Source organism: Melanerpes formicivorus, unplaced genomic scaffold (assembly GCF_026170545.1).
Source record: "Melanerpes formicivorus ecotype bairdi unplaced genomic scaffold, bMelFor1.0.p_v2 SCAF_17, whole genome shotgun sequence".
Classification (NCBI taxonomy): Eukaryota; Metazoa; Chordata; class Aves; order Piciformes; family Picidae; genus Melanerpes; species Melanerpes formicivorus.
In genome coordinates this window covers 8,442,440-8,514,528 of record NW_027142369.1, presented here as the reverse complement: position 1 = coordinate 8,514,528, position 72,089 = coordinate 8,442,440, and the positions used below count along the sequence as shown (strand labels likewise).

The window sequence follows — 72,089 nt, the reverse complement described above, 5'->3', positions numbered from 1 at the left end:
TCTCATCTGTCTTGAGTTTACCAAAGGAAAAACTTTTCTGAGGAATTCAGACAAAGTGTTTTACTCTCACTACAAAAGCAGTTATTTTTCTGTTTCCTAAATAAGGTCTTCATTATACTAAAAGGTTTTTTTTGTTAAATAACCCAATGCTTTAATGCATAAATGACATTCTTTCAACTACGAGTAGTATTTTCAGTTAATAATTTTAAGGGATGAAGGTCCACTAAAATAGTCTGAGCTACTGCCTTCTTAACATGGGGCAAAAGATTGAACCCAGTAATTTCTAAAGGAGAATACATTTCTCTTACTAGGAAAATGTAGTAAAGTAGTCATATGGTTATAATAAATATACCAGTGCATGATGACTGGTTTGAAAATGCTCTGCAGAGACAGCTGAGGATGAAGTCTTCTCTTTTCACGTCTCTGAAGTAACTAACATATTCATCAGTGCTAAATTAATAAAAAATAGTAAATGGGTTTATTTTTAGTGGTCATTCAGAATTTACCCTGGTCATTACATATGTGGACTTGAAAGTTCCCTTGAATTGCAGAACAGTGAAGCAAAACCTTATCAGTGCTGAGGTATGCACGTTAAGGTGATGTCCCTGATCCTACAAGCAAGAGATTCAGTCCCCAGTTACCTTTAACCTAATACTATCAACCTAGCATCAAGATATGTGGGTGAAGATTTCAGGATAGCAGGATAATGCAAGGGCAAATAATTAACAAATATTAGGAATTAAGCCCTATCCCTTCCTGGTGTCTGTATCCCTCCATAGCTATGAAAAAGCATCGTAATTCCCTTCCCTCCTCTCAAAGGATATTGGATCAGCTCACCATGGACAAAAATGCATCATAAAGTTGTCACGTCAATCAAAGCTTTGACAGGCAATGCCAAGTCCAGTGACCAAATCTTTGTAAATGAGCAGGCTTCTGCTCAGAGAATATCTGTACTTAACCTTCTAATCTTATTTTAGAATATTATTTACCAGGTGAACCAAAATAAAAATATTAAAACCCGTGTTTTTTTTGTTTAATGAAACAAATAATTTTGGTAACTTTTTTATTTTTGGTAACTTTTAAAATTTTTTCCTAAAGCAGAGAAAAAGCAAGTCTAAATTGTTACAGAACTGCTGATGTCAACTTTCACTGTTTTCACCTCTTTTATTCACAAACTGCAATGGTTTGGTAGATCACTTGGAATGGGACAGCCCTATTTTCAGTCTCACAGTCCGGAGGCAATAAAGCCATTTGAGGTAAGAATCTCTCCTATTGCCACGTTCCGCTTTGGCAAATAAGCATTTCCTAAATCAAAGACTGAAAGTTGAGTGGATATCTTAAACACAAGACTGCATAACTACTTTATATAAAATATATCTAGGTTGAAAGCTTCAGTGTAATCTCTGCTTCAAAATGAACTCTGGCTGGGGAGTTATGTACTCTTCTGACACATGGGAAGGGCTTGATTTAAATCCCTGTTGTGGGTTCCTTTGTGAGATACTGCAGAACAGCACTTCCATGAATGGCAGCTTCAAGGAGCCAATTTTTCAGGAAATAATAAATGTACATGTATCTTTGTATGTGCTGTGACTTCTGTGCAGTCAAGAACTGGGAGAGGCTTTGAACATGAAAATGTCTGTCCTCTACCAGTACCTCAGGCATTCAACATGAGGTAGGTTAGCCAGCACCTAACTACCCAAATTCCCATCTGAACCATGAGGGTATAGCACCTGCCAGAATTACAAAGTAGGAAAGTTCAGAAATGTGTTTGTTCATTGGTACAGGATGTTTCTACCTCATTTACTCTAATACACATTTCTCAAGTTCATTAGCATGTTTTTACTAGTGTTCTCATGAAGGTAACCAAAGCAGCCTGTCTGCTTTGAGATAAAATATGCAACAATGCTGGGCTCAGTACCAAAATGGAAGGAAAGGAAGCGTTTTAAAGGCCTTTACGAAAGACTTCAGTAGATCTTACAGACTCAGTCTTCAGCTCATCCAAAGAAGTCAAGCTGAGGTTTGAAGGCTCCAATAAGGTAGCAAACCTGTTTTGTTAATGATCTGTCCTTTCTCATATTCAGGGGGAAAGTAACTCATGTGTGTCCATATACACTACTTTAGTAACATGGATGTGCAGTACACACTTCATTACAACCACCACAGGGATTAAAAGTAACTTGAACAAATAGACCTAACTCTTTATAACAATCTTTTGAAAACATTCAGACAAATGAAAAAAAAAATAAAAAAAGGGGGGACGGGGGGGAAACCACCACAACAAACCCAACCCCCCCCAAACAAACAAAACAAACAAAGCACACCACAAAAACAAAACAAAAAAACCCCACACCAACCTAGCTTAAGATCTGCAGAGTTTGCAAAGGGACAAGCAAGCAGCTAACACAGCCCAATGTTAGCAGTTCCCCTATGAACCTGTCTCTCCCATACAGTGTCCCAGGCCAACGTCAGAGATGCTGGGCCCCATGGAAAAAGGGGTATGCAGAGGTCATTAGAGAAGAAGCAGCCCTTCCATGGATGTGTGCAGGACAAGGCTGAGAGGCATCTGGCTTTGTGTCTGAACAATGCTGCCCTCCTATGGCATATCACTAAGCCCACTCACTTCTGCACTGACACTTCTCGGGCTCAAATGCTTCAAAGTCCTTGACCCCACCGAAAGCCAAAAGCAAGGAGTACACAACAATTAATTGATTTCCCTCTCTGGCTTGTGGCCTCTGAAACAGATACCCAGAGGATTGATCCAGCTGACAATGCCCCATACTCTGTCCAGGCCCTTGTACTGGTCCACAGTCCTTCACAGCCTTCAAGTCTCATTTACCTCTGAAGTCTAGTCTGTATAGCTCATTCTCTTGTTAACTCTTTCAGGGGTAATGCAACAGAGAAGGAAGAAGCTGAGAAGTTTAACTGCAAGGAAAAATACTCTTTTCAAATCAAACCTTCAAATAATGACAAGTACAGTCTGTAAGTCTGTGCTTATAATCTGCTCCCTTAATGCACCATCCAGGGGACTGTAACACAGCCAGAGTCCTTGGGCCAATCCAGCACTGATTCTTTCTGCTGATGGAAGAGTAAAACCACTCTTGCTTAAAGATTATTTTTCTTGTGAAAACAGTTTCTATCTCCTTTCTTACCTTCTTCATAGCTAAGTTCCTCTTCTTTGTTGACACAAAGAGGGTGAATGCGGCTGCAGAGTTATCTCTGCAAACACTGATCACAGCATATATCTACAGCTTTATGTGGATCCCCTTCCATACAACCACTTAGCCCTGATGGCCACCTTTGGAGTTTTCTCAGCTTACTAAAACATCTTTCTGCTACACCACCAGTCTCCACACGAGTCAGTCAAGGCCTATCATTTACTGGTGAGACCTGGCTTTTAGTCCTGAATAGATGTGCAAATTTAATAAACATACCACGTCTGACACGTGACACACAAAACTAAAACATCAGAAAGTAGTTTGGTAACAGAGGCACCCATGTCTGAAATGACTTTATGCAGATGAAGGCCTACACTTTTTGTGGATGCTCTTTATGGAGTCTCAAACTGGACACATTTTATGGGCTTACAAGCAGCTGCAGAATATAAATGTATAAGGGAAAAGAAATTATAAACCAAAGAGATTTAGTAAGGCAGGAGAAAATGGCTACCCATTGACTCTGCTCAGATCCACTTGGTAATCCAGATGATAATGGTGTATTTTGTGCACTTAATGAAGCTGGTTGCATAAGTTGCTCAGATACATGGAGCCACTTCTAGCTAATGGGGAATACTCTTCTACCTGTCCCTCAAATCCCCCAAATACCTGTGAAATCTCTTCTTCAGCACAGAAATAAATCTCTCTCAAGCCACACTACCCTGCTTTCCAAATTCACTGTAGTTAGATCTCTGCAGTTCTGTGACCCGCTACAAGTTCTGAGGCAAACCTGTAGTTTTTATGTAATAAACCCAAAAAAATCACTGACTTTGTGTTTACCACATGCCTTCTCAGATGCTGCTCACATCTGGATTGTTTCCAGTGCACATATATACTTTATACATGTTTATAACTTTGTAAAGTTTTCAAAGCTTTGGCAGTCTCTCAGCCAGAGCTGTGATATAGGTCTAGTGTGTGTTTATGGGGCCTGAGCAAAGTATCAAAATACTGGGAAGTTTCAAGTGTCTTTATGGACTTGCAGATGGTGCTAAGTAGAAGCTATAACCCAAGCAAAGAGGATCTTTTTCTGTGTGTAAAAAAATTAACTGTACCTACAACAGCAAATTCACAGAATCACAGAATCACCAAGGTTGGAAGAGACCTCAAAGATCATCAAGTCCAACCTGTCACCACATTCCTCACCGAGTCTCCCTGTAATAACTTAATTCACCAGATCCCAAGGACCCCCAGAGTCCCAACACTGAATGGATACTAGGCTGTCATCTGCCAATGCCACCCTAGATTTCACAACCACTCTGCCCCCCCTGCAGTCCACAGCGCTTTGCATATGATGACAAGTCTGAGCTACTGGCCTGGCCCACCTTCCAGCCTCCTGCATACCTCAGTGCCACAGTCATAGCCCCACCTCTGTCAGGTAGGAGGGCCCTTTACATGACTTAACCCTAATCACATTGTGCCTGAATTACAGCAGACCTCATAGGAGAGATTTTTCATATAAAGCTATTAAAACACAAAGTAACATGAAGGGTCAACAGCTTTCCACACTGTTATTCCAAGCAGTGAGAAGATATAAAATAGCACACATTTCTGCAATTACAATAATACTAAAGGGTATGGAATGTCTACTCAAGAGAGGATGTATTCAACACTGATGGATCTAGGAATGCTGGACACTGTAAGGTCAGTATGGACATTTTAAGGTTAGTATTCCTTACAATACCTGAGCATCTGTTTCAAACATCTGTTTCCTGACAATCTCATTTCCACCTTGAAATTTCAGAAGATGTAGGTACCAGTTTTGTCTCCCCTCACTACCCTCAGAATGTGATGCATGGCTGTTTTTATTAGCATTTCAAAACACTTTTCATTTAAATCAAAGTTGTGTTTGGTTTAAAACAATGGAAGACCTTCACTGCTTTTAGATGGTGCTGAGCATTGTTACTTCTCTTTTTGAGAAAATATAGTCTATGAATACATATTTAGAATTCTTCCCATGAACTGTTTGCAGTCCTAGAATTACTAGAAAATTGATAAATTGTAAATAATTATTTCAAAAGGTAAATGTACCTGTTCTTTTACTAATTGAGGTACTAGCAGCTTCCTATACAATAACAGTTATCAATTTGAAAAGACTAAATCCTCAAAATGCAAAGAAAATATGTAATAGTTCAATGTCCCTATTTGTATGAAGTGGAAGGCTTCAGGGGTGCAGTGGGAGAGACTGCACTAATTGTTGCAAAGAATTACACAATCAGAATTTGCTCTTGCATAGGCTTCTTTGTCTATGAAGTGCAAAGCAATTCTCATAAGCAGGCTATGAGTTTTCCTCATTTCTTCAAAAGAGGTAAGAAAGCCTCCAAAATTAATCCAGCCTCAGCAGCAAAGACAGACTCTGAACCCAGCAGCATGCCAGTTCTCACCAGCCTGCTGGAAGCATTGGGAAGTTTCTCACCAATGAAGAGGCAGAAATGTGCTATCTTCTGCCCTCCATACCACTAGAGTCCTTGCATTATATTAAAGGTGACACAACCTAGGCAGTCAACCACCTCATGTCCAAGCAGATAATTATATTTTAACTGTTAAAGGGGCTTTGGAAATTGACAATCATGTGAATGATTGGTTGGTGCAGCACATGCACTTGCCAGCTAAAGGTGATTAATATAATTGCCAGTTTAGGAAAGACCAGACAATGAGTTCAGTGCAATTCCCAGTATTTAAAAGCAACTGACCAAGAGAAACAATCCAGGACATAACCACACTACTGTCCGTTTGTAGCAGATAAAGGAGACTAGAGAAGAGCCCGTATAACTTCTGCTACAGATAGCTTCTTAGATTTGACAGAATGGACTGAAGTTGGATTAGTCCAGAAGGCCTCCACAGGACATTAAGACTGAACCTAAATAATTTAGCTGGACAGTGAATCAAGAACAAATCCTTTTCAGGATTGCATGAAGGTCCTGGAGATGACATTATATATGCTGGCTGAGAATTTTATATGCAGTTTAGTACCTGACTTTTTCAGTCCCGTTTTCCAGTCTTTAAAAGGAAGAGAGTAGCTACTTCCTACATAGGAGATCCTTCTGCTAAAGTTGTAGGGCTCAACGTCTGTAGAATAGCTTGGAATCTTTGGAAGAAAGATGCACAAAATCATTATTGATCCAAAGCATTTTGTATACTCTGCTGCTGCACTCAATAAAACAATCAAATATAGAACATGTTTCTGCAAAGCCAGCATGTAGAAAATTCTCTATTGTCTCTTTCTACTTTATCAAACATGGAAATCTTTAGAGTCCCTAGTCAATACTATTTAAAACATCAAGGCTGATTTTACACTCCAAATCCCTTGCAATTTCTCTTTCCTTCAAACAGGTAGCATGCTTGTGGGAAGAATGCTTTCCCTTTGTAATTACAAATTGTCAGACATTCATGTTTCAGGTGAAGGCCTAAAATTTTGAAGATTCTCATTACCTTTCCAACACAGAGAATTTCCTGAGGGCTAGTGCTTTTGCATGAAAGGATGTGTATTCTGCTTCCTTTCAACGTTACAGTGAAAGAGGATGTCATGACCACCTCATGGATTTGCTAGTAATCCATTTCATGAAAAATTAAATCCTACTTACTCTATAAGCATAGCTTTATCATACTACAAGAACCCATACAGGGTGGCCTAGAAGGAACCTAGTTCCAACTTCTCCCTTCTAATCACATCCTGCTTCCACTGCATCTCTCTTGGAGTCATAAGGCTAACACGTGCATCTTGACAGCCCTGGAAATTATTGTAAATCAGTTCATCAGATTCCAGCCCAATACTTCTTCTGATTACAAAGTTAATAGCTTGAAGTGGACATACTAGAGTTAACCCTATGACCTGTTTAATTGGTGACAAGAGCAGTAAAATGTGTGTGAGAGAGACAATGCTTAATGATGCTTGAGGCTCCACTACTAGAAGCAAAGCAGGAAAATGTAAGTAACTGTAGGATATTCACCAGTTCTTTTGGCCTGCAAAAGTTCTCTTTCCTTAATTGACAGACATGTGCAACTTGTTACGTGTATTTTTCAACAGGAAAATACCAGTGATGATGTACAACAATGCAGCTTTATCAGACACTAGCATTAATTCTTCACTGTTTGAAGGCAGGAGTGCATTTCTGGGAAAGAAGTATAGCATTCTAAGGACAGGACATGTATTTAGAGCTGCCCAACAACTACAGTATCTGAATGATTTAAAAACAGCCCAGCAACAGATTATGCTAAAATATTATGAGCCAGCGGGGGGAAAAGAATTATTTTTTAGTTAAGAAGACTTTAAAATTGTCTTCTAAAAACAAGCAAACAAAAAAAACCCAACCCTTATTTTAACAAAAGGGCTGTATACTCAGCATGTTTAGCTAGCTCACCACAGGATCAACCAAGCAACATTCCTAGCACAGCAAAGGGAGCAAGAAAGCATAACTAGGGAGTAGCAAAAGGAAACAGAACTGTGTTACTGACCCATTAGATTGGCTTAGTTGCAATGCGAATCCACTCTCTTGACTGAAACATGTGAGACAGGAATCAACCAAATGAGTCTCATTCTCCAAGTATAAGACTTGACAGGTCTGAATGTGGGTTTTAAATGTCTGAACTAGGAAGGAAATAGGTTCTATGATGCAATTTTTTTACAGAAAAAAAAAATGCCAAACTGAATCCACGGTGTGTAAAGCATTAAGGATCTATTTTTATCTTTGGAAATTATTTTACAGCTAACTTCATACCATCTTTGAAAATAAAGCCTCTTTTTATTCTCTCTCCTTGAATTTGCAATGGGAAATAATTAAAGAACTATATTTAATCCATTAGGTTAAGGAACTCACAGTACTGTACATTGTTTTAGTGTACTAAATTTAGTTGACTTCTGTCTCTTTCAATTACCCTTCTATAAAGGACAGGTGAAAAATAATGTCTCTCTTTATATCATTTGGTTTGCTGTTGATTAATTCTTCTCTTCTGGTGCTTGTTCATGTTTTGTAGGGTGGGGAGGACAGAATAGCTTAAGGCAGGGGAAAAACCTTAATAAAACACTCTTTTTCTGAGTTTAATTGTTGATAAGAACACAAGCCAGAAAGAAGGGATGGAATCTTCTTTGGTAAAATAGGCCAATTGTAAGAAATCTTGAACCAAAAAAAATTCTATGCATGCTAGCCTCATCATTAATGTGAAGCTAAACTAAATGCAAGTTTTACATAATTAATCCACTGACTTATCTATTTTTGCCACAGCAAAGAACTGTAGAGGAATAGCATGCCCTAATTCTTAAAAGAATTGTGCTTCCTATCAGAAGCACTGAGACACTTCAGAAATAGTTATATTCCGTTTGGTATCACTTATGTGTATGCCCTCTCTAAGTTATGTACAACTTTTAACACCCTTCAGCCTCTCTAAAGGAGGTAGAAAGCAGGCAGGAATTCTGGAGCAGGTCTTGAACTCAGCCTCTGCTTTGCAAAGGATACAACAGTGAGGGGTAAAGAGTTTCTGACTGTGATGTCCTCCAACCATCAAATGGTAATCAAATACTTTGATGAGAAAGAAGCAAAAGGATGAATGTATTTTAGAGATCTATTTAAATTTCCAAAATAGTAATTGCTGAACTTGACTGTTCTCAAAAACCTTGTTCTGAAAACAGCAAGAAGCAGCAGTGATTTGCCCTGAGTTTCCACAGAGTCTGAATGTTCAAAGATATACTGAAGTTTTATTCCCCTACCTTGTTTCAGTGCTTAGACCAGTCTCACACTCCACAAAGACATACACAGAAAAAAAAAGAAAAAGTTTAAAAGAAAAAAAAAGTTTAAAAGAAAAAGGTTAAAAAAAAAAAACCCAAAACACTCCTAGGCCTCCGGAAACAAAGGAAGTGCTCCACTCAGAAATTCAAAAATTCTTTTCCACCTTCCTGTTGCAAAGGTTAGAAAAGTCTTCCTTATTACATTTGATTGTGGTTCATTAATTACCAGTATTAATCTGCCACTAAAATCTAATGCAGAAAATTTGGCACTGATCATGCACATTTCATTGATTCCTCTTAAGAAACATGAAGCAAGAAATCAAGATTCAGTAATAAGACCTGGAAGAACTTATAATAGGAGTGAAAACATTTCTAGTGCATCCTCCTGGTAACAATAGATTGAGTAGTAGACTAATATCAAAGGCAGAGGTGATGATTAGCATGCATACATGGATTTATCAGGAGTTGTTACTTCCTCAAGACAAGTGTCTGTGGAGCAAGTATCATGAAATCCCTCCTTCTGAACCCCCCACCATGAACCAGAGAAGAACAGATCTCATCTGCACCATAGATGGTACAAAAAGTAACGGCCAATGCCCCTAAATTTTCCTATGAAGTATGTAGGTACATGAGTCTGAACGTCTTCTGTTGGCTAGCGGCTTCAATAATCTGCCAGCAGCTTATATACTAGAAATATGTCACTGCCAGTGATACAATGGCAGGTATGTTCTTGCCCATAACTGGAATGGAACTGTCAGGGCAGAGTTTGAAATTTAACAGTTCAGACAAAGACGCTTTCTCAGGTTGTGAGAACACAACAAACCAATGGAAGCATTTCAGTAGACATTCTTTTTTTTAGTTTCATTATGAACAATCAGTTTAAGGAACATTGTTTCTCAGATAAAGCTCCATTTTATGAACAAGCATTTGTTCTTAAGACAAACAAATTAAGCAAGTCCCTTGCCACTAGAGATTCTGATTCCTGTTTAGCTGGTGTTCTACTAGAATGATCACCTGTTGGGCGCATTACATACTATGGGACTTCTCTAAAGCAGTCTTGCAGTAAGAAATAAAACTTGCAGTTTTAAGAAGCTGGACATTCTCCATTGATTGCTGCTGACCTGCATAGGCTACCCATGCATTCAGGCAGGTTTCCACAGTAAATAAGCTCCCAGTGAAATGTGATGTGATAAACAAAAATCCTTGTACATCTTCCAATCTAGAAACTTGAGAACTCATAAAATATTTAGGAGTTGATCACAGAATCACAGAATTGCAGGGGCTGGAAGGGACCTCAAAAGATCATGTAGTCCAACCCTCCTGCCAGCATAAGATCACCTACACCAGATTATACAGGAACACATCCAGGTAAGTTTTGAATACCTCCAGAGAGGGAGACTCCACAACCTCCCTGGGCAGCCTGTTCCAGTGCTCTGTCACCTTCAAAGTGAAAAAAATCTTTCCTCATATTTATGTGAAACTTCCTATGCCTCAACATCCACCCATTGCCCCTTGTCCTGTCATTGAGCACCACTGAGAAGAGCCTGGCTCCATCCTCTCAAGACTCACACTTTACATATTTATAAACTTTGATGAGATCACCTCTGTTTCCTATTCTCTAAGCTAAAGAGCCCCAGCACCCTCAGTCTCTCCTCGTATGGAAGATGTTCCACTCCCTTAATCATCCTCATGACTCTGCGCTGGACTCTTTCAAGTAGCTCACTGTCTTTCTTGAACTGACAGGCCCAGAACTGGACACAATACTCCAGCTGCAGTCTCAACTCTGCAGAGTAGAGGGGGAGGAGAACTTCTCTCGACCTACTGGTCACACCCCTTCATCCCAGAACAGCACTGGCCTTCCTGGCCACAAGAGCACATTGCTGGCTCATGGTCATCCTTCCATCCACCAGGACCCCCAGGTCCCTTTCCCCTTCACTGCTCTCCAGCAGGTCTGTCCCCAACCTATACTCGTTCATGGACTCGTTCCTTCCCAAGTGCAGGACTCTACACTTGCCCTTGTTGAACTTCAACAAATTTCTCCCTGCCCAGCTCTCCAGCCTGTCCAAGTCTCACTGAATGGCAGCACAACCTTCTGGTGTGTCAGCCACTCCACCCAGCTTTGTGTTGTCAGCAAACTTACTGATGTGCACTCTGTGCCCTCATCCAGGTCATAACCTATGCCTCTCTCCCTCAAGGACCACTACCATGTTAAGAAACTCACACTCCTGAGAAACCATACCAGGACAATACAAATACACAGAAAACCATCATTGCCGATAATGTAAAGGAATGCTCTGGTGGCTGAACATCTGGATACACTTGTTTTCCATTTCTTTTTTCATTCCTAGCTTTACAGACTTTCAGAAAAACTAGTAAGACTGTCAAAGACAACACCATAATGTGGAAACACCACATACTGTAGGCTTCTTTCAGATGTGTATGTAAGGGAGAAGAGAAAGTAGAAGGAAGTAGAAGAACAATGCGTGTAGATTATAAAGAACTATATAATCTATATATTAGGTTATCTGTCTATAAAGATGCGAGGACATGCTATAGTGGAGAAGAGAAATAAGAGAGTGTGGTGGCAGTCACAGAGAGAATTTAAAGGAGAGCAGAGATCAAACCCTTCTCCACTATTTGTGTCCCCCAGAAGGCTCCTTGGTATATCACAGTCCCTGCCAAGCTGCAAAACCTGGCTGACCCACAGTGACCTAGTGAGTGCCCCAGTACCCATGCAGTACTCATACTTCTGTTCTCAGGGCTTTGAACATTGCAGGCATGTGCAATCATGCAACAGAGCATCAAATAGCAATTCACGTTATGTGCACCTAATGGGGGAAGAAATCAGATTGAATACAACTGAAACAGACAGATAAAGACTCAAGGTGGATGGCTCTGTCTTGCTTTTGACAGGCAGGAAGCAGCAAGGCAACAACTCTTGTAGAAAAGGCCAACATCTTGAATCCTCAACTCTAGGCAAGAAGCCGAAACAGCAATCCCATTCCCTCAGCTACAAGCAGAATGATCTGTTGTGTGTGCCCTGACCTACTCCAATGTGTGACAGTGCCTCAGGTCTGATACAGCTCCCCTCATTTTCAGTGCTCTTCAGGGCAACATAAATTTCAATAAGGTTAATAATTAACCTAATGCAACTAAATAAGTAGTTAAGCAAAGCTAAACTACATCTTGGAATAATCCAAAAATTCCCTTGGAAAGAAGAAGCATATTGATATGAAGCAAGCAAAATAACTAATAAAACTATTTTATCATAGGTGCTCAACATCTCACATTCTAGAACACCAGGTGCTATGCAGATGAATAATAAGACAATCACATCTTGAAAGAGCTTAAAACAAAGCCCATATGCAAAAACTGTGAAGAACACAGGAAAAACACAAATGCATTTCAACAAATTTGTTTCTCATTCCTGTGGCTCCTCATTACCTCAGTCACAGTACCCTTAGTTAATCAAGGAACATCAAGTTCAAGCATAAATTCTGTGGGTTAGCTTAACTGTTACTGTGTTGCAGTGTGCAATTTCACTTAAGAATTACTTATTCCTTGTTAGGACCTCTCTAGCAATGTTGCTTCTATCACTACTCAAAGGATAATTCAGCAGGGTGTTAAACATGCAAAAATAAATTTTCTTGCAGGGAAGGGGTACATTTTTAGATGAGCTTAAACTTGACTTTCAGAGATCCTCGCTATCTGCAGCTCTCAGCAGCTTCAAATGGGGCACTACCACCTCAAACAAGACAGGCTTTCCATGTAAACAGTTCGAATTCACTCAGAAAACAACAGTTTCCATGTACAGAAATAAAGTATTGTGGTCAGATTTAGAGAAAATCTTGCGCTGCACTTATACCAGGAAGAGATTATGAGTTTCAAAACTGGTTTTGGGAAGGCTTTGACTTGAGGAAGGGAAACCAGGAAATAGTGGCATAACTCACTACCACACATGGAACCAGCCAGTGTATGATAAGAGAGGCAAAAAAATGTTGCCAGTCTAAAGTGGTGTATCAAGAGACACTGGGACTGGGTAAGAGATGAGTTTTAAATTCCACCTCCTAGGCTTGACAACATTGATAAAAAAAAAACCAAAGCCTATAAATTACTGATGATAGCGACAGAAGGAACTAGTTGTCAGACCATGTCCAGATATTTTCAGCACCATATTGTCTTCTAAATATGGTGCTGTTTACTGTACACCTTCCACTATGGCTATCGCCAAGCATTATTAGAAGTGAGCCAACAACTGCACATTTGCTAGCACAGACCCACCCTCACTGTTTAAGAAACAGATCCATAACAAGAGATTAGTGAGCATGCAAAAATAAAGGCATCTTTAATTTTTATAGATATATATTTTCAGAAAGGAATTCCATTTATTAGTAAAACTGGTTTTGTTCAGGGTTAGCAGCAGATAAACAAAATTAGCTGCAGGGTTACTTTAAGTAGATCCAATGTTCCACGCCTCTCCTAGCAGAAAGGAAAAGGAAAGTACCTTCGGGTTCTCAAGGCACAGATTGTGTATTTCTTGTGGTATGAAGAAATTTCTTATAACATTCAGCTGTGCAATTCACCAATTCCCAAAACTGCATGTTGTAGTTTGCATTCTGAACAAAGCTAAGTACCTGCCCTTCCAGGGCTCTTTTGTCTTCTAAATGCATCCTCCTTGGTTGTATTTCATGTTATTGTGTTCTCACTGCTTCTTTATAAATGAACATATTAATCCTTCATTTTCTACATTTGTTGCTCCATTCTTCTCTCAGAAGCTGCAGATGCAGATTACCACTGTGCTAGCTTCATCCTGTCTGGAGCAGTCTGGCAAAAGGAACTAGTTCATGGAAGTCCATAAAAATGTATATTTTCTTGTCACTTCTATTGCACTTCACAGCTGTCTCATTGTGTTCTCATTACTTTTATTTCAAGTGTCCTTATGAAAACCCATCACAGCAGCTATGGTCTGCAGGGTTGGAAAGCTGACCTTCCAAGACAAGATGTAGAAATATGGGAAGCAATCTTTCTCCTATTAAATGACAGTTCCTCCACAACTCTCTTACCCTTTAGGGTTTCCCTATGAAAATGCAAAACCTCAGTTTTGGCTTGTTGCAGTATTCACAATGGTGAAGAAACAAGCCGTCAGGATTCACTTGTCAGCATCTTAAGCAGTTGTGGAACTTGAAGTCCATTTGAAAGTACTTCAGGTATTTGTATACACCTAACTGCAAGGGCATCAAAATATGGCATGGGAGCATACATGGGCAGGATATGCTCTAGTCTGAAACAAGACAGGTTTTGGTAAGGATGACAACTAGAAGGAAGTAAAAGTGCAATACTGCTGATGACTTCACATTTTGAAACACAGCACACCAGTGCAGAGAAATCTAGTCTGCAGTATCTAAATAAAGCTACTGATTTTTTTCTAAGCTGCCCTGCATACTCAGTTCACAGAAACAGTGTATTCCCTCTTTTACATGTCCCTTCCAGAGATAAGGGAGGAAAAAATACAACCAAAACTGTTGCTATAAAGGTATCATCCACAGAGATAAAAGCGGCTAAAATGAAGGAAAGAATTTATGAAATCACTTCTCTAAAACTTCAGCTGCTCAATCATAAAACAAAGAAGAAAACTGAAATGCATGAGTTAGCATGTCGTTGCATAAAGCTATCCATGATGTCCCAACTAGGACTCCAAATTTCAAAAAAATCTGGTCCCACCATAACTTCTTTACTCCTGCCTATTGGAACAGACATCAGAAAAATCAGTCCCCAGACAGATAAAACAGAATCCCTCTCCCTCACCATTGTGAAGAGCTCAGCATCATCAAAAGAGCATGGGATGTGAAGGAAATGGCACTTACTGCCACAGAGCTTTTCCAATCAATTTGATGTTGGAGCTATAAACAATGGGATTCAGCTCATACTCAAAGAACACCAACACTAGGTCTTGTTTAACAACAGAACAAGACATCGAGAAACTATGCTCTATCAGAACTCTTAATTAATACATCCCTATATATGCTGGTAAAAGCCTATTTATACTGATAGTTTATATTTAAACTTGAGTTTGCCTTGCAGTTTCTACAACAAAACTACTGATACTTATCTATCATCACACATACACAGGGCACTGCAAACCATCCTTGAAACAACATACCAGCAACTGGCAGACTATTAAAACTGCAGGAGTATTAATATCTGACGTCTTCACAACAGTAAAGGTTTGTTGTCGTTGTGAGGTTTGTTGTCCTGTTTGTCACAGGATGAACTCAAGACTGTTAAATCTCCTGTCTACACCTTAAGAAAGAAAAGAGGAGAAAAATCTAATTTAAACAAGTGCTACTAGGAATACAATTTTCAGACTGATGCTGTGTTAAGCTGCTTGGGAGGCTGAGGTATCCAGTCATGGTCTTCAGTAAAAAAGAAAATTATAGGGTCTATCAATTAGAGAAGCAGTGCTCTGAGCCTATGTGCTGGCATGCTTACAGTTTTTTTAATGTCTGGCAGGATGTTTTACAAACTAAACTCAGCAAGATGACAATTCTACCAGAAGGTGCTTCAGATGGTTTTGCTAATAATTTTGATCAGCTGAAACGGAGAAAAACATCACTTCGTTTATTTGTCTTTTCCAGAACCTGTCAAATCTGAGCAGAACCATTAATTGTCCCCTTCTGTATCTCCTCCCCCCTCCATCTCTCCCACCTTCTTCCAGAAAAGACACTTCACTTTTGTGGTGTTTGGTTTTTTTTCCCCTACAAGTATTCTGCATAATCAGCCTTTGTTCTCAAAACAAACTCTGGTCATTCTTTGTGCACTTCCTTTGCTAGAAGGAAGTGCCATTTCTTGAGAGCATTCATTGGAGGCTGCTACTGCTACAAACATCTAAGTGCTAACCACCATATATTGGCTTTTGTTTTAATAGCCTTTTAACCAACTTTGTTAATGGACTGAATGCAATTTAGATATGGAACTTGGCTAAAATGTAGCTTCAATTGGCTATTAAAATTTAAGAGCCAACTAAGATAGCTAATTACAAAAAAGCTCCAGTGATAATGCTAAGCAGAATTAGTAATAGCAAATGACAGTCTGTCTAGTCTTATTCCCAAAGGGAAAGAAACTCTTAACTGAGAAGCCAACCAGACAATGTGCAGAAAACCTAATTGCATTACTGGTATTATGGCATCCCAAATCTGGCAGCTCACTGGGACAAAACAGTGAGTGAAGTCTGTCAAACTACTCAGGAAAGCAACTCACCCCCTTCTTCATACTAGATGCAACAGACATTAGGAATTATGTTATTATTTTGGGAAATAATACTTGGCAATTATTCCTGTAAAAATTATCAGATCAGTACCATCTAAAAAAATATATTGCAACCGCCTTGAATTTGATTCTCTCTCCAGATACTTTAGATAAGACAAAAAAAATACAATCTGTCTGTAAAACATTCAAGCACTAAAAGAAGCATTCTGTGCTTCATTATCAATATCCTCATTACACCATCAGCTGAAGTGCTGACTAGTTCTCCTGTGAAGATTTATCATGTACGGTGGCCACTTTGAAACATAGGTAGCAGAGTCTTTAACATTCCCTACTCAAGTGTCTCCCTGCTGTGCCTGTAAATGTCAGTCCAGTTTTTTCACGGCTGTGCGCACAGATTAGAAACAGCAGGAGAGCTTGGGAGTATGACTACAATACCAGTAAGGACACTTGTCTTCATGGCACTGCTCAAGTGATTCTTGGAATGCAGGACCCTGCTGTTTTCTAATATTTACACACAACTGGAGTCATCAAGAGCAGTAAATGCAGTCTAAAGGCAGCTTGCTTCTTTTGTGTTAGGGGCTTCACTTTCAAATGGGGATGTCAACAAAATCCGACTACACCCTCTGCCTCTTCTAAAGTGGCGCATTTCCCCATTACTGTTTTGCAAAACAAAACCACATGCATGTGAGTACATGTTGTATGCAATACATACAGTAGTACTGCAGGTATTACCACAGTCTACCACTTGGCTCATCCTGCTCATCCCACATTTTAACACCATTGCAGTTTACAGTGACCCATAGACATTCCTGCCCATCAAGAGTGTAGTTTTGCACACTCACTTTTGAGCACAGACGAGCCCCCAAACAGCATTCATCTAGAATGGAAAGCATCCTGTTTCTTCACAGAACACTTGCCAGTACAAACTTTTTCCAGGACATTTTTGGGGTAGGGAGAGGTACGGATAGTTTATGAAATTTGCACCTCAAAACGTTCCTTTCAAATATATGGAAGCATTGGTGTTTGTTGCATTTGGCTTTAATAGTGTCAAAAGAAAACAGACTACTTGAAAATTTGGACAGTAAAGAGAGGAAGTTTACCAGTAAATAAGTTACTAAAAAAATTGAGATGTCAAACAACTAAAGTACAAAAGAATGACATTAACTTTGAGTATGTGAGACAAGCAAGAGAATACAATATGCTTTCCTGACAACAGTTCTTCAGAATAGCATAACATACTTTTTGAACAAAATGAATAAATGAAGTAATTAAAATTATATTTAAAACTCCTCAAACTATGAGAGGATTTAGCAGTCCTATTTTTACATTTGAAACAAAGAAAATATTATGCTTAAAGTCATCAGCCACACTTTGCTAATAACCAGGAAAACAAAGTCTGAATAGCAGTCAGAACAACAAACAAGAAGGCATTAGACTTTTTAAAAATGTTATTCCAGTTTTATTTCAAAACAACATACCCCCTTGTTTTCAGAACATAGCCTCATCACTCATCCAATGTTTCATACTACAACATATTTATTTCCATGAATAGCTACTCAGACATTACACAACCAAGCAAGCAGAGCACTGGACATCCACACAAATCCACCACCCATTGGCTCATAAGGATTCCTTTTCATTTGTCAAACATCATATTAAGGATGGTCAAGACCCAAATATAGGTATTTCTGCAGCATCTAAATGAAAAGTAAAGGTATTTCACACCACAATTAAACACTGCATTTTTCGACTTACAGCTGAAAAGACGACTCAATGCCAAGCAAGGAAACACATTCAGGAAAGGTTATATATTTCTTAACTATAAAAAGCTAAACAACTACTTTGGGATGAGAAGCCCACGTGAATCAAGCTTTCACTGGAACTAGATACTTTACAAAGTTATTCTTTATAATTACAGTATTTATGGCTGTTCACTGATACATAAAGAAGACCTGAGGGGTAAGCACTGGATGGAGAATGGACAGGGTGTGAGAATGAATGAGCATTGGCTTCTGGTTGGTTATTCCCTTTGCCCTGAGCCCATGTCTGGAATTCTGTTCTCCTCCTTTCCAGAGGAACTCTGAATGAATGGAAAAGTGATACAAACACAAATACTGTAGGGGAAAAAAAACCTTAAATTCACTAACTGCCCTCCAAGCAATTCTTTAAACACATTTTACAACAAAATATAAGAGAAGGATGGGAAGAATTCATGGGGTTTTTTTTTTTACCTTCAAACACTTGAGAAATGTTTAAAAGATGTCTCAATAATTTCAGACTTCATCTCAGCATTCATCTGAGTGATGGAATTCTAATAAGGCTTTACTCAAAATTAGAAGAGATCAGGTGCAACACTGCTGTTCCCTATAAAGCACCCATAACAAAACTGAAGAAGGCTTTAGTTCTACTTCATTAAGCAGAAAAGAGCACTTTCTTTTGGTTTTACTTTAAGGTATGAATTTGTGCATATAAAGTGTAAAAAAAACCTACAAGACTGGCAAAATTTTGCATTTAGTATTTAAGTATACATAAATTATGCAAAGAGTTTCAAAAAACATTTATTCTTCAAAAACAGGTGCAAACAGCAGTCCATGTTTTCACAGAATTCATCATTTCAAAAGAAAAGAAAAATATTCCAGCTCTACAGCAACTGAAAAGAAAACCAGAGATGAGTCAAAGAGCTACTTTTATTATTTACTTCTGGACTCTCTTTCTGGTTGCTGTGCTTTTCTTGGGTTTTGGTGAGGTCATCTTCCGGGTTCTAGTAGCTACTGCATCTGCAAATCAAACAAAAAAATGACCAGACTTTCTATGAAATAAAATAACAGAAATGGATCACAAGAAAATATTTGTAGATTTTAAGAGATCAACTCAAATAACTTGTTTAGTTTTGACTGGGGAGCAGGGAGACACATGACATAGAAGAATTACCATAATTTCTGGGATCCCATTTTCTCCTGAAAAACACACTGTACAATTCAGCTTCTCTAAAAGTAGCACTGCATACAGTTGAGCCAATTTAATAGTCTCCACCAAATTATGAAGATTCAAAGCATAACCCCTTCCTTCACTGTGCAAACTTTCAGTACTATGATCCCTCCCAGTATTAAGCCCCCTTCAGTGAACTTTGGACCTTGTGCTGAGATGATCTGCCTCTGTATGACCTGCAAAAGAACTCTTCTCCAGGTCTAGCATTCTGACATTTTAGTTACTTTCAGCATCTTAGTGTTCTGAATGTGAGCTGGAAGGCAAACAGGCAGAAAAGCATATTTTTGTTTGGAAGTACCAAGCTGTTAAGTCACCTCAACTACCAGTGCAACTTTACCTACTGATTTGAAGCTATTATTTCACAATATTTCATTAACAAAGGTTAAAAAACATCTAAATAAGATCCCTAACAAACCTAGCAGGCAGGTTGTGCAAAGAGACCATACTTAACTGAACTAATAAAAAAAAAAATCTCCCTGCACTTTGTTTCTTTTCTTTCCTATGAGCAGGAAAAGGGGGGGGGGAGAGAGAGAGCAGGGGGAGCAACAACCAAACAAAAGCAAAACCAAAACAACCCAACCACCCCCCCCTCAAAAAATAATTAATAAACCACACAAAAACACCCCACCATTTCTGTGAATCACATTCAGCTGTAGTAACTTTGAGAGGAAAAAATTGCTACCATTTTCACAAAGGCAGTAAGCAGTAACAATTATATAGTTTTTCTTCTCCTACTCACAGTATTATTTCATTTTTGTAAAATCCTGACTCCCCTCCTTGAAATTGGTATGCTTAACTAACTATTTAAGCTGTTGCTTGTAAAACTATATATAACTCTACAGTTCCTGCCACCTTTTTAATCTGCATTTACTGAGAAGGAAAAAAGAAAGTAAAATGGAAGTCCTTAAGAAATAATTTGCTTGCATAAGACAACAGCTTTTGAGCAGTATGAGTCATTGATTGTTCAGTCAGTGAGTAAATCTGGGTGAAAGGATGGAGACAGAGAACAATGCAAAACAAACCTAGAGTCCTCAGTCTACCCAGAACCACACCAAGAAAAGCAATGAATTTACTGCAGTATTGTTTTCCTGTTTTATTTTACATAGAAATTTTCTTTTGGAATGCTGATTTGAAATTACAAAAATTAACTTTGAAGAATTTTTCCATTCTTGAAAATCAAATTGAGAATGAAAAAATACTCTTTTTGTCCAAAAGGATTTGCTGCACTCAACATGAAACTATAAATAGACTCCGTCAGACAATATATCTTTTATTAACAAATCACTTTACAAAGAAGACCTCTTCTGGTAAAATACACACACACCCCTCACCCCCAACTGCTATGTGAAACTCAAACCCCATTCTGGTACCCTTACAAGTGCTGGCAGCTGAAAGGTATAAAAGCAGGTATCATAAAGTAGCAACTTGACCTATATAAATCATTCCTTCTTCCAGATAAATTTCAAGATTTCAAGAATGAGTTTATAATGTTCAAAGTCACAAAATATTTTGGCTACTGTAACTCTAGCAACAGATATATCTTCTGAGTTTTCAAATTGAGTTGTCCTAGTGATATGGAGGCAAAGTTATCAATTGCATAAACTGCACCAGTTTTTCTCTCTCCATCCTACCTAGGATTTTTCCCTGGAATCTTTGTATTGCAATAGAACGCAGAGAATAATCAAAGTTTTCTCCTCAAGAAAAGACAATAACCTGATCTTTTCCCCCTTTCATTAATGTTCATCAGTTTTGACTAAGGTAGCTGCAATTTTTCTTCTCAGCCAATCTGCTACAAAGACAGGCCAAATTCACATTCTATTATCAGAAAGACTATCAATATGAAAATTATGACCTCAGGTAGGAAAATACTGCAGGTGTTTGTTTACAGAGAAAAAAATAAATTAGTTATCTGATTTTCATGTTTGTATTTCAGGAATGTAGTATTTCACTGCAGACAGACAACAGCAGCAATCAAAGCTTACAAATTCCTAATTCAGCAAGAGCCTACCCATTTCTGGTTGCACATGATGGAACATCAGAAAGGAGAACACTGCTAGCCTGTTTCTGATTTTCCCTTTATTACATTAGTGAGTTCTTTTCAAGGCTTCTCTAAACAAACCATGATTATGGAGAACCTCTAAGTGAATCATAACAAAAAGGGGGGAAAAATCCTTGTCATGCCACTATTATTCATAAGTTTGAACTTAAGTAACAGAAATATTCTCTTAAATTATCTGATTAATTACATTAAACTCAGAATGACTGCTCTCAACTCATGTTTAGCTTCAAAGTTTGCAGCTATTTCAAAACTGAACGCCCTCCATACCACAACACTTGCCTGTGTTTTCAAAATCAGCCTGATAACATCTGATAACATAAATTTCCCCATCCTCACAAAGTTTTCTTGTGGGAGAAATGTCAATTCTCTTTCTGAAAACAGGAGAAGTCCTGTGTGGGCAGTACCAAACAAGGACACAAACAAAGCTATTACAAGCAAAGAAAAAGGTTTTTGTAAAGCAAATTAAACTGAATTAGGTTGCAACAGCAATTTAAATGAGGAAGAATTATATAGGCAAAAATAAACCAGATGGTGTCACTGCACAGCTTGTTTCAAGACTGGAACAAAGTTCAGCAGAGGCATAGAATCCCACAGGCTCTAGAGGAATTATTAGACAAGTTGATTATGCTATCTGATCCTCTCTGTGTAAACAGTAATATAAAGCAACTTTACAAAAGCAACTCCTGAGAACTGGTACAGTTTTGGGCTCTGAGAAAAAAATGAAAGAAACAAAAAAATCACGAGCAGTGATCATGGTTTCCTTCTCTCTAACACACACACACACAAACACAAACGAATTGCTTTTAACTAGTTTGTCTGAAGAAAGTTATAAAAATGGAAGAGATGAGATGATGCAGCCTTTTGTACTTAGCAAATGGTTGCTGCATAAAAGGAGAGGATTTTTCATGTCCAGAATATATAGGACAACTAATAAATTTCATGGAAATCCATATTAGGTACAAAAATTATCAAAAGAAATGCTCTACTTATCAAGCCCCTTTTTAGCAGTAAGGACTGTTAAATATTACAAGTGGTGTTGATCAGGGATGCTTTAGAATAGATAAAATACTGGTATGTATCAAGATTAACACACATATATAGATAAACCTGTCCTTAGATTGGTATACACAGCAGAACACCTCTTGATGTCCCCTACTTGTGTATGCCATTTTAGAAACACTCAAGTCTTATGCGTAGGAGAAATAAAATTGTACTTGAGTTAAAAAAAATAAAAGTTCCTATAAAATGACATATTCCTTTGTTAAAAATAAGTAGACACCAGAATCCTAAGTTTCCCACTTAATTGCCTGCTTTGATAGAAATGAGGACAGTGATACTGACCAAGAAATACAGCTACCAAGCAGATTAAATCAGATAAGATTTTGGTGTCAATGGCAACTTCTAGGTTAGATTACAGGCTAGAATATTTGATAACAGAACCATAGGCAGATTTTAGACTTCAGGCAAACGTCAGGTAAGTGAAAACCATCTAGCAGCAGGCACACTTGAGGTTAGAAACTGCGTCACTTGCATATCCTAAATTACACCTCACAAAGACTGAGTACATGCCAGTCTCTGTTTAATGGCTGAAAAGTTCCAGCAATTCTAGTCTATGCAAGGTCTTAAACTAGATTTGCAGTAATTATCATTAAACAACACAGCTAACATCTTTTGCCCTCGAAAAACACGTGTAGCTGAGTACTTTGATCAGACACTGAAAGGCTTCCTTTTTTTGAAGAAAAATCTAATGTGTGAGAGCACATGTGCATAATCTCACACTCAATTCACTTTATGTTTATCTCTTTAAGAAACAATGGTCAACATATCTGGAACATTGGACCATGTACTGAAGAGTTCTCAAGTGGTTTCTGGAAGAGATGTTCTCAGACTAGTCTCCACCTGGATGAAGCTTAATCATCATTTCTATATAGACAATCAGTGTGACATAGCAGACAGTCTTATGACAGAACTGACATTTCTTTAATACTGGTAATTTCTTTAATACTGGTAATTTCATGCTACATGTACTGATTTGTCACAGGTAAGCTAAGAAGTAATAAAGTAGGAATGAGAGGGCCACAAACAACTCTCCTTCGTCAAACAGATACGACCTTGCCTATGCACTATCAGACCTCAGTACAATAAATCCATCCAGTAAGTTTTGTTACTAATTTAAGTAAATAATTGTCAACTTGTAATTTCCAAAGAGGAGGCAAATTTAGGACTGTCAGTACTTCAATTCTTACCATATCCAATCTGAACCTCCCATGATACAACTTGAGACTATTTTCTCTCATCCTATCACTTGATACTAGGGGGAAGATATGGATGCTCACTTCACTACAGCCTTATTTTAGGTAGCTGTGCAGAGCAAGAAGGTCTCTCCTCAGCCCTTTTCTCCAGACAAAACAACCCTAGTTCCAACAAGCCCAGTCAGCCATTCTCAAATCAGTTTAGGCAGCCTGAACATGGGGCTAGGGAAAAACTACTTTTCTTTTAAGAAGATGGAATAAGGAAGAGTATGTAGTGATCTGACAAGTCCTTTCCCAACTTGGCCAGGGAACGCTGCATAGCTGATAAAATCTTGTAGTATAACACTTCTCAAACAAGAATTTTTCAGTAATTTGAAAATTGTCAAAGGAACTGCAAAGCTCGAATAGTAGTTTTGTTTAGCTGGCTTGTTCTCTTTTTTCAGCAATTCTTTTCTCTACAAAACCTTAGAAACATGATTTGCAAAAAAAAAAAACCAAAAAAAAGGAGAGACCAAAAGAATGCAAATATGGACTTGAATTCCAAGTACACAATTAGGGGAGGGGAAGATAAGAGTTAAGGAATGGGGTTTGGCTTTAGGTACTCTATTCTTTCAAGTCCTCTGTTTACTGCAACAAATATAGCGGATATGATACTATTATCTTCATATGAAAATATGGAAAAACATGACACAGTAACTTCTGTTATTTGATGACTTTATGCCTGTGTATTTCCTAAACACAAAATCAAATCTGAATGTTCTTTCAAAAATTAGAATGTAAAATTGTTTCAGATAAAACTGAAACTGATTTCCTTCTATTTGTAAAAAATGTTTTACTGAAGAGTTACAGAACACAACTATACATACATATGTAAATCAGTAGTCACATGCAGCATGTGCTTAAAAATAGCCCTATAGCCCTCCTCTCCACTGTGCAATTAATTCAAATACATTACTTGCAATCTTGAAAAAGGTTAGTTCCCTGTAAAAGTCTGAGTCACTGCAGTACAATTTTTCTTTCTTCTCTGTAGAAAAATTTCACTTGCAAATTTTTATCCAAGTTTGAATTGCAATACTTGTTCAGCACACTGCAGTACATCTTCAGGTCACAGAAAAACAATGAAAAAGCAGACATCACTTTTATTTTTAAATGACTTAGTCATTACTCAAAGCCTTACCCCATGGAAAATTTTATTATTTTAAGCGGCACATGTTCAAGGTGCTTCTAAGTGTATGTGTCACTTGAAAATTGTCAAGGAAAACCATTATTCAGGAAGAAACAGATGCCTTTGGTTCGTATCTAATTTATTTTGGCATTCCTACCCTAATATTTAAGGATCTTTACAGATAAAAATCCCCTTGTACCACACCTCTTTCAATTTAAATAGGTTGTGAAGATCCTCAAACAATTTTGAGTCAGGGCATGAAAAGACAGATCACTTCATACAGTGTTTGAATATACAAATACAAAAGTGAGTTTGTCAATAGTTCTAAGAACTGAGAGAAGTAGTTCTCTGCTCTAAAAGCTCAGTCTTCCTGTTAATTTGCAGATAAAATATCACAGCACATGCTTTCAACTTCTGAAAGCAGATCATGTAACTCTCATGCTAGAACATTTAACTTGCAATATTCTCAAGACAGGTAATGGAAGGCTAAGAATTGGCACAAGAAGCAGCAGATATTTTTGGTGACTGGAGTCTGTTACAGATAGTAGTCAACACAATCTACCATAAGAAAGAAAAGATGAGTAACAGACAACTGGAACTAGTGTACATTACAGGCTTTGCTGATTATACTTCTATTAGTGTATAAAATTAAGAGGTAAAAATCTACCTATAATGTGGTTGCATTGGTGTGGAGTAGAAATATAAACAAGTGGTGCCACAAATAAGCTCAAAAAAGGCACATATTTTGCTTCTTCCAAAGTCTGACGTCAAGAACAGTGATTTTCTAAATATAAAAATGACTCTATGTGTAGATTTAACCCAACATTAAGCCTTGATTGACTAAAAGAAAATAAAAATTCCAAGACAATAACCAAATACCAATTTATGCAAAGCCATGCAATGCAAATAAACATGAAGCTAAATACCTATTAATACTATTAGATACTATTAAACTTGCCATTTTTCAATGCCTTCTAACCAATCTATGAGTATGACTGCCTTAGTATTGGTGTGGTTCACACAGTTCTTTATTTATGTTGCAAGAGTTATCAAAGACCCCAGTTAAGTTCTATCTAGAAAAACAGACATGTACAATTCTTACCCCTATCAGTATTGACTGAAAAAATACATGCACTGAAAAAATACATTAAAGTATACCGAAAGTGCCATTAAACAGTACAGTGCCACCATAACCTTAAACCATATCCCTCAGGTGATGAAAAGCACCACAAAGGATACCACAGGTAATACAAGTACATACAATGCATATGAGCTTACGTAGCACAACTGGAAAAGTGAATGCCTTAACATGAAGGGAAACAAAACTAAAATAAACATAGAGTGAACAAATTTATCAGAATTGAATTCTCATGTTATCTCAGTTTGACACTCAGGACCACGTCAGGACGATAAATATGGACTTTCTTGGGTTAACTTTCTTGGGTTAGCCCACTCTCACAAGCCTCCCCTTCCCACTCTGCTCCTCACTGACACGTAAGGAACTTGAGAGGAGGACAATTTACTACTCTTTTGCAGGGATATCAGGTTATACAAAAGAAAAAAGCGAAAAAAGTAGTATCGGGACAGAATTCCATCGTGAATGAAACCAGAAACTAAACAGGCCAACCCCAGCCTAGAAACCAGGGAAGAAACACAAAGTAGACCTGGTACAGGTTACTTTACAAACTATAGACTATAGGACCCAGCTTGCTTTGTTGCTCTGTGCCACTGATGGCAGGAGCACAGCAGGGACAGAGAGCCCCATCCCTACTAGTGGGGTCAATCAGCTTAAATCAATACAAGAATTCCACAAAATTTTGTGCATCTTATTTTGGAAGTACAACACAGCTTACTTCTTAAGAGCTTTCTGAAATTCTGTTTCTAAGCAGATTTTAACTCTCTTGCTTGACAGCTCCAGAAACATCAGTGGCTGACATGATTGAAAGAGATGGTCTTTATTGAACTCATCTGAAGCGGCCTCTTTTATACTGAGAACAACCAGGGGAAGCAGAGGAAAGAAAGAAGAATTTCAAGATACTCATCCTTTCTCAGTGCCATTCTTTCTTTCTCTTCCACCAAGCCTGGGGGTTCCCCAGCCTCAGCAGCAGCAGATTTAATTACTGGCAGAGTCCCTGCAGCCACTGTGCACCCTGGCATGCTCAAAGTGATGCATAACTGGTGTGGATCTTTTTGGACCAACTAATCTTCTTGCCACTGATTTAGGACCAAATACTCATTAAATGTTGTTTGAACACTTGAAGAGTAACCCCTGTCCAGCCATATTTATCCACTCTTAGAAACGTATCAAATACTATTTCAAGAACTTTTAAAATGCTCCTGTAGGACTAAACTTCTATTTCCACAGCTAAGAGTTATGAAAAAAATCACTCATTTTACTGGACAGTAAACTTTAGGACAATAAACTTCTGAAATGGCAACAGGGTGTTTATATTTAACCTTACCTCCACCACTTGTTTTAACCACTGGATGCTCAAAGCATATAACCTTCCATATACTTTTACTTAGTCCAAAAAAACTTAGCATTTACAAAAAGTTGATGCTACCATTTGGACTGCAATTCCTCAAGTTCTTTTTCTCTCTATGAGAAGTTCAATCTACAATCCCAAGAAAGAAAGTATAATATATAATGAAAGCAATTCTTCTAATTTGTATCAAATCACAACCAGAAAAGTTAGTTCTATTAAATATTTTAAGTTCTTAAATAAAATCTAAAATGCTAGAGCTATGAACATCAGCATCATATCAAATAACTGTATTTCCTTGAAAGAAAGTACCATCTAATTAACACTTTTTCAGCCATTGACAGACTGCAAAATTCATAATAAACTGAAATCAACAGTTCAAATGGCATTCAAGTAATAAAACTAAGCACTGATTTTCATAATCAGAATTCTATAACGTGAACAGCTGAAAATGAACAGAGCAGTGTCACCTTCTGGAATAACATTAGTTTAATTACTTGTAATTTGTATCATACTGTTTGAATAAAAATACTAGGGTAAACCCCTAACTTAACAATAATATTTCTATCTTTGCAATGTTACTTTTGCCCATCCTGCCATAATCCTTCATCAAGCCTCTGTTAAACAAGTAGATACGTTCTGGGGTAGACTCCAGTGCAACACTTTTATCAAGACTACTTAGCCACAAACATCATCTGGTCTTTTACTTAAAACTTTGCGTGTACATGAAGGAGTTAGCATGTCAGCTTAAGTTTGACAGGATATTTACTACAAATTTACCCTGTGCAGGTCCACTGAAGATTTGTGATCTTGGATTTTTAATAATCCTACTTTATGTGCCCATGACTTTTTCCAGACAACACTGAAACTACGCCAAATTACCTGAAATGTATTTTCAGCATTTTCTATCCTTACAGCTAATCCTTTTCTCCACTTTAAATACACTCATTTTTGGAAGCAGCTGCTGCTAGCCCCTGGCTTTAACACAGGGTAATGAAGAAGTCCTGAGGAGTCAGCGTGTTCTGACAGAGAACTGGACAAGACAGGAGGGCAAAAGTGAGAATGGAGAAGAGAGCGAATGACAGCAAAAGAACAGGGTGCAAACACCAATTTTTATCAGTAATTCTACCAGCCTAAAGTAGCATGCAGTTGGAGCATATACAAGACTGAGAGGAGATCTCACTAATGTTTACGAATATCTGAAGGGTGGGTGTCAAGAAGGTGACAGTCTCTTTTCAGTGGTGCCTTCTGATAGAACACAGGACAACAGACACAAACTGGAACACAGGAAGTTCCACCTCAACATGAGGGAAAACTTCTTTACTGTGAGGATGACAGCGCACTGGAACAGGCTGCACAGTGAGGTTGTGGAGTCTCTTCCAGAGACTTTCAAAACCTACCTTATGCATTCCTGTGTGGCCTACCCTAGGTGAATCTGCTTTGGCAGGAGGGTTGACTTAATGATCTCCAGAAGTGCTTTGCAGCTCCTACTATTTCATGATTCTACAAAGGTTAAGTATTTCAATTTTATTGGTCTACATAGAAATTGTGAAAGATCAAAACCACTTGAAATGTTAAAGGCAAACATCTCTCTCAGGTTTATGTGGCCATGTTTTGGTAATCTGGGGTTGGTTACAAGGGTGGTCTCTGTAGGAAGAGGCCAGGTGCTGTACTATGCCAAACATGGATGCCTTTACAGATGGCTCTAAAACAATCCCACTGTAGGCAAGAAGTTGAGACAAGCTTGTTTGTGGTATCTCTGCAAAACCATTTAAGAAAGTGCAAAAGCACTGAATGGTCAGATGAGGTGGCAGCATGAGGAGTTGAGAAACAGCAGAGGGAACACCAAGGTCAGAAGAGACAGTGCTTCACAGCACCAGAGTAGATATTCCCTGTGGCTCACTAAGGACTCAGCATGGAGCGGGTATCTCCTGTAACTTGTGGGAAAGCCCATATTGGAGCAGATGGGTGTTTCCTGAAAGAACTGGTTCACAATATTTTTTCCCTGAAAGACTGCAACCCAAAACAGAGAACCCACACTGAAGGAGGGGAAAAAATGTAAGAAAGGAAGAGCAGAAAGAAAATGCTATGTACTAACCATAAGGAACTTCTCCTCCATGTTCCCTGCACTGCTCAGATAGTACAGCACAGGAGTCTATGATGAAGAAGTTGAGCTTAGAAGAAAGGGAAAGGTGTTGCCTCAATGCTTGTCTTTGTTGCTATCCACATTTATTTTTGCCAAGTTTAGTCTGTTTGCCCACAACAGTAAATGGCATACAATCTCCCCATTCTTGTATTGATTAATCTTCAAAATCTTTTTGTCCCATTGAGGAGGGAAGTGAATAGCTTGATGCAAGTTTGGTCCTTAGCCAGGGATAACCTACCACATCAGGGTATGACTATGAAAACAGGGTTTTGACTTACTAGAAAGTGGTTTCTTTTTTTCTGGACTTTCTGCATCTTCCATTTCTGCTTCAGTGCTCTCATTGTCTGCAGCTGCTGTCTTTCTTCTTTTCTAAAAAGAAGAAAAAAAAAAAAAAGGCAACCACACTCAAGAGCAAAGTCTCAGCCTCACAAAGTATTACCTAATTTTAAACATTGTTTCTTCATATTTTACAAAAAGTCTCCAGTTACAGAGACAGTTTATTTCACATATTAATGCAAGAATACTAGTATTATGCAATAGACAATTTAAAAGTTCACTTCCCCTATCTTCAGATCACATTAGGAGGTGAAATTTTAGCGTATGGAAACAAGTTTTTATGATCAAAACCTGTTTATTTACAGTGAGCAACTATTACAAAAGGAGCAATCTGAAAATCCCATTTTACTCAAAGTTGATGTTAACTGCTTTTTTAAAAGCAATTACACCTCATTAAACTTACGTTTATCTGGATCCTTGTTTCTTAAGGCCTTCTCTGAACAGCTTAAAAGTAGCTACACACACTGACAGCACATTAGTATTTTGCCTAATAGCAACTGTGGGTTCTGTTCCAAAGAGATGTACTTGGGAAATCCAAACTCTGTTCAAGGTACATTATCTTAAAACCTCTAAATGGATAGAACTGTTATTATCTGTGTATTACAATTAATCTTACTATTGCAAAGTATTTTTAAGGTGGATATGGAAAGATAGTTTTTTTTAAAGCAATGAATGTGATTTCTTTTGCAAAGGATGAGTTGACCTCTATCTGTATCAGACATAGATGATAATTTTGATGAACATGGGAAGGGTTTATCTTTTCTTAATTTTGTTTTTAACGGTGTGAAACTAGAGCTTTACTAATACAGCTGTGAAAGCGACTATAACTTCACATAGCTCATGAGAGAAGGAGAGAGTGCATTACATCTTTCCTTTCCAAAGTGTTGCTTCATGATTACCATCTAAACCCTGCTGGGATGAACAGATTGGTTCGATAATTACATACAATAACTGCAGTGGGCAGGTAACCCTCAGCTGGCACAGGGCAGCTCCCCTGTGAGAACTTCCATATGCAAACTGCACTGATGGAGTGCATTAGGTACATCTTTCCTGCCGGTGCACAGGCCTGATTACTGCCAGCCAAGACTCCAAGGTTAGCATGTCAGCAGATTTGTGATGCATTAGGCAGGAATAAACACAGAGACTTTTGTTCATTCTGACCAAAATTAAGGAGGACTATTTCAGCATTGTACTGCTTTTATATGAGAGATAATGCATTCCTCCCAATTCTACTAGAAAACATTGTAAACACTCATCAGAAAAAAAGATATCCAATACATGCTACACAAAAGCAAAATACATTTATCTTGTTTCCAGGATTATTAAATAAAAAGTGGTTTCTTAAACCTGATGCAAGTGAATTACACAGTAGTAGAAATCAGGCAGCATTCATTTGATAAAAGTGGCATCTGAAGCTGAACAGTAGAATGAACCATGAATCACTAAGAAGCATATTTTTCCAGTTTAGTTTACTCCAAATATTTCCCAGGAACTCTTCAATGCTAAACAAAAGTAAGATGCAGTCCTTGCCCTAAATAATTCAGCCAAGAGCTCCAGATGCTTCCACCAACACATGGTATTGGTAGCTTCTTGTTTTGCTAGAACTATTATAAAATATCACGCATACAGACCAACATGCAGTTACTATACAGACCACCTCTGACACACCCCCCGACCCACTGTGTTTCATTTACTTATACATCTGGAGAAAATTGAGTCATGACATAGAAAATAAAATGCCTTCTATATTAAAAGTTAACATCTGTGTGATCTGTGCCAGACACCAATGACTGAGATTCCAGAACAACCATGCTTATGTGCAATATATAATGCATATCATGGCCCACTTAGCTATGCAAGCTGAAGGCACAGAAAAATCCAGTGTTCTGAGAATTTATTTACACAGAAGGTAGCAATATTGCCTCCTAGCTATGAGATAGCATACCTTCAGAACATAACACTATTCTGAGAATGCACTGAGGGTATTGTAGTTGTCTTAAGCCCTGTTGTGATTAAAAGATCAGAACAGCCAAAATGCTGTAAATACTCTGTATTAGAGGTTACCATCTTCTCAAGGGTGGTTGCCAGACTGCATTGTTCTTTTCCAAATTAGACAATATGCATGCCAAAAGAAATCCAATATGTGTTAGAAGATAATGGCTTTCAGAAGCAAGATGCTACTGATCAGTAGTAAATTATCTTTATGGAAAGCAGTTTCTATCAGAGTTTGGAATGTGAAGCTAATCTTGAAAACATTCAGTCACAGAATCAATAAGGTTGGAAAAGACCTCAAGGATCATCAAGTCCAACCTATCACCTAAGACCTCATGACTACTAACCCATGGCACCAAGTGCCACTCATAGAGTTTCCTGTCATGGCTAAAAATACATATAATTTTAATTAGCATTCTACGTTTTTCCTTTCTTCCTCTGTGTATCTAAGTGTCCAGCTATTCTCAACTAGCACCAATTGTCTTCTGGTTCTCCTAGCCCATCAGAAATGTATGATATGCCCTGGAAGAAAAACATCATAGCATGAGTTCCCAAACATATATTATGGGAAGGAAGATACCCTGATGAAGACTCTCATTCTCTCCATGCTTACAGAAAAGTGAAAAATATACCCTTGGAAGGAGGACTAACACAACCTATTATTGCACCTTAGCCTACACCACAGTTGTTACAAGGCCTAGAAAATCCATTACAGAAGGAAGAATTGTCTGTCCTGGTATTTGGTCAAAAGCAAGTAGGCTGTCAATCTGATTTGAACCAAATAAATCTTACTCTCTCTGGACACTAGCACTAGCTGCCACAAAGTAGCTAGCATGAAGGTCACTGCAGTATGAAGTGGGCCGTGGAAAACATGTAGCCAAACAGACCCGTAATGTTGTTTTATATAATAAGGGATTGAACATATTTGTGACAAGTGAGCAAGCTGACCATGCACATGATTCCTCAAAATAATCCAATATCACTTTAATTCCTATCTTAGCTCAAAAAATGCATGAAAAGATGACTAAAACTAGAGTAAAAACCTTCTGCGTGGGTTTTGCTTGCGAGTCTCCGTTCTCCGCTGGGCAGAAGTCAAGTATTCCGTCATCTTTTTGCCCAATGGCCTTCAGACCTTGCAAAAGTATTTCTCGGAAATGCTGATAAACAGGTTTCTCTTCATAGCTCAGTAGCTTCACCTTTTCCATGTATTTGACTATTTCATCTAAAGAAATGGTATCTCAAATTAATTTCTATTTGAAAACAGACTGATCATTCACTTTTACCAGAAGTCAAAAATTATGCATACACTGCTTCCACGATTTTTTGAAATGTTTATTTACAAACTATTACTTTATTACTTCACTACAACACATTTCAGAAAAAAATATACCAAGGTTCGTTACGCTGTCATGACAGCACTGCTTATGTTCATTGCAATGAAGTAAACAGTCAGTCATAAAAATTGTCACAGGCCTATCTTCACCAATGATTGCCTATAGACATAAGAATGCCTATAGACTGGAAGCTGGCCAACATGATGCCCATCCACACGAAGGGCCAGAAGGAAGAACCAGGAAATTACAGGCCTGTCAGCCTGACCTCAGAACAAGGCAAGTTTATAGAGCACTTGAGTGCAATCACACAGCACTTACAGGATGGCCAAGGGATCAGGCCCAGACAGCATAGATTTAGGAAGGGCAGGTCCTGCCTGACCAACCTGATTTCCTTCTATGATCAGGTGACCCGCCTGGTGGATGTGGGGAGGACTGTGGATGTAGTCTACCTAGACTTCAGCAAGGCCTTTGACACCATTCCCCACAGCAAACTCCAGGCCAAGCTGTCAGCCTGTGGCTTGGACAGCTCTGTGCTGGGTTAGGAACTGGCTGGAGGGCCAAGCCCAGAGAGTGGTGGTGAATGGTGCCACATCCAGCTGGCAGCCAGGCACTAGTGGTGTCCCCCAGGGATCAGTGTTGGACCCCATCCTATTCAATATCTTTATTGATGATCTGGACGAGGGTATTGAGTCCATCATCAGCAAATTTGCAGATGACACCAAGTTGGGACACCAAGTTGATCGGTTAGAGGGTAGGAGAGCTCTTCAGAGGGACCTTGACAGGCTGGACAGATGGGCAGAGTCCAACAGCATGAGATTGAACACATCCAAGTGCCGGGTTCTACACATTGGCCACAACAACCCCATGCAGTGCTACAGGCTGGGGTCAGAGTGGCTGGAGAGCAGCCAGGCAGAGAGGGACCTGGGGGTGCTGGTTGACGGTAGGCTGAACATGAGCCTGCAGTGTGCCCAGGTGGCCAAAAAGGCCAGTAGCATCCTGGCCTGTATCAGGAATAGTGTGGCCAGCAGGAGCAGGGAGGTCTATTCTATTCTATTCTAAATATCATGTAAATATTTTTAAGTGTTGAAAAGGAAATTCAAGGTTATATCTTTACCAGTTCAAGACTGAAACAAGTATTTAAAAAAATACATGAAAGCATCTGATCACAGGAGAAAAGAAACATCAGACAAATCACACTTGACAGCAAATTATCACCAGGAGTAGCTGGAAATAACTGAACATTTAAGATCCCAAGTGTTATAGGTTTAGGACTAGTGTCCTAGTGTCCTATAATAAATAAAAGCTTTCCAGAGTTTTCTAGAGTTCCAGGGGGCTGGGTGATCCCCGGGGGTTGGACAGGACATTACAAAGTATTTTTATCCCATCCCATTCTCCCACAAATCTCTACGTAATCTGAAGTTACAACTTGTTCTTTTGCTCTTCTGTGCTTGCTTGCTCTCTTGCTCCTTGCTTAACTGTTGTTTGGGTTTTGCTGAGGGGGAGGTAAGACATAGTGCAGCGAGGACAGGGAGAGATAATTAGCTGTTCAATGCAGCCTTCAGGCTTTGTTGAGGGGTGTCTGGGCTACTGTCAGGTTATACATGTATATATTTATTACCTTTTATATTTAGTCTACTTTTGTAAATATCATTTTCATTTAACTTCCAAATTCTGTGCAAGTGTTGTTATTTACTCTTTTGGGATAAATTCCACATTCTGTCTGATGCAAAACCAGCACACCAAGAAAGTGTATTTCTAAGAATCAGATTTTAAAAAACTAAATCTACTCAGAAAATCATCAATGCCAAGTAGAAACAATCTAGACTTCACATTCACATTACATTCTGAATCTCCACAATTTAGCTGTGAAAAAAATCGGTGTACACATTTGTTTACAAATGGCTAACGCTGTTTTTAGTCAGAAGAAATACAGTGTCTGCAGCCAAAGGAAGAATCTAATGTTCTCCTAATCAACAATCTTATTCACGCAACTTTGTTGTTGCTGAAAAAAAGTAAAAACCAAAATAGGCACAAACTTCAGTAAACAAGGAGGACTTAAAGAACCAACAGATTAGAGTACAGTGCCTGAGATACCTCTGAGGGAAAAAGCTGCTGACAGTCTAACAACTCCTCATCTTTTAAAGCAACTGATCTGCTTTTGTTTTAATATAAAACAGTACAGCCTGTCCTTGTATGCACTCAATTTACTCCATGCAAATACAAAATTCACAGTATTTACCCAAACATGTCCAAACTTGCCTACAATTTGGTGAATTTGGTGATAGTGCCCAAACAAACTATTGTGGGGATTGTTTTGTTTGGTTGGGTTTGGCTTGTTTGTTTGTGACCATTTGAGGCTGTGCCTTTAAGAAAGGGACAGCGCTGGGACACTCTGGCTGAATATTTTGTAAACAAAAGACAGGTCTAAACAAACTTCATTGGTAGATTGGTAGAACGCAGTTTTAAGTTTTAGTGCAGCTGGAATTTTTTCTCAGTTCGTTCCTTTCCCTCTCCCTTCCAGCTTGCCTGCTTCTGGGCTCCTAGCCAGAATGACCTTGGACAAAGATAAGCACTAATCCTGTACTAATAGGCCTACTAAAATTCTTCTTTCTTAGTAACTAACTTTTTCTCTCTCTAACCCTCTTTAGGATAAAAGGGAGGTAGAGGGAGAGAAGGGGGTACAGGGGGGAACCCTCCTCTGTCCAGAGGTGGGGGTCTTATTCCTGTATCTTTCTTTGCTGTATATTTCTATATAAATATTGTAAATGCTGTATATATTGCGTACATATCTTGCATTTTCCCATTGCTTGTAAATATAGCTACATCCCTTTGCTTCTCCGGCTGAGTTAGCTGTGGTTTTTTCCCTCTTTGTGGGGGAGAGAAAGCTAGGCCTTCTCTCTCAACCCACTATATTTTTAATATGTGCTTACTATGGTAGAGGCAAACACTGGATGGTTGGAAACCTATCCAGTTCCACATTGTTTAAGAAACATGAGATTAAAATTATTAGAAAATGCTCACCACATGGTACAAACCAAAGCATTGCAAATTAAAATAGCTCCTCTTACCTGGTCTGTTTTTCCCAGGAAAGCATTTGTCCATCAAAAATGAAATATTATCTCTACATCTGAAAAATAAAATTATTTAAAAGCATTGTTTCCTTCAAAGTTTGAATCTTGCCCTGTTCTGACAGACTGCCAAAGTACCCAGCTTAGGTCATGATCAGAGACAGGAAATGCTAATAGAAAAGCCTTTGGAATGACTTCCTACAGCCAGTTTTGGGAGTGCAGTAAATTTGAGAACCTGATGAATGCCAGAGAGGCTGTCTGAAATATGTTAAGTTTTCGTTCAATAGTTTTTGATTCCTACAAAAGCAAGCAAGTAGAAGACTGTGGGGAAAGAACTGGTCCATTTTAAATCCTCATACAACAATGCTCTTTTTCAGGCTAAAGGACTCTTTCTAGCTGATACTATTCAGAGCAGATCTCCTGCCAAAATAATAACTGAGGGGAAGGGGGGCTACTTTACTAACATTGATGGAAGCTGAAGTGTTGAAAGTAGAGATAAGAAGGCCAAATAGCAAATAAACTTAGAATAAACCTTTATTTAGAATAAACCAAACCAGGTTGGAAGAGACCTTCAAGATCATCGCGTCCAACCTATCAACCAATCCAACCCACCCAAACAGCTAACCCATGGCACCAAGTAACCCATCAAGTCTCCTCCTGAACACCTCCAATGACGGCAACTCCACCACCTCCTTGGGCAGCCCATTGCAATGGGCAATCACTCTTTCTGTATAGAACTTCTTCCTAACATCCAACCTGAACCTCCCCTGGCGCAGCCTGAGACTGTGTCCTCTAATACTTGTTAAAGAAGTATAACCTGCTATGCTGGGACAGCTTTCTTAATATTAAGTACCTGACAAGCGGAGGTTGAGAAGTGGGGGGAGACAAAGGAATGCAACAGTAAGGAATTATAAATTTAATTATTTTCTTTTTAAATTTAAGTCCACATTAGTAGCCTTCTAGCTGGATTGATGGTCAAAGAGACTTAAGATCCACCTTTAGCTCTTATCTCTACCAATGACTTCAGAGCATGGTGTTACAAACAATACTCTTACTTCCATGCCTCAGCTTTCTTTCCGTAAAGCAGGAGTAATGGTTACTTGCATACTGGCAAGAGCAATTTCTGGCTTAATCATGGCAGTATTCTAGGGTGACAGTACCATGGTGTACAGATGAAAAATAAAATCTTAGATATGCAAAGTAGAACAGCAAAAGCTTAGTTACCAGTCAAGGACACATGAGACACAATGAAGAGAGATCAGGGGGTACACAAAACAATAGTTTGTTCATCTCAAAAGGGAACATACTGAAAGAACAAAGCATTTCCACATTAAGATATTTTCATTTCTATTTTCAATTTGACAAAAGAAAGAAAGCAAGTAATTTCTCACCTGATTTTTGAGTCTCTGACAAAATTTGGATCTTTCAAATTATCCTCCCATGGTAGGTAGCCACTAAGCCAATGAATCATACAGTAACCCAAAATCTCCAGATCACCACGTCGTGATGGCGCTGCACATATATGCACACAACAAAAGAGAACTGTAAGAGCAGCTAATAAAGCACACAACTTTAACAGCTAAAATGTGTACATATATAAGACAATTGCTAAGTATTGGCTTTCTTTATAACATTACTGTATCTATTACTTATTTTTTTATTTTAGTATGAAAACATGGAAGGAAAAAATACTGTTTTTACATTTGGAAGGACAACTTAACTTTGTTTTTAAGCTCTTTATCGATCTTTTTTCTCTATTCAAGGACATGACATGCTGCAGTTATCCCAGTTTGGGAAACTTTTTAAGTACCCCAATTGTGCAAAAAGTAGAGTAAAGTAATGAAGTGATTGACTTTCTTTCAAAACAGTTTTTGCTTCCCATAAAGAGATAATAGTGCCAAAATCCCAGATCCTGAAAAAAAAATTCCATGATGCTGAAACATTTTGTGGCCTGAAAACTGAACAGAAGGCAATAATAGATCAGTTCCCTGAAACAAAACCAAAATAAAACCCCACCAACCACTAAAAATAAAACCTCAAACCCAACAGTAACAAAACCAAAACAAAACTAAAAGGAAAAAACTACCCATATGTACAGTGGCCACACATTATATGAGTGGTAAATGGGCACATCAAGTCAGTTTTGCTCATATTCAGTTTTAACCATCGGTGTAACAGTTCATCCCAAATAAATAACAATCTTCAGCACTGGTATTTTTGCATGACACACTTTTATGCTAATAAAGCAAAATTGAAGAATGAGGAAAACTAGTGTTCACTGTAATCCTCAAGGTTTAATCACATGGACCTGCCCTTTTCATACTGAACTACTTCTCACCTTTTGCTATTCAGTGCCTATAGGCAAAAATATGAAATAATATCTCATAATTAAACAAATCTTCTAAACATAAGATAAAAAATATTGTACTTTTTGCCAAATATGAAGGAACAATGGCAACAAAACTATCTGTTGCAAAACCAGACTGCTTTTCTGTCAAGATCCACTACTCCATTTCTACTTACTTAATAAAAAACCATACATTAAACACCTTAAGCGTCTTCATAAATTGAGGAATCATATTTAAGAAAGTTATATTTAAAATATAGTACATTAAAGTCATAGTTTGTAAATGGGAAAAAAAGAAAAATGTCATATAGTCCATAGAGAAGAAAAAAACATTTCTATAGATTCAGCAACCTGGATGTTTATGAAATTCACCGCCACAAATAGAGTCTTTTGTGCTTATAGAAAGGATGCACAAATGCCTGTTGCCAGAAACAAAGCTTTACATCCTTACCCACACCCTTGTGTGCATCAATACTGGTATATTCAATAGTTCCATCATGACACCTTTTAGGATCTTCTTTATATACTTTGTGAACTCCTTCAGGACAGTATCGGTAGGCAAGTCCATAATCCACCAAGTACACCTAGTAATTCCCATAAAGAATTCTAAATTAAAAAACTGCAAACAAGAAATGTGCAAATAATAAATGCAATTCCCAACCATTCTTAGAATTTACTTTAATGTACTAAAAAACTGTGAGTCTTTTTACTTTAAATGATCCCTTCTTGGTGCTTTATTGGGATTACAACATATGATTTTAAAACAATGCGTCAGATAAGTTTTGTTGGTTTTCATATAGCAGTTCAGTATGGAAAGAGTTTCTTGCTGATGCATTGGATAAATACAGAAATAAAGTCAGTTACTGACAGTAAGATTAAATGAAAAAAATTATATTAATTTTTCTAGAGTTATAAATACACTCACTGTCCTATCCTCTTAAAGTCAGCTGTCCCATGTGAATACTACTTCATACTACTTCTCACTAACACTAGAGCTACTTTAAGGGAATTGAGATTATTTACTTATTTCACAAGCTAAAAATTTTGGGCAAGAAGATGACATAATTCTGAAACTTTAATATGCAGTGTTTACATAAAAGAGTAAAATGAGTTAAAAATGCAGAAAAATGAAAGACTTCCATAAATCAAGTGGATAAATCAACACTTTAAAGACCAATTTTTCCAAGTAACAGAACAGTTATCTGATAAATTTCTTGAACAAAGGAAAGAGGTAACAATGCAGACAGGCAAACACAATTTACCAGCGTGCTATATAATTTTAAGCTTGCACCTGCAAATACCTATTTGAGAGTCAATTTGTTTTTTAATCTTGAGAATTTCTCTAGATTATTTAGGACAAATAGTCAATTTGATAACTGTTCAGCAAAATGTATTAAAAAAAAAGCACAGAATATTAACTAGATATAAATGTCAAGCAGAAATAATGTTACCACATACATTCTTAAAAATGATCTTCTGCTAGGTTTCACAGGTTCAAAGCACTTTCAGTGCTTTCAAATGGAAGGTGTTTAAAACATGAGGAATAAAATGCATCAGAAATACCTGATTAGGGTTTTTGTAACTCAGAAGAAGGTTTGAGGCCTTGATGTCTCCATGCACATATTCATGCTCATGCACGTATTCCAGGATATCAAGCTAACAAAACAAAACAGTCATATAAATGCAGTACCCAGATTCGCCCAGCAGAGGACTTGTACTCAGCCCAAAAGTCTGATTTAACTGGGGAAGCCAGACCGTAAAAATGTAATATATATTTTTAAACTTACTATTCTCAGACCTAATTGCAGTACAGTTTTATGGGGAAATCGCTTTGCATTCTCTTCATACATCTTCTGAAGGTCTCTGCCAAATCGGTCCATTATCATAAATCGATAACTAAAGGGGGGGAGGAAGGAAAAGCCACCAAAACAGCAAAAAAAGTTACTGAATTGTATTTAGTAAAGCATTTTGTCTTTGTTTTAATTGTACAAATTACTGATTGAAAACATCTCCCTTAAAAGATAAACTGTAGGCACACTGAACACAAATATGTGGCAAGTACTTGACTTTTTTTCCAACATGGTTCATTAATTCTTTTTTACATCAACTGGTCAAAAGTCTGTCCATTAAAAGAACTGTTCTTTATTCCTGGCTAGTTCTGCAATGTGATAACAACTACCCAGAGAGGACAATATCTGTGTATTGTAATTTGTTAAAGGTAAACCAAATCATCAATTATTTACAGAAATACATTTTTTGTTTTACTTTATATATGACTGACTTAACATGTTTATGTATACAAATCCATTTACTGAAATCTATTACAATCTTTTTTAAAATCTACTATTAAAAACAAAAATCTCAGACTTGTCATAGGTGTTCTGATATCCATTGCTGAAGTCAAATTGGTTCTATTAGCTGGGAATAAGAGCTCATGGTAGCTGTATTAAAGAATCTCATTCATTAAACACCAAATGGAAATAGAACTGTATTTGGTGAAAAAAAAAATGCTGTATTCACTTTTGTCTCTCAAAACTCAGACAATTACTGAAACTCCTCTGCAGTACAGATACACAGAGAAAAACCCAGTAGGAAACAAGGACTGTTACACAAACAGGGACAATGTTCAAGGTCAAGCAACAAAAACTCCTCATGACACAGAATGATACTAAAAACTATACTTAGACGTAAGACAAATTAATCTGTGAGCTAGAATAATTGCTAGCTTCAAGTGAAAGTTAAAAGAAAAAACTATCCCTAGGGAAAACAAAATAAGATTTAGAGAGAGCATTAAGTCCTTTATATGTGTGAGTGAATATTAAGTGCACAGCATACCACAAGAAAAACTTTAAAGGTAGTGATATTATTCAAAGACTTATACATTAGAAGTTGGCTTTATTTTAATTCAAATATGAGAAGCTTCTAAACCACATGTATACAGCATCATGGTATTACAGCAATGTTCAAGGCAAATGGAAAGTAAACCCCTAAGAGTATAATAGGCACAAACAGGAGTAACAGAGCACAAATAGGAAGAGATATTCCTTAAACACACCCTATTACATACGTGAAACTTTCTAGTAGAAATTAACAATATGAAGATAGGTGGAAAATAGATCTTATAAAGTCAGTCCTGTTGTGAAGGGATACTGGTTGCACACAAAATAAATCTCAGTGTATACCAGCAAAAGATATATTCACCTGTTTCCGTTTTTCTCATGCAAGCCAGAGCCCCAGTATCTTGGTACCCCTAAATATTTTAGCTTATGGGATTTAGTCCACTTCTGAACTGAAAATACAAATAAATGTAAGTTCACAAATTTGTATCAGTAGACTTAGATAAAAAGAGAGAACTCATATCACAATTTCTGCATACCTGTGAGCTGCTTATTTCATGGAAATTTGTATGCAAAGCAATGATGCACCCATTGTACAGACAGAGATGCAACTAGAGTCTGAATTTAGTTAACATAATCAACACAACGCTAAAGCACATCTTACAAAAAGCCCCACCTAAATTTTACTGTATGACTGAATTACAGTTTATGATTTAAAAATGCTTTTGAAAGTCACCTAAAAAGATTCTCTTAAAGTTCACCTTACTCCTGGTAGGCTCCGCTTTCCTAAACACTTCAAGTTCATTAAAAACATTTTAACAGACTGCTTACTTTCATCTGGCTTAGCAGCTCGCATGTAGAACTTTAGCTCAGTAAAAAGAGGTCCATTCTGGCTGGGTTCCTTTAAAACAATTTAAAATTAATTAAAAACTGCTGTATTAGTGTCTAATAATTTTTTTAAGTCTCACGAAAGGTAACATTCACCCTATAAACCCATATTCTTCCTCAAACACTTTACTCAGTGCTGATAGCATATGTTGCTTTTACAAAAGAAAGCTGATTCTAAAAAGTTACTTTTATTATAAATTGCTTAATGTTAAAGGTATCAAAGAATCCTGTCCCTTAACAAGAGATTCTAGAACAACAAATCAACTGAACTGTATAGAAATACTAGTAGCAATTGACAGCAGAAGTTTAGCAGAGAACATTAAAGAATGTTATTTCAGATTTTCCAGATTAAACGTGGATTCCATCAGTTGCAATAGCCATTAGTGAGCTTAAAAACACCTGAAATAATTTGATGGAAATATCTTAATAAAAGTTAAATACTCTCTGAACACAAGGTATTTCATTCCTATCCCACACTAGTTGAGATCAAGGTAAAAATTACAAAGGATTTCACAATTTCTGTTACACTAAATTATAAGAACTACACCTACTTTGAATTCAGAGTCTACTTTGCATTTAAGCTTACAAACATATTTCAGTTCCATTTTCTAGGGACTAATCTATGGTAACTACATATTACAAGAAAAATGCAAGGGAGAAATTGGTTTGAAAACACCAAAGTTTTGAAATAGTGAACAGGAACTACAAATGGACAACTATTCTTGGCTCTACATTTCCAGAATTTACTGCAGGAAAGACAAAAGTGATTTCAGCTCTTGAAGTTTTTATATTACTTATTTTGAGATAAGCAATTTCTTTTAGTCTAGTTACTCATGTATGTGCAAATTCATTCTCAGTGAAAATACTTGCTTTGCAATACCCTACACCTAAAAAAATTCTAACAGAAAAGAGAAAAGAAAAAGAAAAGTATGTGGCAAAGAAACTAAATCACATGATATTACTGGAACAAGTTGCTCAAAGTAGTTGTGAATGCTCCAGCCCTGGAAAGTGTTCAAAGCCAGACTGGATAAGGCCTTGAACAACCTGGTCTAGTAGGAAGTGTCCCTTCCCTGGCAGCAGGTTGGAACCAGACCAGCACTTACAGGATGGCCAAGGGATCAGCCCAGCCAGCATGGATTTAGGAAGGGCAGGTCCTGCCTGACCAACCTGATTTCCTTCTATGATCAGGTGACCCGCCTGGTGGATGTGGGGAGGACTGTGGATGTAGTCTACCTGGACCTCAGCAAGGCCTTTGACACCATCCCCCATAGCAAACTCCTGGCCAAGCTGTCAGCCCATGGCTTGGACGGGAGCACATTGCGTTGGGTTAGGAACTGGCTGGAGGGCCAACCCCAGAGAGTGGTGGTGAATGGTGCCACATCCAGCTGGCGGCCAGGCACTAGTGGTGTGCCCCAAGGATCAGTGCTGGGCCCCATGCTCTTTAACATCTTTACTGACGAACTAGATGAGGGCATTAAGTCCATCATCAGTAAATTTGCTGATGACAGCAAGCTGGGGGCAGGAGAGTAGAGAGGCTTTGCAGAGGGACCTCGACAGGCTGGACAGACGGGCAGAATCCAACAGCATGAGATTTAACACATCCAAGTGCCGGGTTCTGCACATCGGCCACAACAATCCCATGCAGTGCTACAGGCTGGGGTCAGAGTGGCTGGAGAGCAGCCAGGCAGAGAGGGACCTGGGGGTACTGGTCGATGGTAGGCTGAACATGAGCCTGCAGAGTGCCGAGGCAGCCACGAAGGCCAATGGCATCCTGGCCTGCATCAAGAACAGTGTGGCCAGCAGGAGCAGGGAGGTCATTTTGCCCCTGTACACTGCACTGGTTAGGCCGCACCTCGACTACTGTGTCCAGTTCTGGGCCCCTCAGTTTAGGAAGGATGTTGACTTGCTGGAACGAGTCCAGAGAAGGGCAACAAAGTTGGTGAGGGGTTTGGAACACAAGCCCTATGAGGAGAGGCTGAGGGAGCTGGGGTTGCTTAGCCTGGAGAAGAGGAGACTCAGGGGTGACCTTATTGCTCTCTACAACTACCTGAAGGAAGGTTGTAGACAGGCAGATGTTGGTCTCTTCTCCCAGGCAGCCAGTACCAGAACAAGAGGACACAGTCTCAGGCTGTGCCAGGGGAGGTTTAGGTTGGATGTTAGGAAGAAGTTCTATACAGAGAGAGTAATTGCCCATTGGAATGGGCTGCCCGGGGAGGTGGCGGAGTCACCATCATTGGAGGTGTTCAGGAGGAGACTTGATGGGGTGCTTGGTGCCATGGTTTAGTTGTTTAGGTGGGTTGGATTGGTTGATGGGTTGGACGCGATGATCTTGAAGTCTCTTCCAACCTGGTTTATTCTATTCTATTCTATTCTAGATGATTTTTAAGGTCCCTTCCTATCTAAAGTATGCCATATAAGCAAAATTTCCAAGAAAGATAACATCAGTCTCAAATAGTTTTAACTGTAATGTGTAAATGCAGATGTAGTGACACAGAAAATTGCTAAGGGCCAGAACATACCACTCAGCTAATTGAGGTTTACTGCTTTCCAATACTAACCAAGGACCGTAAAGCGATCAAACACATAGAGTAACATGGGCTTTGATGTGCATCTTCATTAACAAGACCAGTCAGAATGAAAGCAGGTACCAGCGTTGGCACCACTCCCAGGCCTGGACACTTGATTGCAAACCTACTGCCTATCTCCATGTCACTTTCTCCACTGGCATTGCCCTGATAAACAGTGGAGCCAAGATACCAGTTTTCCAGCCCCTCCTTGTGTTACCATGAACTAAAAAAAAAAAACCAACCAAAAAAACCCCCAACAAAACACAAACACACAACACAAATACACAAAAAACCAAACCAAACAAACAATCAAAACCCCCACAACAACGAACACCACAAGTGGACCAACTCATTAATGCACAGCAACTTTGGTACATGCTTATGTACTTTCAGTTAGTTGATCTGTCCACTAGGGACAACCAAATAGTGATCTAGAGACTATATGCAGAGGAGGGTTAAACAGCCGAATTTTTGTACTGCTGTTATCTTTGACAAGCACTACCTAACATATTCCCTTATTTCTGTGTAGCATAACCCATTGCTACTCCAATTTAATTAGGATATAAATTACACATTATTTTTATTCAGTTTACATAGGTTTGAAGAATTTTACTTTCTTACTAAAATAGAGTGGAATATGTAGGTGTTAAAAATTCTTAAAATATTTATTTTTTAATTATTCAAAAAAAAAAAGTCTGTGCTATCTTTCTCTAGAAAGAGCAAATGCTGAAAATCTGGTATCTTTTCATACTTCAGAGGATGGATAAATAATTTAACCACAAAAAGATCTTGTTGACTATGAAGCTGTTTCCCCATAATTATTAATTCCACATACAGATAAATAAATGCATATGCTATGTTAAAAAGGCTCATGTAATGATGTCCAATATTTGCCACACTAGTCATACAGTAAAACCAGAAAGACTTCAAACACAAATTTCTACAACTTCTAGTACAGGGTCATTCTAAACACATGATTTGCAAAACTAAAATTAAAGTCTAATTAGAAAAGATATCATAATGAAAGAAATTATGGATTATGTGTTGAAACCAAATAAATTTCTTCAAGTAGCGTTTTAAGAATTCTGATCTGTTTCACTGAGCAATTTAATGAAGTGTTATTAAAATCTGCATTCACTCCTGATCAATGACATCTGAAAGGTCCACATGTTAAAAAGCATTTCTTTTTTTAATAAAAACCATGATTCATTTTGTACTGCTCAGACATCGATACTATGAGGATATGTCAAAGACTAAGCCAATTTCCATTCTGCTTTAATAGCTTAATTTGAAGAACATTACTATAGAAGCACATATTTTGTTAAACACTAATAACTGTTCAAAGCTGTTAACCACTTTGCTTCATCTGATGGATCATCTAGGAATCACCCAGGCACCAGAAAATAGGCCCTTATCCGTAGTTGTGTTATACCAGACTGTAGAGGTATAATATGTTATGGTTCATTGGTGAGGGCAGCACAAAGACTGGGGCTACTCTTTATTGCCATAAAGACAAAATTACACAAGACAAATTAAAAGTGAGTAGTCATCTGGGAGATTAGCAATGGGGGTATTTACAGATTGTTGCCACAAAGTGAATCTAGCATAAAGGCAACCCACAAGTTACAACACCACCTCCTATGTTCAGAGCCCAAAGCAGAGAAGAGGAGAAGCAGACAGACAGGTTTCAAAATCAGGGAAAGAGGAGGATAGCCATTACTCACAGCATAAAATATTGCATTATCTGATGATTTTCCAAGCAAGTCAAACTGGATTCTTCTTGAAAGTTAAATGACATCCTGCTTCCTGATCAGTGCAAACTCAGCAGGCACCAGTAATTAGAAGTCAATGCCTCTCATAGGCAAGCCACTGCTGATAACTCGAATGTCTGTTATCTGCCTCTAAAACAGTCTGCAGCACCTGTATAATGGGACAGTCCCTGCCGTGGATGGCAGAGGTTGGACATATAAAAGCAGCAGCTGCAGGCTGGGGCTCATATGTCTGTGTGGAATACTTCCTACAGACACCTAAAGCAGCAGCAGTATGCTGATGTTAAAGGTAAGGTAGTTATACATTTGCATCATAAGCAGTGCTTTTTTCAGCAAGTGAAAAACATTTCAAAGAGGGTCATCCCCAACAGTACCTTGTGGGTATCTGAACAGTATCAAGACCAGAATTCTAGAATTTCCCTGTAGTCAGCAGATATAAATACCAAGATTAAAAGGCATATACTAACTAAAATGCATTATATTCTAAATTAATCTAACATTTTAATTTCAGTTTAAAATTTTAACATTTATATAAGCATTCCAGCATCACTACATAGTTTAATAAATAAAAGATTAAAACACTGCAGTTCTGAACTTCACTGAAGAAATAATTTTCTCCATTGTGAAGTTCTTGTACAATTTTCTGGTATTGCTTTTGTCACAAGAGCAGAAGCACCACCACAGTAATGAATGATCTGGATCTACTCTGGCTATTTTCATATTCCCAGGTCTTTTATTAATACTTTACCAGAATCTATACAATCTAGCAAAACTTCAGAAAAAGTTACTTATACCTTAGGAAGAAAACATTATAGCCAAATCAAGTTAAATAAATCTCTTTACTTTTTAATTTTATTTTAAGTTTAAAAACATAAAGTTTCAGACAACAAAAGTAATTGCTGGTTTGCTGCTATGGGCTAAAAATGAGCCATCAACAATGCTTTTTCTTCTCTCTAATCATTAGGTTAAAAAAAATTATGTGTCAATGCCATTTTAATGCAACAGAAATTAGAATACGTATGTGTTTTATGATAAAACATTTAAAGGACTTTATATCTGCAGGGACCTTGGGAATCAAAGCTTTGCTGTTTCTACTCCCAAGCCATCTGTCAGCTTACCAACATCCAGTGGTGAGCAATAGTTCATACAGACTCACTGTTGAATCATAGAAATTCTCCAAAAGCTAGCCAGATTTCATTCATTTTCTGATATTTGGGCTGTTTACAGGAAGCAGCAAATGCAACAGAATCTGATCCACTTCATGAACCTTCTTCAACTCTGATGACGTTCCAAATATCCACCGTCATACATAGCTGTCTCACCTCTCAGCCACATTCCTCTATACTACCGCACTTACTGTATTTTAAACAACACTATGCAATTGGATTATTTTCAGTCAAAAGATGCAATTCTAGAAGAAACATTTTCAAGTCGTGAAGGTTTAAATGCTTTCTTACCACTTTTGCAACATAAGCCGCATCACTGCCAACCGACTTTGAAGAATTAACATCAGCTGTTAAAAAGGGAGCATTTGTTAATAGCAGGACAGAAAGCCATCACAAAACAAACATTTATGTGCTATACAGCACAGACAAAGAAATGACAAGGTAATTAAATACTGACATGAACATATATCTGGACTGTGGTAAAAGAATTTTACTCTATAGCAAGACTATATTGATATGGTCTTGCATTCTCCCTTCTGTTTGAGAATGGGCAGTTTACTAAATACAGGAGTTCTTTTTTATTATTCAACATCTTTTTCCTGGTCAATATCTCTTTCATTTTATAAGACCGTGATGAAAATAGACAGTTGTGGACATATAGATGGAAAACAACCTCTATACTATTCTGCCATGTCACATATCCAAAACTGACTTTCTGTTGCTACTGGGTTGTTGATTTTTTTGACAGAAGGTATGATGGACATCAAGTTAGGCAAGCACGAAGTACAGGAACAGTCAGGGGCACAGCTTTGTGCAAATGTTGGGGGAGCAAGCTTTGGCTTGAATAATGTAGGAATTCTTAACATGAAGAACTACACAATTTGAGTGACCTGAAGTCCAGTCTCAATAAATTTAGTAGCTGACTGAGCAAGGCTGAGTAAGCAGTAGAGGCTCATTGGCAAGAAGCCACACACTGGTACTGGTTTTCTTCTAAACCAGTTATGCTGCAGTCTGCCCATTTTGAAATCAGGGCAGATTATTTAAACTCAGTATGAGTTCAGTGAAATTTATTACCAGGAGGAGGAAGACCATAAATGCACTGCAAAAGAAAATCTTATTATTGTGATCACATTAACTTTCACACCTTCCAAATAATTTGGAAAATGACTAGGGGCAATTAAGATTTTATAATTCCATGACTTATCCTCAAGCCCTCTTACCTGCTCATCTGTTCAAACAGCAGAGATTCTAATATGAAATATTATCCACTAAGGGAAGTTTTCCATGATCTCAAAAAAAAAAAACCCAAACTTTCAAAACAAGATCAATGATGATGCTTTAAACTGGAAAGTAGAAGATTTCACTTTGTTTTGAACACTGGTTACATAAAAAAAGCATATGACTAATGTCAGAAGTTCACAAGACAATGAAAAAGTAAAAAGCAGTGAAGTCAAAACCAGCCAAAATGCTGGGTAAACAGCAGACCCCATAAAACATGCTCAGACAGCCCAAGTTCGGAATCTGTGATATAAGGACACTCATGCAAAAATCCTTTTTCAGCTAGACCAAAAATAAAATTTAAATAAATATGAAACTATTCTTTCACGGCCAAAAAGGAATAAATACTTTGGTTTGAAAATAAAAGAATGAACTACTAGTGGAACCTCATACAACCACGGTGCATACAATGACCATTTGTCCTCGCTTGCAGTGTTTTTCCAATGCCTTGAACCAAGTTAAGGTTCTAGTAAAAAATACCACTTGAAGACACTCTGGATTTCCCATGGGCCCTCACAGCATTCCTTGCATCATTCCATCCAACCTGGGATTTCTCTCCTCTTCTCTGGCCTATTTCATGCTGCCTGTTTTGATTGTGTCCTTCCACATCTTGACCGTTCTTTAAGTCCAGCTGTCCGTGTCCAGAGAAGGGCAACAAAGCTGGGGAGGGGTCTGGAACACAGCCCTATGAGGAGAGGCTGAGGGAGCTGGGGATGCTTAGCCTGGAGAAGAAGAGGCCCAGGGGAGACCTTATTGCCCTCTACAACTACCTGAAGGGAGGTTGTAGCCAGGTGGGGGTTGGTCTCTTCTCCCAGGTACCCAGCACCAGAACAAGAGAACAGAGTCTCAAGATGTGCCAGGGGAGGTTTAGGCTGGAGGTGAGGAGAAAGTTCTTCCCAGAAAGAGTAACTGGCCATGGAATGTGCTGCCCAGGGAGGTGGTGGAATCACCATCACTAGAGGTGTTTAGGAAGAGACTGGATGAGGCACTTAGTGCCATGGTTTAGTTGATTAGATGTTGTTGGGTGATAGGTTGGACTTGATGATCTCTGAGGTCTTTTCCAACCTGGTTAATTCTGTAATTCTAACTTGGGGTCAGATTCTCATAGCTTTGAATAATAATAAACACTTGACTCTTCACTTTAAAGCTAATATTATTAAAAAGACCTACTACACTTACCAAGGTATAGGCGTCCAAAGCCTCCTTGCCCTATAGGGACACCTAATTTCCATTCTTTTCTGGATGTATCTGCTAGAACCTCCCCCAAAGCAAACACTTCAGCAAGTTTCCTTTTTGCAGGTGCTCTTTTTCCAGCAGTCTTCTTATTATAAGGCATTTTGACTGGAGGGAGAAGAGGGAAGGGAAAAAAAAAAAAAAAACAGGTTACATGCTGACCAGATTTATTTTTGTAGAAATCTGCTAGGAGCATGAAAAAGTGTGAGTTAAGTTTTCATTTGTTACTCTAAAAATACTTTACAAGAAATACAGTAAGTAGTTTCACTGACATGAATTCGAAGTGAAAAACAACTGATTTTTCCAGGCATCACAAAAATATTTGACAGCAAAAGTCTTCATTGGAGAAATTTATTAGAAGATCTTGTATAATACTTGCCTAGAAAACCTCAGAATCTCAATCGATCACAACCAATTGTAGGTCAAAACTTGGAAGAAGGTAAACTAATGAAATAAAGCTCATCAATTTTCCTTGACTGGAACATGCATACAGACAAAGTGTCATACAGTTTAGGTTACTTTGGTAATCCCTCTTAGTTGTAAAAAAATCAACAGCTCATTATTTTTTCCCCTGTATAACTACAAATGACAATGAAAGTCTGCTCATTGTTTAGAGGGTAGCACTTAAGAAAGCATCAACAAACTTCAATAAATGCAAATAAATGCTCAAAATGCAATTGTGACTGACTAAAGCTCAACAATGAATGGAACACGCCATGGGGATGTGCCCATGGAGCTCTGCCAGTAAGGCAAAGGACTGTGCTTTAGCTCAACACAAAGGCAACTGGTGGGGGTGGCCTTTGTTTTAGGAAAACAGCTAAACAGAGCTCAAAGCTGTTGAGTAGATCAAAAAGTGGTACAAATGTCTCCCAGATCAGACAGGTCAGTGTCACGGCAGTGAATACAGGCTCAGTGCAACATGAGAGAATAAACACTAAACTGGCAAAAGAATTTTGAAGAGAGCTTAAGGTGGTTTAAACAGAGGTATTCCTTCCTGATGCCAATTGTAACTTACACTTGCAAGTTTTTCAGTGTATTTTGTATCACTCCCCTAAATCAGAAATCCTGTATAGCATCAACCATCTTGAAATTAATACATTCAATATTAAATATTACACCTTCCAGATGTGCAAGATCTGAAATTATCTGGACAGAGCACTGGACTCTGGCAGGAAGCAGTTCTCAGACACCACAAGCATTCAACATAGGAATGAACACAGCAGGAAAGGTGTATAATTCCATGCCAAAGAAAAGGTCTGGGTTTTAAGGTTATTCATATGAATCATAGAACCACATCTGAACACCTTACTGTTGTTAAACAAAGGACTTCAACAAAGAAGTACTACAAAATACTACTGGAGAGTCCAGGGCAGAGCCACTAAGAGCATTAAGGAACAGGAACATCTACTTTGTAAGGAAAGGCTGAAAGAGCTGGGTCTGTTCAGACTGGAAGAGGTGATCTCATAAATGTTTACAAATATCTAAAGGGGAACTGTAAAGAGGATGGAGCCACTCTTCTCAATGGTGTCCGGTGACAGGACATGGGGCAGTGGACACAAACTGGAACATGGGAGATTTAGCATAAACAGAAGGAAATTAGTCTTTATTTTGAGGGTAGCAGAGCACTGGAACAGGCCTCCCAGAGAGATTATGGAGTCTCCACTTCTGGAGGCATTCAATACCTGCCTGGATATACTCTAGATAAGCTGGACCAGATGATCTTTTGAGCTTCCCCATTATCACAAAACAGGATATTTTAATTCTGCATTACTTGACTATTTCCTCTTCTGTACAGTAACATTCTTTCCCATAATTAATATACAGCTTAGATATTTTCCATTTTAAAACTGACTTTACCTACAGCTTTATCCATAACCTGCCTTCAAGAAATACTTTTCCTCCACACCTCTTAATTGTTTTTTTTTTGTTTTTTTTAATAATCTTTAAGTTGATACATATTGTACTGTCATAGAGGAAGGTTCTTCCGCCATATTTTTTAGAGGAAAAAAATGGGACTTCTGAGCACCAAATGAAATTCCATCTAGCTCAGCTAAGACCATACCAGTGAGAACATAGTGCCATAAGTAACAGACACTGGTGAGAAATAACTATGTGTTGATATCACTTAACAAGAGCACGCCAAAAAGATAAAAGCACCTTCTCAAGACACACAGATCAAGAAAAGGATTAAAACAAAGGACAGGCTGAAACCACTCAACATGACAACTGCAAAATAAACCAGAAGTCTGGAGCTCCAAGACTGACTCAGATAACAACAACAACAACAACAACAACAAAAAAAAAAAAAAAAAAAAAAAAGGTATAAAACTTAGCTATGTTGTCTAATGACTCAGCTGTGGGACAAAATCACACTCATTGTCATCTAAAAGGTACAAAAACCTACACAAAATAAGCATAGTGTCCCTCAAGATAAGAACAACATAAGAGAGATAAAGGAGACTTGAAGAGCCCAGAAAGCCAATCACATCCTGGGCTGCATCAAGAGAAGCATAGCCAGCAGGTCAAGGGAGGTGATTCTCCCCCTCCACTCTGGTGAGACCCCACCTGGAGTACTGCATCCAGTTCTGGAGCCCCTATTACAAGAAGGGTATGGACATGCTGGAGCATGTCCAGAGAAGGGCTACAAGGATGATCAGAGGGCTGGAGCATCTCCCCTATGGAGACAGACTGGAAGAGTTGGGACTATTCAGTCTGCAGAAGAGAAGGCTCCAAGGAGACCTTATTGTGGCCTTCCAGTATCTGAAGGGGGCCTACAAGAGAGAGATGGGGAGGGACTTCTTAGGGTGTCAGTTAATGCTAGGACTAGGGGTAATGGAACAAAACTATAAATGGGTAGATTCAGATTAGATGTTAGGAAGAAATTCTTCATCGAGAGGGTGGTGAGACACTGGAACAGGTTGCCCAGGGAGGTGGTGGAAGCCCCATCCCTGGAGGTTTTTAAGGCTGGATGTGGCTCTGAGCAACCTGATCTAGTGTAAGGTGTCCCTGCCCATGGCAGGGGGGCTTGGAACTGGATGATCCTGAAGGTCTCTTCCAACCCAGACAATTCTATGATTCTATAACTATATCCATTGACTTCTGACTTACTACAAGTAATTCCAGCAAGACTTGGACAGACACACTTAGGTACTTGAATGCTGGGCAGACTACTGTCTAGTGAAAGAAAAAACTGCAGCCTCTTTCTCAATATAGCTAGCTAGCAAGCAAGTGAAATGAAACTTTTTGTTTCACATCTTTAATGTTAACAATGAGCCTCTTGATATTAGCCTTGCTTAAAAAGGAACTCAGTTTACTTAAAATAGTTCCTCAAGAGTATTAAAGAAGGAGATTGTGTTTCCCCTGGGTTGCCCCTCCCCATCTTTTTTTGTTTAACACAGTCAATAACTGTATGCCTGAAGGTACTTAGAGTAAAGAAAAAAAAAATTAATGAAATGACAACTTCTCTTTATTCATAAAAGCAAAAATTCAAAATGGACATAAGTTTGAACATCCCCAGCTGGGAACCCTGCCCTTAACAAATACACTAGATACACATACATGGTTTCTTGGCTGTCTATATTCATATCCATCTGTTAAGATGGCAGTGTGCCTACTTACAAGTTGGTCAAACTATCAGTAGGCCATGGGTGCCAAACACTGATCGCTTTCAATGGGCAGCATGCACAATAAGCACTCACTCTTTGCAAGAAAGCTGTTATCCATGGAATTATTTAAGCAGTAGCTGCACATGCTTTCACATTTACTCGGGTAAATCCATTCAAGGACCTTCTATAGACTGAAACCAAAAATGTCTGAAGACTGCAAGAATTTTCTACATGCAAATACAAAATTGGGGGGCGGGGGGAATTATAATAATAATAAAAAGACATTTTAGTGCAAATTCTATCATTTTGTGTGCGATTTCTATTCAGGAAACTTATGAACTAGCAAACATGGTGTGGAGCTGCCTACTGTACCTTGTACAACTGGAGTAAAGCCATCTTTAAAAATTTACACACAGAGAAACACACATAAAAAAAATATCACCTTTAACTTTCATGCATTTCAATTACCTCTCCCCATCAGTAAATGGAAATATTTTCTATCCCACAGGTATTGTGAAGCTTAATTCATTAGTGCCTGCAACCAAACTGAAGTCCTTGGAAATAGAGTGCCATAGATGTCAAGTACCATACTATATAATTCAAGTATCAAACAGACCTGTCCCTACTTAACTAAGGTATCTGACAAGAACAATTTTCAAGGTGCATGATTGTAAACAGCAATACAGTATGCTCAAAACAACAATTTTGCTACTAACAAGTATGAATAACAGAAGTCTATTTGTCTAAACTCTCTCCAAAAGCCTCTTAGTACTCCAAAAGCTATTTCTTCTGCTTCTACCTTGGAAGAAACTGAATACACCATACTTGGGATACGTGGGTAAGTTTGCATTAAAAGTGCTATTAGTGGTGTTATCTTTACAAATGTTGTCTGCGATGCTTGCTACTCTAGGGATATTTGAACTCCATAAATATGAATAACTACTTTTGTTAGCATCTTTTCTCAATAAAATTCTGGAATTAATACAAATCAAATTTATTTTGAAGGAAGTATTTCTGTTGTGTGGCAAGTCATACTGTGGCAAGTCAGGTTTCTTCCGGATCCTCCTCTTTTATTCTCTGGAAATTGACATCTGGAAATTGCCATTTGTATATTTTTTTGTCTCAGTAGGACCTATTTTCACTCTCAGCACTGGGAAGGCCTACTGGTGACCTGTGCTCCTCTTCATGATAGGTAGTTGCCAGCAAGACCTGAAATCTATGTATGCATTATTAAGACTGTTCATCAGTCATAGCAAGACATATAAAATAAACAAACAAACAAACAAAATTAAAAAATACTATCCCATTGTGTTACATTTTTTGAGTACCATCATTTCCTAGCAATTAAGACATCTGACAAATAATGGTGCTTATGGAAGAAGAGGCACTAGGATTCCTTCCTCAAGAAATAAGAAAATGCCTCTTTAGACAAAATGAATACATGTACATAGCCTGACAACAATTCATGAGAACTATTTCACCACAACAGCACCACACCGGGCCAACACTTTTTTTCTTTATATTTGTTTTTTGTTGTTGGGGTTTCTTAAACACACCGAGAGCCTTTTTAAAATGCAGCTTGCTCAGAGACAGGAAACAGTCATTTACAACAGGAATTACTGGGTTGCTAACTAATTTTAAATTGCCTTGTCAAACAGCCATTTTCCTCTTTTGAACAGTATTTCAGGTTCTCCTGAAAATCCTGAGCATCACTCGGTTACTGAAATAGGGAACACGGTAAGTTTTGTAAGGTACCAAATCACCTGTCACTCCAAATTTCCTCAATGTGACACCAACAGCAAGTACCTATACATGTCTGAGACACTTAAATAGGTTTTGATAGTTTGCCACACTGTATAAAAATCAACAGCTCTGAAATTCATTAGGAATCCTACCTCATATGGGGATTATCCCCAAGAATTAAGTGGACATCTTATTCCTTCAGAGGAAGGCAAATTCTTTTGGCACAGTAACAGCTATGGGAAGCTTCACAACAGCGTTCATATTTTTGCTCATGTTAGGAGTGGCCCATGGATTCCCTGTGAATTAATATAGGCCTTAAGCACAAATCAAAAAGCAAAGCAAGCAGGTTTTGCCCTGCCCAAAAAGTTTTTAAACAAGGAAGGCAAATGGCAAGACACAGGAAGTGCAGAAAACCCACAAACACTGACAGAAAGAAATCAGCTTAGCCTAGCTCTCATATGACAGGCCTGTCCTGATCTTAAACTGGCAGATTTTTATTTCGGTTTGCATGTGTCTGGGGGGGGCAACAAACCAATATTATTTACTTTAAAGCAAAACTCAGGAATGCCTCCCAGCCAAGGTCATATTTTGTCTGTTAACAACACCAGGACGTTCCTGAAGGAGACAAACCTCTAAGAGGCATTGAGTATAGCTTTTGCTTCAACTCCTTCACCTCGTTTTAGCGATTGGAAAAATAACCACGATGGAAAGCAATTTAGGCAACTGCTATCAAAGGCTGATTTAGATCCAAACCCCCATGAAGGGGGCAGGGGAAGGTACAGCAGACCCCTGGGTTTAAACTGAGGGAGATGTTACCCACCTGTTCCCCAGTCTCTCCCTCCTTCAGGCCCAAGGAGATGCCTCTGGCGGCACGGGCTGGGACGGGAGAGCAGGGAATGTGCCTTCCCTACTCCTGCTAGCAGGCGAGAGGGAGTAACAGGGCCCAAGAGAGGGAATAACAAGGCCCAAGAAGGCCCCGGCGGTACCACCATCCTCCTTAGCCAGGGCAGCAGGAAAACTCGACCGCAAGCCGCAAGGGCCGGGGACACAGGGCAGGCCAAAGAATAGGCGAAACGGCACCCTCAAAACTCGCCTCCTAAAAAACACATCTCCATATCCCAAAAGCAGACGCCGATTTCAAATACCTCCTCTGTACCAAGGCCCGTCCGCCGCTCCTTCCGCCCCGTCCGAAATTCCCGCACTGCGAGGGACCCTGAGGCGGGCCGCCCGCCCCGGCGCTCACCTCCCAGCATCGCCCGCGCCCATTGGGCCACCACGCAACGGTCGCCCGCCGTCGCCACTCCCTGTGCCTGCTGGGAAGTGTAGTCCCTGTCGCTGCGGGTGGTGGGGCAGTCTTCCCAGCAAGCACGGCGATTGCGATCGGCCAGGGGCTAGTCTTTTGCGTAAGAGAAATCTGAACGAAATCCTGGCCGTATAACCGAAAGTATGTCGGAAATATCTATGCCAGGCGGATGCCGTGTGGCAGTAACTCTGAGACAGGCTAGCAGGTATCCTTACCTTGTGCGGTGATGCTACAGTGCTCCATCTTCTATAAGCGATGCCCGGCCCAAACGCAACCCCTCCCAGCCACTGCAGCACTGCAGCCAGCACCTGCACATTACTTCATTACATAACTTCATTACATACCATTGCATACGTCACTGTGTTGCCTACTTTGCTAGTGCCAGACCCTTTCTGTTTGTACCAACTACAGCCTCACTCAGTTGTACAATAATGTTCTGCTCTAGAAAAGTTTTTCGTCAATGGTTTGACAAATCCTGTGTTTGCTCCTGACAGATTGCTGTGGGTTTTTTTAAAAAAGTTCTGTGGTAGTTAAATTGTTTTGAGTGCGCAAGTATGTTTTGCAGAATTAATAATAATGTCAAAGTTTTATGAAAAAGAACACATACCTTCAAAGGGTCAGCATGGATTCTGCATCCTCTCTTCTGATTCTCTTTTTTTCCCCATCACAATCTCCTTTTCTTCAGGTCTGAGGCAAATCAAGCAGCATTTGTTAACCTAGCAAGTCATATCAATTTGTCATTCAGTATCACTGCATCTCCTTCCTTTATCACCAGCTACAAATGCATGTGCACCCACCCAATTCTTTCAAGCTGTGAAGTGGGAGACAAACATGGAAGACTGAAGATATGCTAAAACAAGGGGTTTAGGGGATGAGGAAGGAAAACAAGTAATTTGCTGAGGGTTCTAACCTTCAAAAATATGTTATGTCTTCAAAGCCATCATCTTTACATACTACACTGTTAGAGGTAATAAGTAGCTTAAAGCAAATAACTATCGTTCCATAGTACATTCTTCATGATAGTACTTATATAGAAGACTTCCTTGAAAACTTGGGCTACATTAGTAATAATACATATGTATACTGGTAATTCTAGATGTTTTTACAGATGTTCAAGAATCTGAACTCTTCTGAATGTTCAAGGGTATTGAAAGACCAAAAGATTGTTTGAAAGAAGTGGAGGACATTACTGTATTTGATAGCATTTCACTTGAAGTACAATATCCCTCTGATATTGGATTATGGTATATTGAAAATATTTTAAGATGCTAATACAGAGAACAAAACAAAAATTTAGTAGCTGTTTCATTCATTCCTTTAGTGAAAAGCTGATCTTCAGGCTGCCAGTCTGAAAACAATAATGAGGCCGTAGATGTCTAAAATAAATTCTGCTGTCCTGTCTAAAAGTTTGGATTGGCCACAACTTTTTTCAGATGTTCCCTATATACTGTCTGTTGTTTCTCAAGTTCTCAGAAAAACAGGTATTGACCAAAGAATAAAAGGCACAGGGCAGGTTTCTCATTATCATCTTTCTCTGTAAGAGCATTCTTGGAATGCGCTGACTACAGCCTTCAAATATGCTTGAAGAATGATTTTAGATTTGAAAATTGTGCTTGATTCATCTCCTGAGAATGGAGAATGGCTTTATGTCTTTTCCTTAAAAGTTCTTTAATCTTAAATGAAATGAGAAATCCAATGGCTACAGATACAGCTGTTGAGAAGAGTTCAAATGTTAAACAGTAGTAAATATGCAGCATATACTGTACTGTAGTATATCAGCAGTTACATACTTTCAATTTAGCAATGGCAATAGGAAGTACAAGATTTTGAATATTGCTTGACAATAATGCCTGAAGAGATAGTGATCAAACTACAGTATGAATTCTTCTAAATCAGCATCTCATAAAATAACCTAGATTAACCTTGAAAATTTTCAGAAGACTGATGAATCTCCAGAGCAAATGGAGAACAGCACTTTCACAAATGGCTGTTCTTTTGGGAGAGCTACATGTACTCATCAGTTCCAGAAGACATGCAAGTTACATCCTCATTACTGGAAGAATATTAAGAATGTTCCTCAAATGATTCAAAATAGCACAAAGAACCTTTGAATCCTCCTGCCTCACTGAAAAGAAAGAAAGAAAAAAAGAAAAATAAAAGTGAAGTGTTCCAAATCATTTAGCCTCACAATTTCATTCTACATTAAGAAAACTAAGGAATAGATTTATTAAACTATTTACTTAGGGTCTTCAGGGATTATTAAGTAAAGTTAGCAAGGTAGTCTGAATGTCTTAAGTGGGTTCAGTGGTTTCTCACAAGGATGAGCAGAATTCAACACAGGGTTGAGGAACGTGAAGGTTCCAGCAAAAATACCATGTAAGAGAATGCCAAATGCCTGCAGGGAGTGAGATAAGGGAGTTATATTTTAGTTAGGCTTGTTTCTGCTTTAGCATAGTGTTTTTCACTCTGTGATTCATGAGCTAAAGGTCTGCAAGATATCAGAAGGCAATATTGGAGCAACACATGCTTTTCCACGTAGAGATGAAAGTAAGCAAGCAACAATCTAGACATATAAAACTAATACAACATTTTCCACAAGTTCTGTTCTTGAAAATTAAGGCCATAAAACCTCACAAGATTATATGGTTTTTCTTTATAAGAAGATTAAATGACCTTTGGATTTTAAAAGTGTGGATTGAAATGATACAGTGATACTTTTGCATTACGTTCTTCACAATTTCACTCTTCCAAAAATTATGCAATTAAATAGCTCAAAATTCCAGTATGTACTTCCTGCCTGCAATCTCTTTCATTTTTTGTAATTTGCAAAATCAGAAAAGTCCTTATGTGTTTCACAAATACCTTGCCATACTGCCCACAATGCTTGAAAACAGAATTGTTTTATTTTTTAAAAATTAAAATCATCACAGTTCCAAAATTAATGGAGAGACTGTGCCACCACAAATGCTAGATAAAAGGATACATGTGTACTGCACTTGGCTGTCCTAATTGGGGTTTGAGGACCCCAGGAGCAGAGATTAGAAATCACTGTTTCTAAAAATCACCACAGTATTTGATTCAAATTTCAGTCCTCCTGAAGTGCTAGACCAAACAAATCTTGCCAAAACCCTAACAGTGGTCAGACACCATAAATAGTTTGAGAGGGAAGTGGTATGATCACATTCCAAGAAGCAGTTCTTGACTCAGTAGCCTTATGTCACCATCTGCCCATGTTGTACAAAGAATTATGCTTCCCACTGTATCTATGTGTTGTCCTGCAAAATGAGTATACTGACACTAGGAGAATAGTGTGGTTACGGCAAACTTTCTTTTTTACTTCTCATTCACATTTCACATTATTTTCCTCAGTGGAAGGATGTGTATAAATTAAATGAATGGTGCAGGTTTTTTCCTCTAATGTACTTTTATTAAACTTCGAAAGTGTAATCACTGTTCTCTAAAAATAGCGGCATAGCTCTCTGAAGCTACCTTTGTTCATTCATCAACATACATTCTAAAAGTATTTAAGATGATCTGCCTGGTAACCTCAGAGTTTGGGTGTATTTTAGGGGACAAGTCCAAAATCCTATTGTGTCTAAGTGCTGTTAAAATGTAGCTAGGAACAAAGTTGGTTTTCCCATGTGTCTAAGAAGTCTTTCTAGGTGTATTTACATGTTAGAGCAACTTTTTGTGTTTGATTCAAGAGGAATTTAAATTTTTCTGTATTAATTCTCTGAGAATGCAGTCCATAAGAAACCAGAGAGAATCAAATATTATTTTGACTCTTCGATGCATTCGATGAGACCACTGTTTTGCTCATTAAATTTATTACACCTCTGTCAAGAAAATTACTCATAAGTTCTCCTCACCAAATGAAGGTGCAATATTGTTTCATAACAGGATCAAGTTCTTAAAACACTCAATAAAAAATTCGTTTCGGAAAATAAACACTTGCTCCTTTTGCAAATGAAGAATCAGACACAGAGATGCTGACTGAATTTCTTTTGTTGTGATGTGATGAATGAAATTTGTAATAAATGTCAAAGTAAGACCCGGATTTCTTGAGTCCTTTTTCTATATTAAGAATTACAAAACCATTATTAATTGTGCTGATCAAAACATTAAATTAAAAATTAAGACGCTGGGGTGGGAAAGATGTTTGTGAATCTTGCAGCTCTTTGAAAATATCCTCTTTACTCATTCCCCATGTTAAGCAGTTAAATAGATGAAGGAATGGGATACAGAGAAGAAGAGTTCCAAAGTGTACAGAGTACCAAATAATTTAATGGACAGGGGATGGAAAATTGGAAGAAGGAATGAAAATGCTGTGGAAGAAAAGCTACACAGTCAGATCCAATGGAATTTTCACTTTTTTTTCCGGGAAGGTTTGTGATGCTAACAGACATGTGATTTGAAGCTGTAAAAAGGGAATCATTTAAAATAACTTAAAGCTTCTAAGATTAGGGTTTGTTTGAAGTGCATTAAATTAATCCAATTTATAGGACTTTCATGAGTTTCTAAAGGGTTTGTGTGTTTTCTTTGGTCAAGGTCCAACTCATATACATGGACAGTTTTTTTTCTACTTCAAAACAAATGGCAGGACTGTCTTGGATGTGAAGTGTCTTCACTCATCTTACTTAGAAACTATATTTGTAGGTATGCATATATTTTTTTTCTGGGGAGCACTGTATATCCTATGCTGTAGGTGCATTGACATGCACACAAGCAGTACATGAAGTCTAACTATAATGATACAAAGCACTTCTGTTTATCATCACACATTTCATATATCCCATTACATGTGAAAGAATTATTATCTGTCCTATTGCAGTACAGTGCTTTTTCCTATAATGGAATTTTACTCTGCAAATTTATTTCGGTATTAACAGGTTCCACTTTATAATGCCTATGGTTTAATCAGTGATCTAAAAGGCACTTAAAAGCTTTGAACAAGATACATAAAACGCTTTTACTGCAAAAGCTTTGCTGTATCTACCAATTTCACCATTGATCTCTTACCATGTAAGGCAGTTCTAGAAGTTGCCCATGCTGTATAAAATCACATGGTGGCTTTTGATCTCCAGCTGGTGATTAAAGCACATTATGGAGGTTTGAAATTTCCTTGTGGTCATTAGCATACCTCCAAACACTTCTGTGATAAATAGTAGTGGTGTTCTCACTGCATGCTATTTAAATAGAAAACCAGGACTCTATGAACTTTTTTACTATCCTTTGTAGCTTAGAGGATATAGACCTCTTGAATGAGGTGACCTTACCCTTAGCAATAGAATAACTGATCAAATAGTGATTTCTTAAGGTGATTAGGCTCTATCAAAATGCAAGGAAGAATGAGGTTATATACTTTTAATACCTCTTTTGATACAAACAAGCAGAGCCCCATGCTTTACAAGACCTTGTATGGTCATTCTCTATCTGTAGTTCCATATTTCTCACTGCTAAAACACACGGCTATTGCTTCCAAGGTCTTCAGGCTGTTGTAGGTTTTCCACAGGAGATTTTTAAACAATGTAGCATTAACTCTGTTGCTAGTAAATATAAAACAAACCCAAACAAGACAAAACAAACACAATAAAACAAAACAAACAAACAAACAAGTACATCTTTCCTCACCTATTTTGAAACTATTTATGTGGTGGGAGAAATAAAGAATCACCACATATATGTTACTTTCTCTAGCAATTTCATTGGGGTTTCCTTTCACAGAAAATAAATGAGGATGTCACCTTTATATACTTATATTTCACTTTATTATATTATGTTGCATTTTATTTATTGTTTTTTACCATCTACCTCCTACTAGCAAGCAAGGTTTACTGAATGTTACCCAGATAAAAAGGAAAACAGAGATTACAGTTAGCAAATACAAAAAAAAAAATCAAAGCTTTGTGTTGGCTGTTCTGCCCTTTCCATTCACTCCCAAAACCAGAAGGAATATAGGTAACCTGGTTTCTGACAAGTCATCAGTTACAGGCTTTTAAAAGGGAATAAAATCTGGGTCAGGAGAAGAGTATTGGCTTGGGAATGGATGTTCCAGTTATACAGGAGACATCTGCGAGGTCAGTAAAACGTGCGGAAGAGATAGGCAGGAAGAGTATCAAGGTTAGCAGATACTAGCACACAAGTGAATCACAGAAGTACAGAATCACAGAACATTAGAGGCTGGAAGGGACCTCCAGAGATCGAGTCCAACCCCCCTGCCAAATCAATATCACCTAAGGTAGTCCATACAGGAATGCATCCAGGTGGGTTTTGAAAGTCTCCAGAGAAGGAGACACCACAACCTCTCTGGGCAGCCTGTTCCAGTTCTCTGTCACCCTCATTGTAAAGAGGTTTCTCCTCCTGTTGGGGTGAAGTCTTCTATGTTCAAGTTTGTATCCATTGTTCCTTGTCTTATTACTGTGCACCACCAAAAAGAGCTTGGCCCCATCCACTTGACACCCACCTCTCAGATATTTATAGACGTTGATCAGATCTCCTCTCAGTCTTCTCAAGACTAAATATCCCCAGGTGTCTCAGTCTCTCTTCATAGGGAAGATGCTCAAGTCCCCTAATCATCCTCATGGCCCTCTGTTGGATTCTCTATCAGATCTCTGTCTCTCTTGAGTGAGGGAGCCCAAAACTGGACACAGTATTCCAGGTGTGGTCTCATCAGGGCAGAGTAGGGGGGGGGGAAGAACTACCCTAGACATGCTAGACACACTTTTCTTTATGCACCCCAGGATAGCATTGGCCCTCTTGGTCACAAGGGCACTTTACCGTCCCATGGAGAACTTGCTCTCCACCAGGACTCCAAGGTCTTTTTCTGTGAAGCTGCCTTCCAGCAGGGCAGCCCCTAACCCATACCGGTGCCTGCTGTTATTCCTCCACAGATGCAGGACTCTACACTTGCCTTTATTGAACTTCAGGAGGTTTGCCTTCACTCAGCACTCCAGTGTGTCCAGATCTTCTTGGACCGTTTTGTATTATCAGTGAACTTGCTGAGGGTACTCTAAATCCCCTCATCCAGGTCATTGATAAAGATATTGAACAAAACTGGACCCAGTACTGATCCCTGGGGAACACCACTGGCCACAGGCCTCCAAGTTGACTCTGCGCCACTGATCACAACCCTCTGAACTCTGTTATCAAGCCAGTTTTCAATCCACCTCACAGACAAATTGTCTATGCCATATTTGCTGATCTTTTCTACAAGGATGTTATGGGAGACATTATCAAAAGCCTTACTGAAGTCAAGTTATATGACATTCATTGCTCTTCCTTCATCTACCCATTTGGTCATGGCTTCCTAGAAGGCTATCAGATTAGTCGAGCAAGATCTCCCCTTGGTAAAACTATGTTGGCTATTCCTGATTAAGCCTCTTTTCTTCCATGAGGTTAGAGATGACCTCCAGAATGAGCTGCTGCATTATCTTTCCAGGGATGGACATGAAGCTGACTGGTCTGTAGTTGCTTGGGTCTTCCATCCTGCCTTTTTTGAAGACTGGAGTGACATTTGCTATCTTCCAGTCATCAGGCACCTCTCCTGTTCTCCATGACTTTTCAAAAATGATGGAAAGAGTCTCAGTAACCATATCAGCCAGCCCTTAGCACTCGTGGATGCACCCCATTGGGTCCCATGGATTTGTGTGTTTTCAGCTGGTGCAAGTGATCTCTAACCTAGTGCTGACTGACTAGTGGAGTGTCCTCCTCCCTCCAGTTCTGCTCCCTTGCTTCCAGCGGCTGGGGTTCCTGAAAGACAGTCTCAGGAGAAAAGGCTGAAGCAAAGAAAGCATTCAGCAACTCTGCCATCTCTCCATCCTTGAATTATTGAATTATTATATGTTTCATCCAGCAGTTTAACTCACACTTGGAGGAAGGTCAAAACTACAGAGAGTAAGCACTAAACATTTATCATATAGGTAACATTTTAATTTAATTTCCAAGCAACACCCTAAAATATCCAAGATCTTTTGTAAGGCTGCACACAGTGGTTTTTATCTAAGGAGTTTGTTTTTCAGAAAAAAAGACAACTGATGAAAATCAGCACACATTTCATATCAAGAACTAATCGATGTTGATATGAGTAGTTATTTGGTGGACTAACTGTCTCATACAAACTTTTTCTGAGGAAGTAAAAGGGGCAGAAGTCATTGACTGCTTTTGCAGAAGAAAATTGAAAACTAGCCACTGCATTTCCTTATAATCCAGACTTTTATGTCTTCTGACAAACTTTATTATCCAAAATGAGCCATCTAGAGAAGGAAAAATACTTACTGCTGCTCTTCTGTATTTGAGCATAGCATGAAATCCTTCCCATCATGCTGTTCTACTGCATAGTTTTGGTGTTCATGGCCATGCTAATCTACATAAAATTTACATAACGTGTAACAAAATACATGATTTGCATAAGAAATGGGTTTTGTCCAAGTCGCAAATAGCACTAAGAAATTAAAAACTGCTACCACTAGGTGTCTCATTGCCTTCAATATACTTCCACTTGAGCAAGAAATGTTCAACAAAATTTAACAAAAATTCTTTTAATTACCGCTGACATTCCCTCCTTCGTTACACTAGCGCACCCTGAATTTAATCACATGCATTATTGTAATCATGCTGTCAATCAGGTTTTTAAATATTTCATTTTTGGACATAATTACAGTAGAATCCCTACAGCCCATCTAGAACATGGATATGGCAAGATTGATGCTGTGTTACAAAATGTGATCTGACAAAAAATAATTTTAAACAAAGGATGCTTCTGTGCAAAGAAATGAAGAAACACTGAACTGCTAACACATTTACCCTGCAAATATGTTGCACTAGGTAGAATGTCAAGAGTTAAAATAACCCTGCCCATTCAATGAATGATATTCTTGTCATGCTTTAAATGCATAAATGTTGCCCCTGTATTTGTATTTTTGTTTTAAAATCTGTACCTTCAGTTTGCTTAATTGGAACAAACTGCATGGCGGACTTTTTTGCTTTTACACTTAAAGCAAAAGCTTTAGTGAAGCAATCAGTGGAGAAATGGGATGCCAAAGAGAAAGTTGGGCTTGTCTTGAAACTCCTCTGAGACAATTCCATCTATGGAAAGGCATAGAACTAGTGGACTGTTTGATTAGTGTTTGCAAACAGCTCATGATAAGACCTCCACAGCACATGCTGATATCTTTTTCAAAATTTTATATTCCTGCTTTTTGGTGTATAGTGGTGAGGGTATTTTTTTTTATGTTAATACTTAAAAAAATATGAGCTGCATGTAGAGATGGAAGGCTCTTTACGTGGAGACCCATCTGCCAGCAATTACAAGGGGCTCTCTGAATACATATAATACAAATTTAAGTCTGGCTCAGGTGAGCATTAGTTAGACAGAGTCTCTTTCACTTTTAGGACAGTAGTTTGTCTTTTAACCAAGAAGGTAATTTTTACCATCTGATTACTATTTCATGGCCTCTGTGAATGAGTTTGCAGACCCCATCCTGATTTTATGTAGACAGATGTCCCCCTTCACAAAAACAACTGTCACAATTGGCAATAGTTGTCACACATGCTGGCAGCAGCATGGGCTCAGGATGAATGAATAGGAGGCAGGAGAGTGTCCTCCTCACTACGAGGAGACATCTGAAGACAAGGAATATTTGCAATACTACTGACAGTGCTGCATTTTCTGTGTGCAATATCATTAATTCAGGCATCTTTTATGTCACCAGTGCTCTTTGCTTTAAAAGCCAGTTGTTTGGATATTTCCAGACAGGTATTCCACTAAATAACTTGATCTAAATTTGTTTGGATAACTTAAGACAATCTCTTGTCCAATAGCAAATTAATAATTAATTTCTTCCTTTCCAGTGGTGAATGAGGAAAACTGGAAAAAACATTTTTCACTGAAGAAATATGCAAGGCTTTTCAGAAGTTACAGAAACATACATATAGCTTCACACACAATCACAGTACTTTCCCACCCTTCGTCAGAGACCCACTGTAACTGTGCTCCGTCTCTGCATCATCATTCTGTCCTCAGGGTCTCATTTGCTTATTTTCCATATCGCTGGTACTGGCCCTGTTATTCAGAGAAACACTGTTTTACTTGAGTATTATCTCAGATCCTAAGACTTCTGTTTATGAGATCTGTTGGTTTTGTGGTTGTGTGTGGGTTTTTTTTTCTAGTTGAGTTGCTGTATTTTCATGCAGACATCTGTTGAAAGGCTTGAATTAATTAATGTGGTAGTAGCAACTAAGAAAACATGATTAATCAGCTTTGGCCTCTGCCACAGTGAACTTATCAGGGCATGGAGAGATGTACAGAGTCTGATGGGCGCTCTGTTTTGTTATTTATTCTTGAGGAATGAGTTCTTTTTTTTTTTTCTTTTTCCTTTCATGCCACTGTCTCCTACTTTCTTTTCACAGATTTGAACCCAGCTCCATCAGGCATATGCACATCTGGTGGTGGAGGTGATGAGTTCTGCATTTCCTGCAGACTGGCTGCTTTTTGACATGAGATGCCCAGCTTTGTCCCTCCTCAGTTTGCTATAGCTTATGTTCATTTGAAACATATTAGAAGGAAAGTGATTACCATCTATTGTTGAAATAGCTGGTTTTTTCAGTAAAGGCATGACTTTGAAGATATTTAAATGGTATTAAACCTACCTCAATGATATAAATAAAGGAGCGAGTTCAGCAGTTTTTATGACACCGTATACTGACAATACTCTAAATTGTCCACCAAACATTTTCCATTCTCCACAGAATTTCAACATACTGACTACAATATTTCTTTCTCTGTTCTTTTACTTGCTAATAATCAAATTGCAGCCATCAACCTTTTCATTCAGAACTACTTGCTCCAAAAAGTAAACACAGCCATTTGAAATAATTTTGTAGCTATCTCAGATGGAATGTAAGTTTTAAATTGTAAAATTGTAAGACTGCCACCTTGTAAACATATTATAATGTGTACTGATCTATTTTGGTGAACAGATGAATAATAATGTACTTTTAAAACAGTTTGAAATGCATCTTCTAAGATACAAAGCAGGGAGGATGACTAATATGAGAATATGACATTTTGCAGCAAACCTAATGAAAGCTTGTGAAAACTACAGTATCTCATCACCACACTGACTACATTGGCTGCAATACAGTCAATACTATATTGACTGCTAGAAAGGCTGTAAGTACAAAGCATTCCATCTTTCCTGATGAAAGTGACTGAACTGGGCCAAAACTTATGGGTAAGAGAGTGAGTCTTCTAGTTTCATGAATTTTGTATAACTTATTCTTGAATATTTGTTAGAACTGTCTCCCATCTCCTTGACCAATGTAAACTTTGCTTTTCCTTCTTTTTCAAAGAGTCTTTTGAGAATGATCATTAAAGTAATATTTTTAATACATAGTTTATCTGCAAAGCCCCAAAATAGAGCCTGCTTTGCCTGCCTTTCTAGTTCAGAAAACTCTAGAGGGTACAATTACTTTTAAAAGGATTGGATTGCCTGATCAGGTGGCTTACACTTTTGTTATTTCTTCAAAGTAGGAAATGTTTCATAAGCATTTGCTGTTTACTTGAAATTGCATTGTTTGTGCACAAGAGAGCCTTCTAAATAGAGGGACAAATCTGCCTAGCTTGGGCACAAAACCGTCCATCCCATTTGCTCGACACTGCATGCAGTAGGTCAAAGTGCACATACCATCTCTCTCTCCTGCTTGTACAGGCTGTTGTTCAATCATTCATTCTGGGATGGAAAGCTCTGTCCCTGTAGTCAGCAATCACTGTGTGCCTATTCAACATAGATGCTACATGGCCTCTAATTCTTAATAAAGGCACCATGACACCATACTCAGCATAGAGGACCAGTACACACAACCCAGGCCCTAAAAACCAAACACAACTTTTGAGAAAGAAAAAAAAAAAAAAAATTATTATTAAAATCATATCCTATACATCCTATATAACCAGAGAAAGAGACACTTTCCTCTAGTGCTGATATCTTTGCATCACACAGTGTGGATGAAATTCAGAGTGCAATTGCTAAGTGACCACTTTATTGAAAAGGGAAAGGTTACATTTGAGACTGCTCAGAAGGAGGTGCAAGAAAATTTTGTGTCATAAAAAGAATTGAAAGAGGAATTCAGATGCATGGATATTTGTCATTTCAGTATGCAATTGGTCAAATAAGATATATAAACTTTTCCTGCAAACATTGTTTTTCACATACCTCATTTGCCAGAGCTTTTGTTATAAATACTAAAGTGATTATATTGTCCTAGAATGATAAAAGCACATAGAAGGGAGAAGTATGTACATAGAGGTGTGTACCTTCCCAGGGATATCCTGAACAACATTTATACCTAGTCTTGCAAACAAACCAGAAATCATGAGCAATTATTTCACCCAAGAGGTAGGCTATACTTGAGTAGGAATATTTCCATTTTCATTAGCTGCCAATATCCTAATTTATTAGGTAGAATAATTTTTAATTAGTAATACCTCAAAAGATGGAAAGCATAAAAGACAGCAAGGACATATGGAGAATTTTTTTAGGTTGTTTTATTTTTGTCTCAATGGCAAACCAAGCATCAGGTTGTTATAAACTATTAAAAAAGTTTCTTGCAAAACACCATTTTTAGATGAAGTTGATTTTTTTTTTCAAATTAACAACATAACATAATAAAAATCAACCTATCTGCCCTACTGTGGTCATTTTTACCAAGGCAATGTGAGTATGGAGTGGGTATGAATCATTAAAGGTGTGACCTAATAGTGTTTTAATGAACTTTGACTCATCGTGAATTTCTTTCTCATGTCAATAATAAGCTGCAAAAAACTTCTCAATGCTAACAAACACAATAGTCAGAACATTGAAATAATCTTGCTTTGTACTGTGTACCAACAAAGGAAATAACATCAACAACAATCAAAACCATCTTAAAAAATAAACAGGCAGAAGCACTCGCAAAACACATAGAAGACATTCCAAGAAAGAACCAGAAGGGACATTTGCTCAGGAATAAAGGAAGCCTGGGGATTTAACAGATGAGTGACAGAGATGACAGCAGGTAGGAGTGGACAGCTGAGGGGTTAGGTCTGGTGGCAGGGAGAAAAGAATTGCACCTGGTGTTTCTGGCCACAAAAGTGGTTGAGGAGCAGGTAGAGCAGGCAAAGCAGGCAGAGGGCAGGGTCCAGACAGTACAGGGCAAGGAGAACTGAGCAGGAGTTACTGAAGAGAAGATCTAGCCAACTGGAAAGCCTTTTCAATTCAGCATTGAATACAAAAGGAAAAGACAAGCCAGGGAGGAAGAGGAAAATAAACACTTATCTATCCCAGTGGTCTTCCACTTCTCTGGTAAGTAAGCATTTTCCAGCTGACAAAGGAGGGAAACTGAAGCAGACAAAGCAGCAGGTAGAAGATAGTTGCCAATTTCATGTTCCAAGCCAAGTCTGCTTTGCATGGTTACACATGCTACAGTTGGTATCTGCCAAGTTGACCATTTGCAATTGTTTAGAATTTTACTTGTTGGTTTTTTTTTTAACTGGATGAAATGATACTGGAACACTTGCATCAAATATGTAGTTTAGATTATATGTTGAAGTTGTGTATCTAGAAAAAAGTGAATTGCACAAGTAAAATTAGTTATGTATGTACTGAGGAGAAGTTGTGCTTGCTACTGGGCAGTTCTGCCAATGCACTTCAGGCTTCACTTACAATACCCTGCACAAAATTTCAGTGTCACCTCTTTACAGCAGTAAAGAGTCATGCTAAACTATGACACCTTTGAGCAGAATACAGTCTATTGTGTCTGTTTCATGACCTTTATGACTCAGAATTCAACACAGTAATTGAGACAAAAAAGAGCAACTCCAAAAACATATTTATAATGCTGATGATCTGATAAATCACCATTCAATGAGCAGGTAGACATTTCAGGCTGGTACACTTAACTGTATCTTAAACAAAAGGTCACATTCCTTACAAGCTTCATCATGTTTTTCAAGGTCCACAGGGAAGATGAAGCTTGGTTTCTTTTCACTGTCATCCTTACCATCCAAAACACATTGGACAGGACAGCTCAGGGACCTGAAGCATTGATAGTTTTTCTTCCTATGCATAGGTTGAATTTGAACCACTGGCCTACATCAAGACTGGTAAGAAACCAGTTGTTGCCAGTTTATATAAGCTACTGCAAATAGTTTTCTTGTCTCAGTACATTTTCTACAGAAAAACAGGATACAGGCCATGACCCTACCAGTTTCAACATCATCGTTGCAGATTGAATAGCAACAAAGGGTTAGATCTTATCTACTCAGGGTACTATTCTGAAGCACCTACTTACTTTCTGGTTTAATTTCATGCAGAGGCACATGTTCCCAGTATACACATACCTTGGTCCTGGTCTGTTTAACCCTTTGATAAGGAGCACCCACAGCAACCTGTAATTGTTTCTTAACAAGTCCATGTTCTAGATTCCACAGTATCAAAAAGCAATCTCAGCTGCCCAAAGCCATTTCTGCTCTCCACAGAGAATTTGTTTTTGTCTTTTAGAGGAGGCTTTGAAAGTAGTATTACAGAATTGTAGTCTGAGAAATCTTAAGCATTCTCAGTAACTTGACCAGCATGGCTCCTCTGACCTTCATACATATAGCAGAGTATGTTCAGATCCTCTTTCAAGAACAGTTTCTTCACAAGCTGAATTTAACTTGTGCTGCTGACATAGATTTCTTTTATGACAAATTGAGCCATCCAGTGGTACAGGCTGAAACAAACCACTATATGCACTTGTCAATGCATTTCTCCAGTGCCTTTCTTTGTATGAGATGTGTATTAGTGACTACAAAAAAAAAAAGGCAATAAAATATATTTTTAGTGATTATTGCAAACAAAACTGAAAGTGATGAATGTTTCTAATCATTTACGGTCAGATAGAAGCGGTCTGTCAACACTGATTGTGGAGTCAGGGAAAAAAGGATAAACAATGGATCATTAAAAACAATCAAAGTTTCAAATTCTGCTTTATGACTGTGCATCTGCCCTTAACTCACCTCTTTGAACTTACATGCTCTTCTACATTAGATCTAAGTCTTTGATTTCCTGCAAATTCTTGTCATAATAGTATGAGTTAATTTATCACAGATTATCACACTTCTGTGAATGCTAGAGTCTTGTGACTGCAACAGGACACTTTAGTATTGGGAATAGGAAGAGAGAAGTATCGACACACAGAAGCAGAAGTCCAACCATTGAGGGCTTAAATTAGCCAATAATTAAGTATAGTGTGAGTGGTGGTTTTGTTTTAAAAGATGGCAAGCAAATTATGTGCTGAATAATGGTGTTGTAAAAA

The 72,089-nt window shown here is 38.3% G+C and overlaps 1 protein-coding gene across 4 annotated transcripts; it reads right to left on the bottom strand.

Annotated features, from left to right (window-relative positions):
• Window positions 1-18,737: 18,737 nt before the first annotated feature.
• VRK1 (VRK serine/threonine kinase 1) lies at window positions 18,738-56,706 on the bottom strand. 4 transcript variants are annotated; one of them, XM_068148882.1, is made up of 13 exons: window positions 56,610-56,706; window positions 50,052-50,213; window positions 47,886-47,941; window positions 42,036-42,105; window positions 41,569-41,656; window positions 40,155-40,263; window positions 39,931-40,023; window positions 38,819-38,951; window positions 37,412-37,532; window positions 36,021-36,079; window positions 32,662-32,840; window positions 29,569-29,659; window positions 18,738-18,974 (listed from the first exon to the last, which is right to left on the bottom strand). In XM_068148882.1, exons 1-13 carry the CDS (start codon window positions 56,704-56,706, stop codon window positions 18,892-18,894), a joined length of 1,341 nt encoding a protein of 446 aa, XP_068004983.1. In that variant the 3' UTR covers window positions 18,738-18,891. The 4 variants fall into 4 exon arrangements, with proteins under 4 accessions (XP_068004983.1, XP_068004985.1, XP_068004982.1 ...); XM_068148884.1 differs by having other exon boundaries at window positions 56,599-56,677; XM_068148881.1 differs by lacking the exon at window positions 56,610-56,706 and adding an exon at window positions 56,274-56,551.
• Between the last annotated feature and the right edge of the window lie 15,383 nt (window positions 56,707-72,089).

Coding starts and splice junctions, on each gene's coding strand:
- VRK1 (XM_068148881.1), bottom strand. CDS start 56,445: ATGGTGGTACCGCCGGGGCCTTCTTGGGCCTTGTTATTCCCTCTCTTG. Junction 50,214..56,273: donor AGGGAGAGACTGGGGAACAG/GTGGGTAACATC, acceptor TTCTCCCTCCAG/TCAAAATGCCTTATAATAAG. Junction 37,533..38,818: donor TGATGCACACAAGGGTGTGG/GTAAGGATGTAA, acceptor ATATATGTGCAG/CGCCATCACGACGTGGTGAT.